The following is a 72,089-nucleotide window of genomic DNA, read 5'->3' on the forward strand; positions in this document are numbered from 1 at the left end:
TAAGTATTTTGTTGTTGTTGTTGCAATAGTGAAGGGGATTATTCTTTTGAGTTTGTTCTCAAATGTTTCATTGTTGGCATATAGAAAGGCTATTGACTTCTGTATGTTAATTTTGTATCCCGCAAACTTACTTTATTGGCTTATTGTTTCTAATAGTCTTTTTGTGGATTCTTTGGGGTTTTCGATGTATAGGATCATATCATCTGCAAAAAGTGATACCTTTACTTCTTCTTTTCCAATATGGATGCCTTTTATTTCTTTGGCTTCTCTGATTGCTCTGGCTAGAACATCTAGTAACACATTAAATAAAAGTAGAGAGAGTGACAACCCTGTCTTGTTCCTGATTTAAGGGAGAAAGCCTTCAGTTTAGTGCAATTTAATATGATGTTAGCTGATGGTTTACCATATATGGCCTTTATTATGTTGAGATATTTTTCTTCTATACCCATTTTGTTGAGAGTCTTAAACATAAAATTGTGTTGTATTTTATCGAAAGCCTTTTCTGCATCTATTGATAGGATCATGTGGTTTTTGTTCTTTGTTTTGTTGATATGGTGTATTACGTTAACCGTTTTACGTATGTTGAACCATCCTTGAGATTCTGGGATGAATCCCAATTGATCATGATGAATTATTTTTTTAATATGTTGTTGTATTCGGTTTGCCAGTATTTTGTTTAGTATTTTAGCATCTGTATTCATTAGAGATATTGATCTGTAGTTTTCTTTTTTTGTGCCATCCTTGCCTGGTTTTGGTATGAGGGTTATGTTGGCCTCACAAAATGTGTTTGGAAGTATTGCTTCTTCAATTTTTCGGAAGACTTTCAGTAGAATAGGAACCAAGTCTTCTTTGAATGTTTTTTTTTTAATAATTTTATTTTTTTAATGGGGTGACATCAATAAATCAGGATACATATATTCAAAGATAACAAGTCCAGGTTATCTTGTCGTTCAATTATGATGCATACCCGTCACCCAAAGTCAGATTGTCCTCTGTCAACTTCTATCTTGTTTTCTTTGTGCCCCTCCTCCTCCCCCTTTCCCTCCCCCTTTCCCTCCCCCATTCCCCCCTCCCCCCCGTAACCACCACACTCTTATCAATGTCTCTTAGTTTCACTTTTATGTCCCACCTACGTATGGAATAATGCAGTTCCTGGTTTTTTCTGATTTACTTATTTCACTTCGTATCATGTTATCAAGATCCCACCATTTTGCTGTAAATGTTCCGATGTCATCATTTCTTATGGCTGAGTAGTATTCCATAGTGTATATGTGCCACATCTTCTTTATCCAGTCATCTATTGACGGGCTTTTTGGTTGTTTCCATGTCCTGGCCACTGTGAACAATGCTGCAATAAACATGGGGCTGCATGTGTCTTTACATGTATCAGAAACATGTATCAATGTTTCTGAGTTTTGGGGGTATATACCCAGTAGAGGGATTGCTGGGTCATAAGGTAGTTCTATTTTCAGTTTTTTGAGGAACCACCATACTTTCTTCCATAATGGTTGTACTACTTTACATTCCCACCAACAGTGTATGAGGGTTCCTTTTTCTCCACAGCCTCTCCAACATTTACTATTACCTGTCTTGCTAATAATAGCTACTCGAACAGGTGTGAGGTGGTATCTCATTGCTGTTTTGATTTGCATTTCTCTAATAGCTAAAGAAGATGAGCATCTTTTTATATATCTGTTGGCCATTTGTATTTCTTCCTGGGAGAAGTGTCTGTTCATATCCTCTTCCCATTTTTTTATGGGATTGTTTGTTTGTTTGTTGTTGAGTTTTATGAGTTCTTTGTATATTTTGGATATTAGGCCCTTATCTGAGCTGTTGTTTGAAAATATCATTTCTCATTTAGTTGGCTTTCTGTTTATTTTGTTATCAGTTTCTCTTGCTGAGCAAAAACTTCTTAGTCTGATGTAGTCCCATTCATTAATATTTGCCTTCACTTCTCTTGCCATTGGAGTCAAATTCATAAAATGCTCTTTAAAACCCAGGTCCATCAGTTGAGTACCTATGTCTTCTTCTATGTACTTAATAGTTTCAGGTCTTATGTTTAGATCTTTGATCCATTTTGAGTTAATTTTTGTACAGGGGGAGAGACTGTAGTCCAGTTTCATTCTTTTGCATGTGGCTTTCCAGTTTTCCCAGCACCATTTATTGAAGAGGCTTTCTTTTCTCCATTGTGTGTTGTTGGCCCCTTTATCAAAAATTATTTGACTATATATATGTGGTTTTATTTCTGGACTTTCTATTCTGTTCCATTGGTCTGAGTGTCTATTTTTCTGCCAATACCATGCTGCTTTGATTGTCATGGCCCTATAATAGAGTTTGAAGTCAGGTATTGTAATGCCCCCAGCTTCATTCTTTTTCTTTAGGATTGCTTTGGCTATTCGGGGTTTTTTATAGTTCCATATAAATCTGATGATTTTTTGCTCTATTTCTTTAAGAAACGTCATTGGAAGTTTGATTGGAATTGCATTGAATTTGTATATTGCTTTGGGTAATATAGCCATCTTGATTATATTTATTCTTCCTAGCCAAGAACAAGGTATATTCTTCCATCTCATTATATCTTTTTCAATTTCCCTTAACAATGGTTTATAGTTTTCATTATATAAGTCCTTTACATTCTTTGTTATGTTTATTCCTAAGTATTTTATTTTTTTTGTTGCAATCGTGAAGGGGATTATTCTTTTGAGTTCCTTCTCAGTTGTTTCATTGTTGGCATAAAGAAAGGCTATTGACTTCTGAATGTTAATTTTGTATCCTGAGACCTTACTGTATTGGCTTATTGTTTCTAGTAGTCTTTTTGTGGATTCTTTGGGGTTTTCGATGTATAGGATCATATCATCTGCAAAAAGTGATACCTTTACTTCTTCTTTTCCAATATGGATGCCTTTTATTTCTTTGTCTTGTCTGATTGCTGTGGCGAGAACCTCTAGTACCACATTAAATAAGAGTGGAGAGAGTGGACAACCCTGTCTTGTTCCAGATTTAAGGGAGAAAGCCTTCAGTTTAGTGCCATTTAACATGATGTTAGCTGATGGTTTATCATATATGGCCTTTATCATGTTGAGATATTTTCCTTCTATACCCATTTTGTTGAGAGTCTTAAACATAAAATTGTGTTGTATTTTATCGAAAGCCTTTTCTGCATCTATTGATAAGATCATGTGGTTTTTGTTCTTTGTTTTGTTGATATGGTGTATTACGTTAACCGTTATACGTATGTTGAACCATCCTTGAGATTCTGGGATGAATCCCACTTGATCATGATGTATTATTTTTTTAATATGTTGTTGTATTCGATTTGCTAGTATTTTGTTTAGTATTTTAGCATCTGTATTCATTAGAGATATTGGTCTGTAGTTTTCTTTTTTTGTGCCATCCTTGCCTGGTTTTGGTATGAGGGTTATGTTGGCCTCATAAAATGTGTTTGGTAGTATTGCTTCTTCTTCAATTTTTTGGAAGACTTTGAGTAGAATAGGAACCAAGTCTTCTTTGAATGTTTGATAAAATTCGCTGGTATAGCCGTCAGGGCCTGGACTTTTATTTTTGGGGAGGCTTTTAATGGTTTTTTCTATTTCTTCTCTACTGATAGGTCTGTTTAGGCTTTCTGCTTCTTCTTGACTCAGTCTAGGAAGGTTGTATTGTTCTAGGAATTTATCCATTTCTTCTAGGTAGTTGAATTTAGTGGCATAAAGTTTTTCATAGTATTCTACAATAATTCTTTGTATATCTACGGTGTCCATGGTGATTTCTCCTCTTTCATTTTGGATTTTGTTTATATGAGTTCTTTCTCTTTTTTCCTTGGTAAGTCTTGCCAAGGGTTTGTCAATTTTATTGATCTTTTCAAAGAACCAGCTCCTTGTTCTATTAATTTTTTCTATAGTTTTTCTGTTCTCTAATTCATTTATTTCTGCTCTGATTTTTATTATCTCCTTTCTTCGGCTGGTTTTGGGTTGTCTTTGTTCTTCTTTTTCTAGTTCCTTAAGGTGGGAAGTTAAGTGGTTCACTTGGGCTCTCTCTTGTTTGTTCATATATGCCTGAAGTGATATGAACGTCCCTCTTATCACTGCTTTTGCTGCATCCCATAGATTCTGATATGTCGTATTGTCATTTTCATTAGTCTGTATATATCTTTTGATCTCTGCACTTATTTCTTCTTTGACCCATTCCTTTTTTAAAAGTATGTTGTTTAGTTTCCACATTTTGTGGGATTTTTTTCCTCTTTTTTGCAGTTGAATTCTAGTTTCAAGGCTTTATGATCAGAAAATATGCTTGGTACAACTTCAATTTTTCTGAATTTGCTGATGTTGTTTTTGTGGCCCAACATATGGTCAATTCTTGAGAATGATCCATGACACTGGAGTAAAATGTGTACTCAGTCACTTTGGGATGAAATGTCCTGTAGATGTCTATCATATCCAGGTGCTCTAGTGTTTTGTTTAAGGCCACTATGTCTTTGTTGATTCTCTGTTTGGATGACCAATCTAGAGCCGTCAGCGGTGTATTGAGGTCTCCAAGTATGATTGTGTTTTTGTCAGTTTTTGTTTTAAGGTCAATAAGTAGCTGTCTTATATATTTTGGTGCTCCTTGGTTTGGTGCATATATATTAAGATTGTTATGTCTTCTTGATTCAGTGTCCCCTTAGCCATTATGAAATGGCCATTTTTGTCCCTGAGTACTTTTCCTGTCTTGTAGTCAGCATTATCCGATATGAGTATTGCTACACCTGTTTTTTTTGGATGTTATTTGCTTGGAGTATTGTTTTCCAGCCTTTCACTTTGAATTTGTTTTTATCCTTGTTACTTAGATGAGTTTCCTGTAGGCAGCATATAGTTGTATTTTCTTTTTTAATCCATTCTGCTACTCTGTGCCTTTTTATTGGTGAGTTTAATCCGTTTACATTTAGTGTAATTATTGATACTTGTGAGTTCCCTATTGCCATTTTATATCTTGGTTTCTGTTAGTTTTGTGTTTTGTTTGATCATTCTCTTTCGTTTTTCTCTTTTGTTTTTATTTGGTTGTATTCCATACATCTTTCCTCTGTTGCTATCTTTTTTATCTCATGTGCTTCTGTGGTGGTTTTTTCAATGGTGGTTACCTTTGAGTAATGAAAAGGGTCCCTACCCTGTTCATTGTAGTAAACTATTTTGTGAGTACTTTTGCACTCCATCGTCCTTTGCTACTGTTAATCTCCATCTTCTCCCCCTCTTTCTTTTTGTTGTTGTCACAGTTTAAATTTGGTTTTATTGTGTTCTTCTTGGAGCTTTTACTTGTGGCTCTGTTTTTTTTTTTGTTCTTTGTATCTGATTGGAGAACCCCCTTTAGTAATTCCTAAAGTGGGGGTTTTCTGATGATAAATTCCCTCATCTTTTCTGTATCTCTGAATGTTTTTATTTTTCCTTCGTATTTGAAGGATAGCTTTGATGGGTATAGTATTTGTGGCTGAAAGTTCCTCTCTTTCAGGACTTTAAATATTGGGGTCCACTCTCTTCTAGCTTGTAAAGTTTCTGCTGAGAAATCTGATGATAATCTAATGGGCCTTCCTTTATATGTTGTATTCATCTTTTCCCTGCTGCCTTGAGAATTTTTTCTTTGCTGTTGGTTTGTGTCAATTTCATTATGATATGCCTTGGAGTAGGTTTGTTGGGGTTAAGAAAACTCGGAGTTCTGTTTGCTTCTTCAACTTGAGGCTTTAGTTCTTTCCACAGGCTTGGGAAGTTCTCATCTATTATTTGTTTGAGTATGTTCTCCATTCCATTTTCTCTCTCTTCTCCCTCTGATATACCTATTATTCTTATGTTATTCTTTTTGTTGGAGTCAGATAATTCTTGTAGGGCTATCTCATTTTTTTTAATTTTTGAGTCTCTTTCTTCTTCTCTTTGTTGTGCCTCAAGTTGCTTGTCTTCTATTTCACTAATCCTCTCTTCTATCTGATCTGTTCTTTTAGCTAAGCTTGTTATTTCGTTTTTCAGCTCGTGAATTGAGTTTTTCATCTCTGTTTGATTTGTTTTTATAGTTTCAATTTCCTTGGACATATATTCTTTGTGTTCATTGAGTTGTTTTCTGATCTTCCTAAATTGCCTTTCTGTGTTTTCTTGTATATCTCTGAGTATTTTTAGGATTTCTATCTTGAATTCTCTGTCATTTAGCTCCAAGGTTTCCAATATATTAAATTTTTTCTCCATAGATTTTTCCTCATCTAGCTGTGTTACCTCTCTTTCTTCTGTATCCATGATATTTGATTTTCTCTTCCTTATTGGCATCTGAGGTTGGCTTTGTTGATAGTATTAATTAGATTTAATAAAGAATAAAAAGTTAGAAAAATAAATAAAAAAATAAAAAATTGAAAAGAGTTGTTTTTTTTAAAAAAAAATAATGAAATAAAGAAAAATAAAATAAAATAAAAATTTTAAAAAAAAAGGAAATTATTCCCCCCCTCCTTTTTTCCTCTCCTCTCCTCTCCCCTCTTTCTTGAGAAAATCTTGTGGTGGACTGTGAATTATAACAAACAATGCCTGTGATGGAGGGCCTGAATTGGGAAAAAGTAATAAAGGGGCAAAAAAAAAAAGAAAAAAAAAAGGAAAAAAAAAAGAAAAAAGAAAAAAAAAGAGCGTATGGACCCACAAAAAGCAAATAAGGAAAAAATTTGGGTCAAGAATAAAATGATTTGCTTTTAGGTGTTGGTTGTCTAAGAGTTATGATGAGAGGAATAAGAGGAAAATGGAAAAATGGGGGGACAAATTAAAAACTTACTATTGTATTTAGTGGAACAAGAACTAGATAATATGGAGAGCCAGGGATGGGAGCACTGCTAGTGAGTTAAAAAGGTGAAGTAAAAACCCCCCAAAATGCCACAAACATAGGTTTGAGTCCCAGATAAGATAATTTGTTTGTTATTGATGTTTGAATGAGAGGAGATGTAAAGGAGAAAGGAAGAAACTAATATAGAGGGAGAAAAGAAAAAGAGAGAGAGAGAAAAAAAGAGGGAACCACTAAAAGAAGATAAAATAGGAGAGAGAGAGAGAGAGAGAGAGAGAGTTAAGGGTTTTGGAGTGCAACCCTCATAGAGAGAAAGGAAGAGAAGAGAAATGATAATGGGAGATGTAACACTTATGGGTGGTGTAGTTCAAGGAGAGGAGAGAGTAAGACCGGTAGAGAGTTAATCGACCAAATTGTAGGAGGAAAAAAAAGTATCAAGAATGAAGATAAGAGAAACAAACGAAGAAATATAATAAAATGGGATAGGTTATAAAGTCTGCAGATTATTCTTGATTTTGAGAGGTTATCTTCTTGCTTTTTCTTTTCTCTCCCTCTTCCTGGTCGGTGACTCTGTACCCTGGGTTCTGCCCCTTTGGCTTGTTCAGGTAGAGGTTTGCAGTTGATAAGTCTCTATGGCAATGTCATGTATTGTGCTTTAGTCTCGTTGGGAGTCAAGGCTCATTAGCATTCATAGGCTCCGACAGTGAGAGAGTCCGTGTTCCTGGAGCCTTTCTCCTACTCTTTCCTTCCTCAATTAGTAGCCTGATAATCCAGCTATGGGGTTGCTGCTGCCTCTGCCTGGATAGTAAGAGTTTCAAAGAGCTGGCAACTCCCCACTCTATTTCCACTCAGCACAGGGCTCTGGGTAAGGCTCAGTCAGTCAGAGCTGCTAGCATAATCAGGCGGGCTTTCCGCCCACTCAAAGACCTCTGGCTCTGCCACTCTGTCCGGTAACACAAGCGGGCGCCCACTTCCGGGGCACTTGGAGGAAATTCTCACTCACTGTCTGCGACCAGGATATCCGGCCAGCAGTCTCACGCTCTAAGTGAAACCCCCAACTGCAGGGAAAAGTTGCAGCGTTGGAATTGAGTCTCGCTCTGTCCCCGTGCGCGGCTTTTGCAAGGCGCTGGGGCGGCTCGAGATTCCGCTTTGGCCCACACAAAGGCCCCTGACTCTGCCCCTCTGTGCAATAACAAGGGCGCGCACTGCCGAAGCACTCGGAGGAATCGCTCACTCCTTATCTGCGCGCGCAAACCAGGATATGAGGCCGGCCGCGTTTCCCACTGAGTTAAACACCCTCCAGCACGGATAATCACCACCATTGGAATTAGTTCTCACTCCCTCCCATGCGTGGCTTTCCCAGGGCGCTGGGGCTGCCCAGAGACTCTGCCCTTGGCCCACAGAAAGGCCTCTGACCCTGCCTCTCCGTGGGGCAACACGGGCACCCACTCTCAGGGCCTAGGAAGAAATTCTCGCCCACTAACTGCGCACCGACCAGGAGACCGGGTAAAATGGCCGCTCCGCTTGTCTTTCTTTGTTTGGGTTTGGTGCGAGTGTTAGCTTGTATTCCCCAGGTTGCCACAGGATCAGATTTTCCTCAGCTTGGATCTCCGTGCCACAGCCTGGTTCGGCCGTTTGTGCCACGGCGGCCTGGATCTATTCACCCCCTTTGCCTGCCTCAGTTTCTATATTCACAGTTACCAGAGAAAGCCGCCCTGTTTAGGTTAGTGAGGAAGGCGGAGCATTTCTTACTCCCTATTTCCTTCGGGGTTCGGTTATATATTTAGCCAATTTTTCACTCAATCATACCTTTGGGTGTATTGCGAAGCATCTGGCAGCTCCAAGTATAGGTTTTTCTGTTTCTGGTTGAAGATCTTGTTGAGTTTTGGGGGAGATTTATCGATATCGCTTCCTACCCCGCCATTACTCTGACGTCATCTCCTGAAGAATAGTTTTGATGGGTATAGTATTTGTGGCTGAAAGTTCCTCTCTTTTAGGACTTTAAATATTGTGGTCCACTCTGTTCCAGCTTGTAGAATTTCTCTTGAGTAATCTAATGATAGTCTAATGGGCCTTCCTTTATATGTTGTATTCTTCTTTTCCCTGGCTGCCTTGAGAATTTTTTCTTTGTCATTGGTTTGTGCCAATTTCATTATGATGTGCCTTTGAATAGGTTTGTTGGGGTTAAGAAAACTCGGATTTCTGTTTGCTTCTTGAATTTGAGGCTTTAGTTCTTTCCACAGGCTTGGGAAGTTCTCATCTATTATTTGTTTGAATATGTTCTCCATTCCATTTTCTGTCTCTTCTCCCTCTGATATACTTATTATTCTTATGTTATTTTTTTTTGATGGAGTCAGACAATTCCTGTAGGGCTTTCTCATTTTTTTTAAATTTTTGAGTCTTTCTTCTTCTCTCTGTTGTGTCTCAAGTTGCTTGTCTTCTATTTCACTAATCCTATCTTCTGTCTGGCCTGTTCTATTATCTAAGCTTGTTACCTCGTTTTTCAGCTCGTGAATTGAGTTTTTCATCTTTGTTTGGTTTATTTTTATAGTTTCAATTTCCTTGGTAATATATTCTTTGTGTTCATTGAGTTGTTTTCTGAGATCCCTAAATTGCCTTTCTGTGTTTTCTTGTATATCTCTGAGTATATTCCTATTTTAAATTCTCTGTCATTTAGCTCCAAGGTTTCCAATATATTAAATTTTTCTCCATAGATTTTTCCTCATCTATCTGTGCTACCTCTCTGTCTTTTTTATCCATGATATTCAATTTTTTTCTTAATGGCATCTGAGGCTGGTTTTGTTGATTGCATTAATGAGAATTAATAAAGAATAAAAAGTTAAAAAAATAAAAATATTATTTTCCCCCCTTTTTTTCCTCTCCTCTCCTCTCCCCTTCTTCTTGAGAAAATCTTGTCGTGAACTGTGAATTATATTGTGCTAAATAGAACAAAAACTACCTATAATGGAGGGCCTGAGTTTGGGAGAAATGATAAAGTGGCAAAACAGGGGTATGGACCCACAAAATGCAAAAAAGGAAAAAATTTTGAGTCAAAAATAAAATTATTTGCTTTTAGGTGATGGTTGACTAAGAGATATGATGAGAGGAATAAGAGGGAAACAGGAAAAAGGGGAAAAAATTTAAAAATTACTATTGTATTTAGTGGAGCAAGAACTAGATAAAATGGAGAGCCAGGGTTGGGAGCACTACTAGTGAGTTAAAAAAGTGAAGTAAAAAAAAACCCAAAACTGCCACAAAGAAAAATTTGAGTCCCAGATAAAGTAATTTGTTCATGATTGAGTATTGAATGAGAGGAAAAGTAAAGGAGAAAAGAAGAAACTAATATAGAGGGAGAATAAAGAAAAAAGAAAGAGGAAAACACAAAAAGAAAAAAAAGAATAAAAGGAGAGAGAGTGAGAGTTAAGGGTTTTGGAGTGCAACCCTCATAGAGAGAAAGGAACAAGAAAGTAAAGATAATGGGAGATGTAACACTTATGGGTGGTGTGGTTCAAGGAGAGGTGAGAGTAAGACTGGAAGAGAATTAAATGACCAAATTGGAAGAGGAGAAAAAAAAATCAAGAATGAAGATAAGAGAAACAAACTAACAAATATACTAAAATGAGATAAGTTATAAAGTCTGTGGATTATTCTTGATTTTGAGAGGTTATCTTCTTGCTTTTTCTTTTCTCTCCCTCTTCCTGGTCGGTGACTCTGTACCCTGCTTCTGCCCCTGTGGCACACTTAGGTAGAGGTTTGCAGTTGATAAGTCTCTATGGTGATTTCATGTATTGGGCTTCAGTCTCATTAGCAGTCGAGGCTCATTTGCATTTGTAGGCTCCACCAATGAGAGAGTCCGTATTCCCGGAGCCTCTCTCCTAGTCTTTCCTTCCTGAATTAGTAGCCTGATGATGCAGCTATGTGGTTGCTGCTGCCTCTGCCTGGAGAGTAAGAGGCTCAAAGAGCTACAAATCCCCACTCTATTCCCACTCATCACAGGGCTCTGGGTAAGGCTCAATCAGCCAGAGCAACTAGTATAATCAGGCAGGACTTTGGTCCACACGAAGACTTCTGACTCTGCCCCTCTGTCCAGGAACATGGGAGCCCACTTCCGGGGGAATGTCTCGCCCACTATCTGCGCTTGCCGACCAGGATATCTGGCCAGCTGCCTCTCACTCCTGGTGAGGTGCCCCACCCACATGGAAAAGTTTCAGCGTAGGAAATTTTGTTCCCACTCACTCCCCACGCGCTGTTAGAAAATGTAAGTATATAAAGACTATAAAGGATTTATTCAGGATGGACCTGGATTCCCTTCCTATAAATCCTTCCTATGAACCCTGGATTCCCTTCCTATTAAAGAGGTAATGCCTCTTGCCCATCCCCACTGTGAACATATTCCTAAGTGGATCCCTCAGTCAACAAATGTCATCCCCGCCCATACCAAATTTTTCTTGATGGAAAAAGTATGTAGCCGCACAAGTTTGATTGGCCTGATTTCAGCCTTGTGTTAGAAAGTCATGCTCCAAGATCTTCAAAGTCACTCAACCATGTAGGACTGTGCTGTCCGCAGGACTGAAGAGCAGTGTCAGAGGCCAAGAGCTTACTCCACCTCTCCTCACTCTCCTTTTGTTTTCCTAAAGTAGTATTTTTCTGCTTGAATATGCGGTGTTTGTCTTAGCAATGCACTCTACCTGTAAAGACAAAAATCTATGCTGGCTTACTTATGTTAAAATCCCTCAATTGGAGGTGACACAAAATAGCTCCGTTGGTTTCAGTGAAAGACTGTGGTTCTGCTACTTACCCTCAGGCTGTCCACACTCCATTTTTCTCTTGCCTAAGGGGGAACCACTTAGATAGCTATTAAACAGATAAGCATTTCCTTCTCATTTAAAGCCTTCCTTCCAGCTCCACGTAGCAGTGATTAATAAATTAAAAAAAAAAAGTCTCTCTTCAATCCCTGAAACCCATCCAGAGCAAGCTGGAAATAAAGACCAAGATTGTTTTTCACTGAATAAGCTTCCATGTCATAAGTCAAAGGCTATGACAAACTTCCAGGGAGTATGTGTTACCAAGATATTTTGTATTACAACAAATTTGATAACCAAGTTTATCTAATATATGAACACATCATGAACACATCACAAAGGTTGATAAAATACTCTCCAAATGACTCACTTCCCTGAACCAGGACTAGGGTTTTCGGTGCTAAATAACAACAATAATGTTAAGGGATCTTTATTATTCAAAAAATAAATAACAAGATAATGACAAGTTTACTCTGGAAACAATAGAGACTGTAGGTTGATACAATAGATTTTCTTTAAATACAGTCATTTCTTAAGGAGGTGTGTCAGGTTCAGCTCTCTCTGCTCCTCCTCCCATCTACAGTGGTGGAGATAGGGACAGGATTGCAATAACAAGTGATTACCAACAGCCTGACAATGTGTGTGTGTGAGTGAGTGTGTGTGTTTGTGTGTGTGTGTGTGTGTGTGAGAGAGAGAGAGAGAGAGAGAGAATGAATGAGTGTTAGGGTGGTTGGTGGGTGATAGGGTTTTTCTGTTCTCCAGTGCATTGGACTTCCTAGAGCCTGTCCCCTTCATCAGTGGCACAGGGACCCAGAATCAACCATATAACCAAATATGAACTGAGGCTCCTTGTTTCCCTTCTGCATCTTCCCTGATGAGTCAAATACATTATCCACTGAAAGACACTGCAGGCAAAGAAAAAAATAAAAATAAAAAAACCTAAACTTGGCTAATAATCTGCTGTTTATTCAAAATGCAATCTGTGCATAATGAACTTATCTTTTCACAGAAATCTCTGGATGCCTGCATCAGTAATGTTGCTGCTTCAGGCTATAAGCTCTTATGGAATGGGGTATCTTTGGGTTTCACCTGCCCCATAATTCACTTATTGCAGCCTTACATGCCTTGGAGTATATAATAAATAGTTCTCCCTGAGGAGGATCCTAGGATTATAAATAGGCAGTTCAACAGAGGTGGTCTTAACTGCTTTGTTGTTTTGAAGACTGCCAGCATCAGCTCAGCGACAGCCTGCAAGGTTACACTGTTCAGAGTCTGAGTAAGCCAAAAGATGTGAAGCCAGTCCCATGGCTAACTTGGCTTGGATCAGTCACGTTGACAAACACTGAAGCACCTGGTTGCAATTCAAACACTCCTCCTAAGTGAATGGATTGTTGCCCACAAGGTTTGGAAGAACTGTGGGTATTTGCAGCTCTAAGCAAGATTCTCTCAGATCCACTCATGGACCTCAGGCAGAGGCTGGCCATAAATGGAGCTTGATTCGAAGATTCCCGATTGGAACAGAAGGTGACTTGGGCATAGATATAATAGAGTCCTCGTCTTTTAACGGCCAGCTGTTTCCCATTTTCAAGGGTTACCAAGTTGTTGCTCATGGTATAGTATCCTTTTTGGGCCCAGTGTAGAACTGTAAGGGAGAGGAGAAAAGTTTGTGGTGAGGTGAAGCATAACATGTTCCATATTCTATCAAAATACTGTTTAATATTGACATTAGCTTCATACATGAATGGAAGTTTTGGGTGTCAGAGACTTTTAAGGACCTTTCTAACCTTAAGTCTATGAAGGAACTTGGCTGACAAACTAGCACAGGCTTTACAGTCAGATGCTGCTGGGTTCCAATTCAACTTTATTCAAGCTTGGACAAGTCAATCTCTCTGAGTTTCAGTTTTTCATCTGCAACACTGGGCTAATATCATAGTGCATTTTAAAGACTTATGAAGATCAAATAAAGTAAGAGAGCACAGTGAATTTCCTTCTTCCTTTAGAGTCCTTAAAGCTAATTTGCTCTTGAACTTAAAGTGTGAATGGTTTCAAAATTCTACAGCATAAATTATGGATGCCAAAATATTCAAGCAAAATCCTTGCTAAGATTAACATTGACTTCTTCCTTTCCTTAAATTTTACAAAGTTAAAGAGTTGCCAGTCCACCTAGCTCAGCCTCAGCACAGAGAAAAGGAGACCCCATCTCTTCCTACCTGATCAAGCTGTTGAAAACCCAACCGGCCTCCCACAGCAAGGCCTAAAATTAGGCAAGGAAGTATGAAAATAACCCTGTCATTTCACTGTGTGTTTTGATCTCCCTTTGTGGTGGGCGCCACCAACTTGAAAGTACTTGTATTCTTGTGGCTAAACTGGAGTACCCACCAAAAGTATGCCATTTTCTCGGCTGAGATGTCAAGTGGGTTCAAAGTAGTGTGTGCACCCAATTTCAAATCTCAGCTCTCACAGAGAGCTAGATTGCTGGGGTGGGGTTTGGAGAAAAGTAAAAGTATTGATGCATTTGCTTCTTTGAGCTTTCTAAAAATTCTCACTTGGTGGTCTTAGGTCTATCAGAGTGCAAGATTCAACCTGTGAAGATTCATCCTTTAGTAATAAGAAGGGCACCCAAAATGTCTGACATTTCTTGGCCCTCCAGAGCACCCCAGAAATAATGCTTTATTATGATGTTTTCACTTTTAGACCATCTCATTGAGAAAATAAGTGTGGGTCTCCTATCTTTTACTCCACTAAGTTTATTTCTGTAAGTCCCTCCTTAATTGTTTTGGTATCTAGGTCAAGTCTGTAGCAGCATAACCAGTAAGAACAAGATGTTTGGGACCAGGGTGGGGTGAGGAATGTTATTATCTTCCCACCTGATCCCCTGAGTACCTACTGTCATGCAGACTTTAAAATATACTGGGACTAATATCAATAACAAGTCAAAAAATAACAAGTCCTTTGGCAAAATCTGAATATCATGAAATATACTCAAGGACAAATACCAATGGGAAGCTGTTCTTCAAAGAGGTGTCTGTGTTGCTATTGCCCAATCTGGATGAGTAGGTGTTATGTGGATGGCCACCCTGGACATGCCAAGAGGGTTGTGATATTCTCTTATAAGTGTATTTTCTGGGGAAAGGGTCCTTGTTACTCTTATGCCATCTAAATTACAGTGAACAAAACTAAGTAATGTCACCTTATATAGCATTTGACAGTATAACTTTCTTCCAAGTTAGCTGATTTGATGCTCAGAGTCACTCTATGAAGTGAAGCAAGAAACTATTGCATAGGTAAAGGGATTTGCCCAAGTTCACCCAGAAAGTAGTCATCATGGTTCTTGAACATCAGTGTTCAAAACTTCCTATCCAGTGATCTTACTCCCATACCATGAGAAGCCAAAACCCCATCTCAGAGATGAGGCTGTATCTCCTCTCCTCTCCTCTCCTCTCCTCTCCTCTCCTCTCCTCTCCTCTCCTCTCCTCTCCTCTCCTCTTAGAACTCCATTCCAGAGCACTGTGCTGAATTTTTCAAAGACTACTCTTATGCTCTTGGTATGCATTTATGTAGATGGGGAATTTTATGCTAGCATGTGCATTTCCATTCATTTATCAGATGTGACATATTCTCCAGTACCACCTATCAGAATGTACAGAATTGGGGGGGGGGAAAAGATCTAAGGGCTAGAACAATGGCAGAACATATATGGAAATAAAATAATTCAAAGTTGAAAAGATTTCAGTATGTCGTCTGTTGTTACTTCACTGGAAAATCTAACATCCTGGTACCTACTGATCTCTGCAGAATAATTTTACCTTTAATTTCCTTGAGGTTAGCCCCAGTGAGGCTGGGGTAATCATACAGGAATTGATAGATGGCAGGAAATAATTCTGGAAGTACATTTATACACAGTGAACAAGAATTAATATGAGGTATGTTCCCAGTCAAGTAGTCACTACCATCTCTTCTTTGTTGTCAGAATAATGGTCCCTCCATCCAGTAATTTATCATTTAGAATCAGACATCGAGCAAGAACATAATGAGAACATCAGGATTATTTTCTCCCTTCTTTTGTCCTTTCAAGTCTCATCTGTACATTTGAGCTCACTTTGCAGATAAAGGAGAGCACATGAGAGGTATATGGATAGGTTTGTAAAGTAGGCCTCAGAGGAAGAGACAAGCCTAATCATTAGGCTGCATTGCATAAGTATCCCAGCCTCTCCCTTTGGGTGGCTGATGCTCAAATGCTTATGGACTTACCAGATGTTGTTTTGCTATTGGCCTCACTTATGACATGTGCTGCAATTTGAGGATCCTGATCATCTAAAATAAAACAAAAAGCAAACTGTCAGGACAGGTAATGCAAAATTGTCCATGGAACTATTTAGTCAAGTTCTTCAGCTGTGTAACAGAGACTGTGCTAAAATAGGTTATATAAAAAGAAGAATGAAGTGGTCTGAAATCCTCTCACAGTAGGAAAAGTTAGTTTCTAAAATCTGAACAGTTGAGTTAGCTATTTCCACTGATTATATTTTTCTTATAGTTGTTCAGTACTCAACTTGACTTTACTTAGATTGTCACAGGCTAAAAATAATGGTCTCCATTGAATCTTGCTTTTAGGAACGACTTCCATCCATTGGAAACCTTAGCAGGCCCAAGGGTCATGTCTGCACAATTAACCAGTAAAACACTTATGTCGTCTGATTTGGTAAAGCAGTTGGCCAAACTATTGTACCTATCTCTAATTATTTCTCATGTAAAAGGCTTGTTTCTTAATAAGATGCGCTGATCTTCTAAGTGCAAAGACTGTGTGAAAGTTTCTTTTTCTTTCTAGTAATGAGCCTGCTGCCAGACACTTTGTTAGGTGCACTATAAATATTGAGTCAAATTGTATGACTTCAATTACCAGTTTTGTTAAGTTTATTACTTTGCTAAAGACTGTTAGGCAGTCTATATGATTAACCTCAGCCTCCACATAAACTGTTTCCTCAAATGTCACTGTAATTAACAAATAATATGGTTCCACTCAGTAGCTCTTTCAGTCATTCTGAAGACAAAACCTTCATGGAAATCAGATCACCTTTTGCAACTAGATCAATAGTTAAAGCAAGCTCTGAGCATGTTTTTTGCCTCAGAAAACAGAATCTGCATTTCTGTATGTATGTATATATTTATGTATACCAAATTTACAAAACCTATAGCATCATTTTCACCAACTCTGTGATATAATAGTCTCTCTAAAAATGCTCATCTACCAACATTTCACCTTTACCCATATTCAACCACTCAGATCATTCCAGGATTTATTGTTTGGTTTGAGATGCTACATTCTAAGAAGAACAGGGAAAGTTAGGATGTCATCCAGAAAATGAGGTAACTAAGAAAAGACAGAGTCTGGAAAGGGTCATTGAAAGAAGAGTGGAAGGTACTGAGGAGGTTTAGCCTAGAGAAGAAAAGTCTCTGATGATTGTTGTTTTCAACATCTGGTTAGCCACTGTGTAGAAGTTGAATTATACTTTGTCACATGTGTCCCCATAGAGCAGAACTGGGTCCAGTGAGTGGAGATAACAGGAACAAATTTCAACTCCAGAGGAAAAAAGACTTCTCTTACATAGTATAATAAGTTTATTGTAATTATTAGAGCTATTCAATAATGAACCAAACTGTTTTATGACACTGAAGGTGTCTGGGCATATTCAATCAGAGGCCAGATGTTCATGTTGTGAAGGAGATTTGTGCCCTGGGCCTGGTGTTGGATTTGAGAGCCATCATGACCCCTTCTAACCACAAGATGTTTGAGATGCTCTGATATCAAGAACAGGACAAAGAATAAAATGTTGTCATAATATTGACTCATGCATTGATTCCAGAGGCTCTACTGGCCATGGTTCCCCATGAAAAACTGTTATTGAACAGTGAATGCCACTGCTACCAAATGACAATTTTCTTACCATCTTACCCTCTTTAGGCGGAACTAGGCTGTATGGTTACTTTGACTAATGTATTGAAAATAATGGAATTTATTCATACTTGGTATTGTCAGCATTAAAGGAACCCAGCCAACTGTGTTCCAGTTTTATTTCTAAGGCTAAAAGTTCTCTGATCCAACACTGGGTTGTTCAATATAATTGGCTTTATAAAGTTTCCTTTTAGTTTTTAATTATGCATAGAAATTGATAAATAGCAACCTACCTTTTTGCATTTGAAAGTTTTTTTCTTTCTCCTTCACTTCGTTTCCCATTATATCCTGAAATAAAAATAATTATAAAAGGTCATTTTGACAGAAATTCTGCAGTGGGGTTTTAGAGTTATCATTCATTTGGCATCAGTCCTTACTCTGCTGCCTGGTTATGATAAGACTAATCATATAGACTCAGATTCTGTCACTAATCCTATCATACTGATTGAGAGCCCATGGTTCAGACGGATGACCTGACAGCCCAGAAAGCCCAGGGGCAGACCTGGAAGCAGAGTTTGGGCTTCATTATCTCCATTCCAGCACTCCTCTAGACAAGAGGCTACAATACTTATTCTTCTATGATCCCAACATCCCTGGTTTTGACAGGTATTGACAAATAATGTTGAATGAGGGGATTATGCTATTCTGGGAACTGGTATATAAAAATATTATTAAACATAAAGCATAAAGCATGGTGTGTATCTATTAAAATAAAATTTATCTAAAATCTCTCAGAAAATGTTAAAGTAAATTTGGTCTTTGAATGAAATCACAGAAAATTCCTTCAGACATTTTTTAAATTTTCTTATATCTTTCAATTGGCTAAGGAGATTGTCTTGTTGCTGGTTGTGTGCCATTGTGTGACCTGTATTTACAGGGGTGGGCAGAAGTAGGTTTATAGTCATAATACAAATAAATAATACAAGCAAAACTTTGTTTCATGTATTCACAACTGTAAACCTATCCCTATTTTTAGAATAATTAGTATATATATAGGAAACACAAGTAATCTCCCAATGCTTCTGATGTTCAAAAGCAAATGAAACCCTTCTTCAGGGGTTTCTTTTCACTGGCAAATGAAGGAAGATTAAAAGTACTTAAAGAATCTAACAGGAATTGCAATCAACACAGGTCAGAAGATAATAAAGGCTACTACTGCCTGCCGTTTTAAAGATGCTGAATAAAAGGCCTTGGAGGGCTTAACTGGCATCATGAGATCACCCAAGGAATCTGAGACTGAAGTGAAGAGTTGAAACTGTGAGATCACATTCATAGACCAAGGTTAACTCATACTGCCACCCTGTTCTCTGAACACAAGAGAAGACAGTATTTTCATATCTTCTGATAATCATGCCATGGTGCTCCTTCCCATTACTGGAATCCATTTTCTACAGGGCCTTTCCTTTTCATTCTTCCCCTAGAAGGAATTAGTGTGGTGATTGTTGAGTGTCTTGTAGGCTTAGCTCAGTTGCCAGATTTGAGGGTGTAAGTCACAGAGCCTAAAGGGCAACATGCACCTTGAAACACTCACATGGGCCTCAGAGCCTCAACTTTCCACTAGAGCTGAAGTGTGGCACTATGAAAGTGCAGCAACAGGAAAATGTTTGTGAGATAACAAGTAAACAAATGAGTATTTAGTGTCTTTTCAAAAAAATGGAGTGTGATGATCAAGGTTGAGATACTTTCAAACTAGGCGGTTGCATTGGTGTCAGGGCTTAGCCAAGATGAAAAACTGAAGTCAGCAAAGTGTTTTTTTATGCACCCAACCTTGCCTTTTTGTGAACTTTTCCCCAGCCACACTCCCCATAACCTTTTTTTCTTGCTTTACTCCCCACTGCAACTTAAAGACTTTTTCAAGTTGACTTTCAGAAAATCTTGGATTTGTTATTTATTTCCCCATGGGAACTCTTGTGGCAGGTGTGGACAGATTGACCTTTAATTTGAGAAGAAAATGTTTTGACCCAAACAAAGACATCTCAGAATTTATGGGAAAGCAATCATAGAACTGATTATTCCAGAAACGGGTAAAGTGAGTAGTAAGTTTTAATGTGAAATTACACTATTCACAATGCTGCCTCCACTTACCCTAACATAATTTTTGGATCCCATTTTCCTCCCAAAGTGATAGCTTTGTACTACCTACCTCAGGAGATAATGAGTTCCTTCTTATTAGAAGTATTCAAAGATAGATTGGGGGGACAACTTGGCAAGGACTATGGGGGAGAAAAATGAAGTTCTGGGTTGGTAATTGAATTTGGTGAGTTCTAGGACCTTTTCAAGTTCTATGATTCAGAGCCCGAAAATTCAAACCTTAAGTTGCTCTGGACCTGTCAGACTGTCACCCAGAAACAAAGGCTGCTAATATTAGCTAGGAATATAGAAGTCCAATATAAGGTTTTATGTAGGTGACCTGTTAGGTTAACAAAACTCCAAAATACTGTTTTAGAATGAGAAATTCTGAGAGATGGATGTTGGACAGTGGTTCTGTCATCGGAGTAGGACTGGGTGTTTGGAGGACTTTTTGTCTCACTTTCATGACTATCATGGGTACAGATGACATTGACTTGGATTCCACCCCTACTGCAGTAGAAGCAAGAGGTTTCCTTTGTCACATGTAAGGAGTCCTAGTTGACATGCCTGAGAAGTTTTGTCTTTTTATAATTTAAAAGTCTGGAGCTGTCACTTTTTTATACAAGCATAAGTAAAGATGCCAAACTAGCTGTTTTCCTTACTCCTATCCTGTGCAGATGATTTGGGAAGCTTTTCATCTCTGACCTGAAATAAAGCCATAAGGAATTGGCAGTTCAACTCTAAAACTCTCAGTAAGAATGAGAGAAAGAGGTAAAAATCAACAACCACTCTCACTGCTTTTGGAGGGAACTGAAAGCCAATCACATCATTATGGAATGTTAAAGTTGGTAGTGTCCTTACAGATAATTTCAGCCCTCTCATTTTATATATCAGAAAACAGTATAGAGAGGTGAAGCCACTTAACCCAGGTCACACAGCCAAGCACATTATATATGTTATTGAGATTATTAACCATTGTTCTGAAAGTGACTTTATTTACATTTAAATATGCAACACCTCCCAATACCCTGTAATACTGTCCAGAAGCCTGAAAAAAAACAGAGAAACTCAAGTAGTTTCCATGCCTTACAAGTAAAGAGTTAGGAGTCTTCATCTAAAACCTAGATTAGCATAGAGAACCTAAAAGCCAGCAACAGATTTGAGCTGCATTCTGATTCCTACAGGTGGTTCAGGAATAGAGAAGATCTTAGGGTCTTCACTATCAGATTAAATTACACATAGGGGACTGTATAGGAAGACATGAAGAATCTTGGAAATAAGATCTGAAACCTTTTAATTCCGAGTTAAATCACATATCATCTATATGTGAGAAGGAATTATTCATGGTTTGCCCAGATACCCACCCACCTGGTGCAAAGCTGCCTCCTATTCTCGACCCTTAAGTGGGCTGAAGGCCAAGGGTATATAGCTCAATGTTCTGAGAGGGAAACTGGTAGAAAGACTTCTTGATGTTCCACTTCAGGAGAAAGAGCCCTTAGTTCCCTTGTTTATGAGAATGGAATTAATGTTGTAGGTCCATTCTCAATAAATCTTCTAAAAAAATGTCTTTTAGGTACCCATTATATGACTGTGTTGGGTACTAGCCTGTTGGGCTACAAAGCTTCAAACTCTCTCTACCTCAGGTCTTAATTGGCCTTAGAGTGAACTGGTTTCATGAACAAGTGGTATTACATGGTGTCTGGTTTGAGTGGAACTACTGAGAAAGTTCCACACCTCTCCTCACAGTAAAAGAAAATGATCTCACTTTCATGGCACCTGAAATTCCATCATAAGAGAAGCATTTCTTTGTACAATGTATCAGTCTTTAGAAGTCTCTATGATCCCCAGTAAAGGTAACACCTTATCCTATGGCCTGCCAACACTGCAGTGGCCAATGGTTATCACTTCCCTGGGAAATCGAAACCAAACCATGTGTCCACAGGGAGAAGGCATCAATGTTTGAATGGGAAGATAAGAAAATGCAAAAATCCAAACTTGGTGTGTTTCAAAAATTTTCCAGAAGCAGATGCATATATGTATTCGTGTGTGTGTGTAAATGTGCCCATGAGAATGTGTATTTTCCCTGAGAGTTTTTTTTTGCTCTTCTCAAGAACATTCTTATGAACATGCACACTTCCAATTTTCCATTCCTTTTTAACATAAGATTTTGGCTTCGTTTTTCCTTTTGTTGGATACACATATGTATGTATAAATAACAACTGTTCAAACATTTATATTGCCATGTTTTAGTATTCTGGCAGAAGTACTAAAACTTTTCAATGACACTTTTACTAACAGCAGCTCCTTACTTTGACGAAGTCTTCAAACTGGCTTCTAATTTCCTCACAGTTCAATATAGATAAGGACCTCTCTCCTTTGTTGCACCTCTGTATCATTTTCATGAACACAAAATCTTCATGAAGATTTCTTTCATCTTCTACCTATTTATGGAATAACAGGGCCATGAGAAATGTAATTCTGAAGGAGAACGATGGTGCTGCTGATGTCTGCCTCTACATTCACTTCCACAGCACCAACAATAGAAGGGGGGCTTTGCAGATTTAAATAGGGAATAAAAAGTTACACTAGATTATTGCTATTTTGTATTAGCAGTTAAAAAATCTACAAAATTTTTTAATTTTTTCTAGTGACTACAATATCATATTATCTGAAACTCTAGGTGGAAATCACAGCTATTCTAAGAAAATTTCATCACAATGTGTACACTTTTAATGCATTATAATAGCAACATTCTATGATTGTCTGTCATGTTTCTCATTGCTCCAGTAATGACTGCTCATTATAACTAACAATCTACAAAACAGTTCTCTGCTGAGCTAATTTGCTTAATTCATTTAATTGTTTGTGATGAATTTGCAATGTGTGTCAATTAACTTGAATTCTAATTACATCCCTCTCTTTTTAATTTTAGTATTTGCAAAAAACATTTGAATTTTTTAAAAAAGTCATTCTGCATTTCCAAAGTTAATGAGATTTTATTTTCCAATGTCTTAGAATAATTAATTGTGTAGCATTCACTTGTATAATTAACTAATTCTCTGTTTTCAAATTTAAATTTTTGGATTCAAAGCAAGATGTAGGTAGCTGGTGGCTTTCACAGACATTAAGAGCAAACTTAAATGCTCTGGTAAATTTGAGTCTACCCAGGTCAATATTTCTCCTGTCGAGGCTAGGCTTATGCCCAGGCTTTGATTGGCAGAACCTATCAGGACAAACACAAACAACCAGGCCTAAGCCACCATCCCCCTTTTCTCAGCAGGAAAACCTAAAATTTTAGTAACCCATTGAATTGCCTCAACCATCACTGCCCACTTTATTCTAATGTAAAATCTCATGGCCTTAATTCTAGGTTGGCAACCCAATAGAGGACACTTAAATAGCCCTGAGAAAGTGTAGTCTCCAGACACTGTACACCCACAATTCCAACATTCAAACTTTTAGGAATGACCAGATAATTGATCAAATGCCTCCTTTTCATCTATGATTGACATTTTGTCAAAATAGCCACTGATGCCCTAGCACATCAAAACAGAATAAATCCTAATGGTTATCATTTCCTAAGAATGCAAAACAACCTGATAAGTTACTCTACTTTTTTGTCCCTGTAAGTCCAACCAAAGAATGTAAAACATCTTGGAAGATGGGCAGCTTGCAACTACAATCAGCATTTGACCAACTATACAGAGAACACCACTTTTACTAAAAGACTGCAAATTCTGGGATTTATCCATATCTATGCTAATCTGTAACACTATGAAATTTCAGATTAAGCTGATGTTCTCTACTTGGGAATTTAAAAGAAAAAAGTTGTCTCCATGATAAAAAAAAATAGTTTACTTTTGAAACAAAACTTTAGCAAATAATCTAATGCCTATATAGTGCTTACTTTGTGCCAGGTTGTGTTCTAAGTTGGTTACAAGGCTAAATTCATTTAACCAGTGAAGTATATACCATTAGGCATTCCTGCTTCTCAGATGCAAAAACTGAGGTAATAAATGTAAAATAACTTGACTAGGATTACAGAGCTAATAGAAGGCAGAGTCAAGATTTGAACACAGGCAGTCTGACTTCAGAGCCCAAGCTCTTGACTGGAGACAGGAATAGGAGATTTCACTAACTAGACAACAAAAGTTATGCCACAAAACCATTTATCTGTTTGGGTCCCTACCATTGTCCATCATTTGGGTAGAGCTCAATCAACAACCCAAAGTTAATAAAAACCCTAAATTTAGTTAGTATAGGCTCATCTTACCTTGTCCAATTTTCTGTGAAGATACACAGCAAAAAGTGCGGACCCAATCATCTGGGTGATAAGAAAAACAGTAAGTAAATACATAAAAATTTTCATACTGACAGGTGGTCCACTGGTCACAGATCGGGGAGTAGGTTGGCTGTATGTTTCAATCATGCTGCAATAGAGTTGAAATATCCTCTGCCTGAGAAGGTGGCAGAGGCAGCATGAGAAGACTGTCAAAGTAGCCACCTTACTCAGGATTAGTTAAGAGCACACAATCGTCGCAGCCCACACTTCCTGGAAAATGTGCTTCGTAGTCTTCTCTCCCAGAAAAAAAAAAAAGTTACGTAAAGGGTTTTTTTTTTCTTTCTTAAATTATACCCATATCATTCACTTCCAGGCTTTTCCTTTTGTTAGTAAAGAAGAAACAAGTTTCTTCTTCCATATATTCATTCTTGCCTAAAAATGTCATAGACTCCTTAACAGACAATGGTAGTATTTTCCTATTGCTGTCTAACTTTTTGGGTTCACCAGTTTCAAGGAAAGTAATAAATTAATCCACCAGCAACAGACATATTTCATTTTTGTTCTTACTAATGTAAAGTGAGAACCTGGTATATGAGGAAAGAAAGAAATGTCAACAAAAGTTTGGATTGATTTTATGACTGGTGTGTCACTAGCTGATTGCTTCTCAAGACTTCTTTAATCTTTAAACCCAACAAAATCTGGCAGATATTCAAGCCAAGACTACATGGCATAAAGCAAAGTAGAGTGATGATTGATGATAATTATTAAATAAAATTACCTGAAGAGATACTTGAAGAAAAATACCTTTCTTAAAGATCAAGAGAAGTAGGATCTTGAGAGAAATCAGGTCAAAACACTGCAACTCAGGTTAAAGTAAGAATATTAGCTTGATTTAACCAAATTGACTGTTACACTATTCCAATCCTTCAGATCATTGCCGATGTTAATGTAACTGTTCAGAAAAGGAGAAATAGGCTGCAGTTAAGAGGCCTGAATTCTAGTTCTTGCTCAACTGATAAATTGCTATGGGCCTCGGGAAAGTCACTTTGCCTCTCTAGACCTCAGTTTCTTTATATCCAAAGAAGGCAGTGCATCTGCTTTGCCTATCCTGTAGCTTGTTGTGAAGATAAAAAAAAAGATGTGCACGAAAGTTCTTTGAAATGTGTTAAGCAATAAATAAACAACTTTCATCAGAATTTTCTTTTGGAATTTTTTTAGCTTAAGATACAACTTTTCCAAATAATTGTTAAATCCTTACATACTTGTAAAAACCAAAGAACAATAACATCAAAAAATCCAAACTCTGGGTAACAAATTGAATCACTGAGGTTTGTAGAATTACGCATTTCTGAATGGCTTTTGCGTAATCTTATTAGATTGCCTTCAAAATAAAAACAGCTGTGGAACTGACCTAAAATGGGATGCTCATAAATAAATTTACTTCCTTTATCTTTAACCTTATACTTTTTTAATAAAAATATTTGAAGTACGTAAAAAAAAACCCAGCTGTGGAAAACCCTACCCCTTATCCCAACCTGGTTTCTACCATGATAAGATTACTTTGGTGACTCCTATAAAATTGTATTGAGACAAATAGGAAATGTAACAAAATGCTCTGATAGGCATGCTATCTGTAGAGTTAGCACCTGCTCTCTTCCCCTCCCACGCCCCAGCATCCTGTCCGGGACCCAGATCTGTGTAGATTTTCACTACATCTGCCAAGTAGGTGGCTTCAATGCATGTGATCAACTTTGATCAGTCAAGTCAGAGACTTCAGTTCTTAGACAAGTCACCTTTGTTCCACTGAAGGAAAATTATCACAAGAGCCAAAATGGACTTGAGGACTTCTCCAAGGCCAGTTTCATACAGTTACAGACTTCCAGGGCTGCAAAGACCCTGCAAAGATCAGTTGAAGGTACCACAGAGATGCAAATAGCATCAGGATTTGTTCATTTGACCAACTTCAAAAGATGTTGTCCAATCTCCCTGCCTCTACTTCCTGATCTCCAGGCTCCTGCCATCTGACATCTGACTAAATATTCCCCTGGAACTGCTCCCACCATTATTAGTTCAATAGTTTTGGCTCAATTCTTTCTTGAGGTTATTTTAGTGACCTTTCAATTAGTCTGTTGACCTATTATTCTGTTGTCATCCTTCTGAAAACTCTCCTGTACTGCCTGTTAGAAAACTTCTTCAGGATTCCTGTTTTTCCTGGAATCCAAAACTTTGGTATTCCCTATCCTCATTCTTCTGTCCTCACTTCTCCTCCTTTCTCCTGTCTTCTTATTCTACATGTTTTCCTTAGGTGTGATCTACCTTCATAGTTTTCAGTATCATCTTCATTGTAACAAACCCTAAATCTATAGCTATAGCCCTGAACTTTAGTTTTTTGGGTTTTTTGGCAGGTCTCAAAGACAATTTACATTTATTTGCTGATGACTCTGACTAAATATACTTAAATATAGCAGAAGTTCAAGAGTCTGTCAGGTGAGGCCATTTCATAACAACAGCTAAAAGTGGTTCATGGAGGGTAACATGAACATTATCTCAAAGGTGAGGCCCTGGGTCTGGGCAAACAGCTGGCGGGTAGACCAGCTCCACTTGGCCTTGGTGGAAGTCTCCAAGGAATTCATTCTCATACTTGTGCTCGATGTGTTTCCACAGCTTTAATTGATGTGTTCATAGATTGTGTCTGTGCATTTATCGAAGGTGTGCTGAAAAAATAGGGTGCCCACAGCAATGATAAGGGTGAAGATGGAGAGGTTCTGCAGAATAGCAGGGATTACAACCTCCCATTTAATGTCAGGACCACCATGTTTCTCCACTGCCAAAGTCGCAACACCCCTGAACTACAAATTTATAATTAGGTTAATTCTAAATATTTCTACTTGGATATCTCAAAGCCATCTCACATTTGGCATGCTCTAAACTTAACTCAGCTCATCCTTCTACTTCCAACCCAAACCTGTTCTCCCTTAAGGGCTTCCCTCTCTCTGTGAATGATGCTACTCACCCACTTAATTGTCCAGGTCAGAGACCTATAAACCATCTATAATCCCTCCCTCTCTCTTGCCCAGATTACTCCCCAGTCCCAGTGGCTTCTTCCTCCCCAAAGCTTCTTGATTTCTGCTACTTCTTTCCATCTCCCTATCAACATTCTCGTCCAGGCCCACATCTCCTTTCTAGACTATACTCTTCTAATTTATGTCTTTGTTCTTTTCTGTCCCACCCATCCATCCTCCATACTTCCAAAAGAATGTTAATTCTAATTCTTATAACTGACTATATCATATAATCTGATTCAAGCCCTCAGACTTTACACCAAACCCAGGGAAGCCAATTAACAGAGTGCCCTGATATGTTAAATGTGACTGGAAATAGCTCCAGAATTACCTGCTTATACTTCAATTCTTCAAGGCTCTTCTTTCCCCCATTCTTCTTCTGCCTGGTTCTCTAGCTTGACAGAACAATTGGCTAACTTTCCAGCTTCCAAACTTTATTTTGTGATTTATGATACTGTATCGGTTAGTTGTCCTTTGTGTCACAACTTCCAATACCAGCCTCTGCCTCAACAAGGAATGGCCTGGTCTTGGTATTGAGCCTCCTTTGAAAATCTTCAGCTGCCTAATGCATCTAGAAGTGATTTTTAAACTTAGTTACCAAGAATGTATAGATCTGTGGAGTGTATGAAAGTGCCTGCAGCCAAAGTCAAATATTGACCATCTTAGATCACAAAAGGAATTTAATTAATGGGTTGAATTGTTTTAATTTTGGGGTTTTCTTACACAAAATTTTCTGAAATTTCTGTCACTCTTTTCTACCACTGCATTTCTTCTAGATAGCAATAGATCTGCAGCAAATTAGTATCAAGGGAAAACTGAAAAAATAATGGTCCATACTTCAAAGACTTGTTTTTGATGTTAATGAATCTGCTCGTGGTTGTGATTTCATATTGATAACCTAGAACACAGTCATAGTTTCTGCTAGGAAAATATTTCCAGTACATATGAAAGAGTTAAATATATTAGCATATTTTTTCTCTACAAAGGGCCCCTCAAGGACTCTTTTTCTTGAGCATGTCTGGAAAACCCTTGCATATAGGAGTGTGTCTCCATTATTAGCACAGCAAGTGATCTGATCCCTACCCACCTTTCTTTATCTTCTCAACTCATTCATGCTCAGCCCTGAGCATCAACCATATTAGGTGAGGCTTATTTCCCAAAATGCAATGTGCTTGTTCAAGCTGTTTCCTATGAGCATACTGACTCTCTCCTCTCTTATCCATTAATGTTCAAGAGACACACCTCCGTGAAACACCTTCTCCAAGCTGAAAAGTTGTTCTCTTCTGTGTTTAATCTATCATAGCATTTGCCACATCACATTATGATGGACTTATCTGGACATTTCCACAGCATTAGCTTCTAGAGAAAAGAGACAATTTTAAAAAATCTCAGAATCCTTGCTTCCTGACACACTGTAAGGAATTAGTAAATCTTTGCTAAATAACTAAATTTTTAAAAAAGGATAGAAAGGGAAGGTGTAAAACAGTTTAACATGGTAGAACAGCACTAGATAGCCTCTCTAGTGATACAAATCAGACTATATTTAAGCTTCCCTCTATTCCTTTAATTATCTCTTTCTTCTGGGGTCAATTCCATTTGTTTATTTGGGTCCTTCACTTTCATGTTGATAGTTTCCCTCAAATGTCTGATGGCCCTTAGTTGTCACATTATGAATGAAAAATATTAGATTTTATGTATAGAAGACATGTGTTTCCTTTGCACTTGTGTTGATCTGTTTCTCCCACAAACCTCTCTCCGAATGGGAGTGCTGACTGTGGGTTTTGTTTAAGTGGGTAGGGCCTGTCAACAGTCAGGCTTCCTTTTATGTTATGTGGGTGAAGAGGCAGGAAGGTTAGGGACCCCACAAATGATAAAGTAAGGAAGGATTTTTTTTGTGGGTGGAGCTCTGTAGAGGTTTTCACTCTTGACTGATGCTGGTTTTCCTTTGTTTTCTTTTCCCTATCTGTTGTGAAAGTCTTAGGACCTCCCCCAACACACACACCCAGAACTTTCTCCAGTCAACTTTAGCTTGAGGGAAAATACTGCTGCTGACAAAGAGTCAGAGAGGCAAGGGAGAGAGGAAGATAAGAGTCCATCTGTCTCAGGTGTTTCCATCACTTTATATAAGAGTTACCATGATTGCTTCTCAAGCCTACCCCTGTCCTTTGCATTTATTGACTCTGAGATTGCTGCCTCTTTGGGAAAACCCACTTTCCCCTCTGATTTCATAATCTGCCATGTCTTCTGCTCTGATTTCTGTTAATCCAAATTCATTGGCTTTCTTGTTTTGTCATATTCCTCAAAATTTATTTCACATTGATGTAACCTTTTCTTGTTTCCCATAGTGGTTGTGGTTTCATTATTTTGTAATACATTCATATAGTCCAAAAATATAAGCAATACAAAAGAATGTTCAATGTACAGTCTTCCTTCCACCTCTTCCTCCCAGTACTTCATTGTCAACTAGTGTTGTTGCTTTCTTATGTGTCTCTTAGAGATGCTTTTATATGCATTTAGGACAAAACATAGATATTCTCTTTACCCTTTTTTACACACAGCAATTTACAATTTTCTGCATCTTTGTTTTTTCATTTAACAATATATCTTGGAGATCATTCTATGTAAGCAAAGTTCTTCTTTATTCTTTTTAACAACTGCATAGTATTCCATTGTATGAAAAGCATACATTGTATTGATAAACATTTAGATTTTTTCCAGTTATATAATATTAAACAATGTTGCAACAAATAGCCTATACTTACTCACTTTTAAAGTTTCTTTTCAGACATTTCCATGGGATCTAAAGGTGAAAATTTACATAATTTTTTAGCACTAGCTACTGAAAATGTAAGCTTAAACACATCACACTCAAAGTAAGATAATTTAAAAGTTTTTGTTTATTTTCCATTAGTTGGATCAATGTATAGTATTTTTTTGTGTTATACATCCTCTTCAAAGACAAGTATTGCATTTCAAACTTTTCAGTGCAAAGTTCTATTTGACCTTGAGGATTTTGGTTGCATCATGTGGAATTTTCCATGTAGGTCAGAAGCAGAAAGCCAGATATAAGACCTCTGGTGCCTCCATCCAGGACGCTGCACTTGTTTGCTAGATTGGTAAGAAGCAATTTCAGGAGACATTTCTTTCAATCAGTTCATTTGCTCAAACAAACATCACTGAGTGCCTACTGTGATCCAGATGCTGAGCTAGATGCTAAGGGCACAAAGATTAAAATGACAGTCCCTACCTTGACAGGAACTTCTAGTCTAGAGAAACCAACAAATACATGAGCGAACAACCATAAAACAATGTGTAAAGTGCCACAATAGAGATGAACACAGAATGTTATGGGAACATTAAGGAGGAGTACCTACCCAGTCAAGTGAGCAGGATAGAAAGAATATCAAGGAAGACACCTTGGATGAAGAGATGCCTGTCACAACTTTGTATCTTTACTTCTAGCACTCCACTGACAAATCCCAACATTCAACATCCATCTACTGTCCTTGGCTTTTCTGGTCTGGAATCTTCCACCCCATTTCATTCTGCAGCAGTCTTCTAGTTGTCTTTATTTACTCTGATGCCCCAAAGGCTTAGGAGGAGCAAGATAGGGGGAAGGTTAGAGACAATTATTTACAGCATAAATGAATGTGTTAGGGATAAGAATGTTTGAGTGTTGGCCTGTTTTCAGGTATTAGCTTTATAAAGAAAATTTTAATGAAAATATATTTGGCATAAAATATTATATTAGTTTTACATGTACAATGTGAGGATTCAACATTTATATACCTTGTGATGTGGTCACCACAATAAGTTTCGGAACCATTTGTCTCCAGGCAAAGATATTATGACATTATTGACTATGTTCCATGTGCTGTACATAACATCCCACTGGCTTATTTATTTTATAAGTGGAAGTGTATATTTCTTATTCCCCTTAACCTTTTCACCTTTCTTCCATCCCACTTCCTTTCTATTCTTGTTTTCTGTATCTGCAAGATTGTTTCTTTTTTGTTGTTTTGTTTATTCACTTGTTTAGTTTCTTTAGACTCCACAAAAAGTAAAATCATATGGTATTTGTTTTTCTATCTGACTTATTTCATTTAGCATAATACCCATCCATTCTGTTGAAAATGGCAAGATTTTATTTTTATATGGCTGAATAGTATTTAATTATATATATTAAATATATATTATATATTATATTCATTATATATATTTCATTTATTATATATATATATGACATCTTCTTTATCTATTCATCTATCGATGGACACCTAAGTTACTTCTATTTCTTGGTTATTGTAAATAGTGCTACAATGAACAGAGAGATGCATATATCTTTTCAAATTAGTTTTTGGTTTTATTTGAATAAATCCTCAGAAGTGGAATTGCTAGGTCATATGGTGGTTCTGTTTTTAATTTTTGAGAAACCTCCATACTCTTTTCCATAACTATACCAATTTACATTCCCATCAACAGTGTACAAGGGCTCCTCTTTTTCTACATCCTCACCAACACTTGTTATTGGTTGCCTTAATTCTTTTTTCACCATTGATCCCCTTTATGCCCTCCTCCACCTCTTTCCACTGCAATCCCTAGCAATCACCACACTGTTGTTCATGTCCATAAGTTTTTCTCTTTTACTTTTTGCTCAATCTCTCCACACCCCCATCCAGCCTCCCTGCTAACAAATGTCAGCCTGCTCTCTATCTATGAGTTTGTCTCTATTTTGCTTGTTAGTTCAGATTGTTCACTAGATGCCACATATAAGTGAAATCATATGGTATTTGTCTCTCTCTTACTGGCTTATTTCACTCAACATAATACTGTCCAGGTTTATCCATGCTGTCACAAAAGGTAAGATTTCCTTTTTATGGCTGGGGAGTATTCTATTATGTATATGTACTACAACTTTTTTGTCCACTCATCTACTGATGAACAGGACACTTGAGCTTCTTCCAAATCCTGGCTATTGTAAATAACACTACACACATATTCTTTAGAATTAGTGTTTCTGATTTCTTTAGATAAGTTCCCAGAAGTAAAATCACTGTGTCAAAAGGCAGGTCTATTTTTATCTTTTTGAAGAAACTCCACACTGCTTTCCACAGTGGCTGTAACAATTTGCATTCCCACCAATACTGCACAACGGTTCCGTTTTCTCCACACTCCTGCTGGCATTTGTTATTAGTTGACTTTTGATAATAACTATTTTGACAAGTGTGAAGTGATATCTCATTGGGGTTTTGATTTATATTTCCATGACAATTTGTGATGCTGAGCATCTTTCTATATGTCTGTTAGCCATCTCTTGTATCCTTTTTGGAGAAGTGTCTATTCTAGTCCTCTGTCCATTTTTAAATCAGATTGTTCTATTTTTTATTTGTTTGTTGTTCTAAATATTAGTTTTTATAGTTTGACTAAAACTCTCAGTGTCTATTTAGCTGTCTACCTCTATCTCAGTTCTCCAAGGCGAATTTTCTTGGCAAATGCTCACTCTTTGTTTCTGACTTTTGGGCACTATGACACTACTCCCTGTTTGTGCCAGAAAAAAAATATTTATGTGCTTTGATAGACAAGAAACACAATAGTCACCACTTGGAGGTAGAATTGAGGTGGGGCAAGTTTTATTTTCCTTTTATGATTTTTACAATGAGTCTATTTTACTTTTATAATAATTTATTTTCTTTTTTTTTTTTTTTGCATTTTTCTGAAGCTGGAAACAGGGAGAAACAGTCAAACAGACTCCCGCATGCGCCCGACTGGGATCCACCCAGCACGCCCACCATGGGGCGACGCTCTGCCCACCAGGGGGCGATGCTCTGCCCATCCTGGGCATCGCCATGTTGCGACCAGAGCCACTCTTGCACCTGAGGCAGAAGCCACAGAGCCATCCCCAGTGCCTGGGCCATCTTTGCTCCAGTGGAGCTTTGGCTGCGGGAGGGGAAGAGAGAGACAGAGAGGAAGGCATGGCGGAGGGGTGGAGAAGCAAATGGGTGCTTCTCCTGTGTGCCCTGGCCGGGAATCGAACCCGGGTCCTCTGCAGGCTAGGCCGACGCTCTACCGCTGAGCCAACCGGCCAGGGCCAATAATTTATTTTCAATAAACTTTTTTATTGAAGTAAACATGTATGTACAAAAAGTGCACAAATAATAAACTTGACAATTTTCATAAAGTAAACATACCCATTGTAATCATCACCAAGATTGGAGATCTCTGAAACCCTCCTTTCATCTCCTTCCAAACACCTGTACTTCTCACAAAGGTAACAACTCTCCTAACCTTTATCCCCAAGGATTAGTTTTGAATGAGAGTTCTAGTTGCTCCTTATTCTCACTAGCACTAGGTATCACCAGTATCATTTATCTTAGCAATTCTAACAGGTTTGTAGTATTAACTCACTGTGGTTTTGATTTGCATTTCCTTAATGCCTAATAATGTTGAATATTTTTGCATGTGCTCATTTGCCATCCATATGTCCTTTTTGGTGCTAACATCTTCCATAAATATAAAACATAATCATTTTAATTGCTTGAAAATAATAATGCCATTTACCTGGCTAGAGAATCGTCTTTGACTGTAACAATGCTTCTGAGAGGGAGATTAGGGTGTGGAAATAGCCAGAATTTGGTAGCAGACATTTCAGACTACTCTACTTGCTGTGGGATCTTAAGCAAATTATTTAACCTCTTTGTGCATCGGTTGCTTTGTATTTAAAGCAGGAATGGTAATAGTTCCTACTTCATAGGGTTGTCCTGAGGATTAGATGAAAAGAATTATGTAAGGCTCTCTGCCCCATGTCTGACAGGATAAATGTTAATCAGGGTCTCTCTGCCCTTCTCATAAAACCTGGAAAAAGAGCAATGAAGAGAAGATTGTCCTTGAGGTAGTCGGCGACTTTGTATCTTAGGGAGAATTGGTGACCAATTCCTCTTTCTGAGGCTCTAAGGAAAAAGAAAAGAAAAAGAAACTCCAGAGTTGTGTCCTGGGAGCAGAATTCTGTCCCCTCACTCCCAGCTTGCCATCCTCTTCTCCTTCACTAAACACAGAAGAAACAACCTGCTTGCAAGGTAATTTTAAAAGAAATTTCTTGTCATAACTGGGCTCTTGGGTACAGCTACACCCTTTATATGATTTTAAAACCTACTTCTCTATGGCTAACAAAAAAACACAAGCCCCAGAACATCTATCTGTATAATTTCCAAAATCCCACTATTGATGTTTCAAGCAGGAGTGCATGAGGGCCTTATGCTTGACATCAAGAAGTCAGTATCATATCATCAAATATTTGCTCAGTACTTACCAAGCTCTAGGCTCTCTGATAGATCTGGGGAACCAAAATGAAAAAGATAGGACTGCTATTTTAGGATTTGACCACAGTGCACTGGGGAGGCACCACAAGTAAACAAGTGCAGCAGGTGGCAGGAGCATGCAGAAGGAGTGAGGTAAAGGCTTGAGAGAGTCAGGGGAGGTTCCTGCAAGAGGCAGATCAGAGCCCTGAGGTAATTTTCTGGGTGAGGGAAAAATTCATTCCAGGTACATGGAATAATATGTTCAAGGACCCAGGTGCTGGAGAACATGGGTTCTTTTTCCTCTTGAGACTGCATTCTTGGGACCAAACCTTGCATTGGGCTCTGCACAGCATCCCCAGTTCTTCTAGTGGCCCCTTAATTGATATTTGAGCACAAAATACCAAGACTTAATAGTAAAAAAAAATCCCTTGTTCCAAAGTAAACGGTCTCAGAAATCAAGTTCTTTACAGGTGGATACATTTTGGCACCCATTTTTCTTCAGAAATCAGCTTGATAGTATTGAACATAGAAGACTTGCCTGTGTGGTTCTAGCTCATTTTTAACTTCCCTGGCTCCAGTCTCAGCCTGCCTTCTGCATCTCTCCCAGAGCTCCAGATCTTGGTTACTCTGGCTCTGAGTTATCTCTTATGCTCCCAAAACCCTTCCACACAACCTTCACCTGGTCCCCCCTAATATATCCTTACTTTAATCCTTCTTGACTTAATTTATTCAAAGATCTCTCCTTTCTTTTTGTCTCCCTCTCTGTCTCTTTCCAACTTCTAACTGCTGTATTCTTCAGTTCTGACCCAAGGCTCAGACAATCCCTATTTGGTCTTTTCTATGGTCCATTCCTAATAATCCCTAGTGTGTTTCTGAAATAAGCACTTCTGCTCCTAACTCATCTATGAATCCTCAGAGGACACTGTCTTCTTAGTGAGAAGCTGACTCAGGAGACCTCTAGTTATCACACAGTGTCTTCTGGGTTCAGCTTTATGGTTTCACAAATGGAGAAACTAAGGTTCAGAGAAAGGGGATGACTTACCAGGATCATGTAGTACATTAATGGCAGATCAGAAACTAGCCCAGGCCTCCTGATTTCCAGCCAATGCTCTTTCCCAGTAACCAAGCTGCCTCTTCGAAGGCTCAGATCATCTAGCCTGCATCAGCTCCCACCCACTGATGGCATAGTGCACCCTTCTCTGTTAGCACTTCCTTCCTGAGACTGTTCATTAATAATGAAGCTGGCCCATCCAGGCTTCTGACTCAGCAGTCTAGCAAAGAACCTCCAATCATATCTGCATATAATTAAGGAAACACCAGGAGCAGGAAACATTTTTTCCACTCTGGACAAGTGAAGGGTGCAAAAGGAGGCAGAGAGAGTCAATTAAATAATAAAATGTCAGGGACCATGAAAGTGGGGTGGAGAGTAGAAGGGTCAATCAAAAGATTTAAGATCACTAGTTAAATAAATTTTGGTACAGAAGTATATTTACTAGTTTAGAGGGACACCTGTGATACACTGTAAGTTCAAATATCCTGGCAAAAGTAGCATGTTTCTATGCTTCCACTTGTGTAAAAATAAGTTGAAAGTGTCCACAAAGTATCTATAAGTGGTAGTTAGAAATTATCTCAATGCTGCCTTCCATTCTCCGAACCCAAGTTAGTTCTGCTCATAGATTTATAGTTGAAAAAGATTACCACAAACTTCAAGAGCTGTTATTGCACAAGTGTCCACTGCAAATAAATAGAGTTGAGAACTTTTCTCTTTTACAATGCCCTCCAGGGAATGATGCTATCTTTCTAAGTGTGAACTTAGAACAGCTCCTACTACAGCACAATTACTTCTAATCCAATTGGAGGTTTTCACATTAAGATGTTTTCTGACTGGAAAGAGCAGGAAGGTCTGACACTCCCTATTTTTAGAGGGTCACTGATGCCTGGATGGCCTTCTTCTGATGTGGAGCATGTTCAAAGAAGCAGCAGGATTGGCAATTTTACTAGGTTGAATAGTGGCCCCCAGAATTCTTGTTCACCTAGAACACTTAATGGGACCTTATTTGCAGATATTAGTTAAAGTGAGATGAAGCCACACTGCCTAAGGTTGGGCCCTCATACAATGACTGAGGTCCTTATAAGAAGAGGACATTTTGGACACAGAGACACAGCAAGGGAAAGATGGCAATGTGAAGACAGAAGTGGAGATTGGAGTAATGTCACAAGCCAAGGAACATCAAGGATTGCTGGAAACCACAAGAAGCTAAGGAGAGTTAAAGGATTCTCCCACAGAGCCTTAAGTGAAAGCATGACCCTACCAATACCTTGATCTCAGACTTCTGGCTTCTGGAACTGTGAGACAATAAATTTATGTTATTTTAAGCCACTCGGTATATGGTACTATGTTACACAGAAGCCCTAGGAAACTAATACAACACTTCTACAGAAAAAATTGCCCTCATCTTCTGAAATGCTGTTTCAATCTTGACATGTGGAGAAAGATGAAACAGAGGATACACTCTCAAACATAGAAACTGAAAGACCCCTTTGATTAAGTTGTATACTGGTCTGTATATTCATAGAGAAATAAGTCTTGTACCTCAAGACTTTTTTCTGGGTGATAAATTTTGGGAGAATTTTAATCTTTTGCTTTAACATGTCTGTATTTTCTAAGTCTTCCACAATGAATATTTAGGCAATGGGCACACAATGCAATCAATAGTCTAAATGCTATACAAATGTTTACCTGAAACTTATATCCTCTTATTGATCGATGTCATTTAATTTATAAATAATATATGTGTGTATATATAGCTGTTATATCTAGTAATACATCTACTTATCTCTAATTACTAGTACTTCCATGCAGTCACAGAATCTTTCCAAGTGAAACAGTCCCATGGTACCTTCATTTCTTATAGGCCCAAGGTTAGAAACTACTCCCTAAAAGCCCTAACAACGATGAGGGTAGACAATAAAATCACATATCTTGTATTTGATACTCTTCAAAGAACACACTTCCATATATCCATTTACCCATTCAACTTCATACCCCTCCGATAGATAAAGAACCTAAGACTCAGAGAGTTGGTAAGAAAGTTAAAGTCTCTTTCTTTGTCTGACTTATTTCACTTAGGATAATGATCTCCAGGTCCATCCATGCCATCACAAAAGGTAAGATTTCCCTCTTTTTCATGGCTGCATAGTATTCCATTGTAGGAATCTAATGAACAAAGTGAACTGAGGAACAGAATAAAGGTAGAGATGGCATCACAGGAAGCAGAAGGACAGCAGTAAGAGGGAAGGGGGATGAAGGGATGGGATCAGACAAGGGAAAGTGATTAGTGAAATTATATATACATAACACCTAGATACAGAAAACAGGACAGCAAATCATAGAGGGAAAGAGGGAGAGAGTTAGGGCAAGAGGGCAAAGGGGAGATAATCAGGGACATGGAGGTGGGGTGAGGGTGTTATATTGAGTGGGACACTTGAATCCATGTTAACACAATAAATTAAAATTAATAAAAATTTTAAAAAATAAATATAATAAATATTATATGATATGAAAAAAGAAACTTAAGGTCTTATAGCTAATACTTCATAGAGCTATGACTAATACTCATGGTTCTAACACCTAGTTCAGTAGCAGTTTCTAGAATGTAAGATCTGTAAAGACAATACTCTTTTTCTGTTTTATTCTCCAAGCACTTATATCTCCAGCACATAGAATGATATATAGTAGCATATAGTAGAAGATCAGCACATTTTCATTGAACGAATGTGACAAAAACAAGTTCCTTCCTTGAAGCATTTTATGCTACTAGGAACATTTTTTTTGTTTGTTTAAACAAGGCTGTTGTGCTCTACAGAAGGTAGCAGCACTACTGAGGGGGTCTCTTCTCAACCTCTGTTCTTCTACCACCTGCTCCATGGCTCCCTACACCAAAGCAAATGAAAACTAATTTTTAAGGCTGGCCTCTCACATCACCTACAGGTAGTCATCTATGTGAAATGGTTAAAAGTAAGTCTAGGAAGGGCTGTTTGTACAAAAATAATGCCACCTTGCAAAAAGATCCAGGGTCAAGAGAAGAGCACGCTATGGCAATGGGTAGGTTTGTGAACCACAGAATGATTTATTTGGCTCTGGGACAAGGAAGAGGACACACCAAGAAATACTGACAGAGAGAGAAGATGGCAGCGAATAATAGAAAAAGAGAAATAGAAAAAATGTCCAAAAGTAACTCAAGAAGGAAGACTTGTTGAAACAAATGAGAAAAAGGAAGTGGGTGGGTCAGGCAGAGATATTTCCACTCCTGCCTGTCAAACAAGTCCAACCCCTAGATCTCATACCTCATATCCTCCACTCAGGTGACACCTTATCAACATGCCTTGTAGGGTATAGACTCCCATAACGCAAGTTTTTTTACAGGCTGTAACCCCAGTTCTTTTTAAGTGCAAGTTCCTAAGAAATTTTAAAGATACCCCCTTTCTTGCCTGACTGTAGCTACTCTCAGTGCTAGGAATCCAGGGAGCCAATTGAGAAGTTGAAAAACAAGAAGGAATGCTATAGGCCTCTGAGCAGTGGCATAAAGGAACAGAGCTCTGGGAATCTTGCAGGATTCATAATTCTTTTTTATCTTATCCTTTCCCTTACAAGCAGGACAGGAAAGGAAGCTGAAAGGGAAGCTGAAATTGTGGGTGGGGAAGTTACCTTAAAAAGAAAAGCTCACACCACTGGCCTAAGGACCATTCCTGGCCAATTTATTAGATAAGGAGAAGGGTGTAGTTTTAATACCAAAAAAATTTAAGAAATCATGCATGTGTGTGTCCAGGTAGAGTCACATCTATTCTGTGAAAGGAAGTCTTTCAGGACTTTGAGCTATATGGAAGGGGACTTGAGAAAGTGTTTTTCTTCTTTTCCAACATTGCATACTTCTAACCCTAGCATTCTAGGGTTCACAACATTAGTAGCCACTGGGTACAAAATGCCAGTTCAGGACATCACTCATCATTTTTTCAATTACCAATGGTCATGTTTTCATACTTCTTAACAAAAACCTATCTCAAAATCTACTCTCAGCTGGGAGCAAAATGTTCATTTGAAGCTTAGAATTTTACATTGGTGGAGTGGGTTTCACAACATTGGTGAATAATGAGAATGACCACATTTTGAGAGTTAGCTACATTAAAACCGGAAATGTGAACAGAGCTGACTTAGTGCTAATACTTTCTCTTACTCCTGTAAGAAGAAAGATTGTGCTCAAGGTAGCAGTTATGTGCAAAAACCACAGTAGAGGTTTTGTGAAGAAGAGCAACTGTGGCTTTTGCACAAGTTATTCCTAAACCAAGCTGGAGACAGCATATGACATTAGTCAAAGTAGCTTATGGACTGGTATTTCACTGAAATGTAGAAGATCTTTGAGGAAGACTGGGAGTCAAAAATCTATGTTTCATGATCTCTGCAGGAAAGTAATAGTTGCCTTGTGGAACATTCTATAATGGTAGGCTCAAACCATGGCCTGGAAGAAATATAGGCCTTCTTAGGTTGGAGTGGGGGAGGCAGGGAAAATCTAATTCCCAATAAAGGTTTCTGATAGTTTTTCATTCTGTCTGTCCACCCCCTCATCTAGTTCTCTTTCTCTCTCTCTCCTTTTTTTGTGAGAAAGACAAAGGGACAAATAGGGACAGACAGACAGGAAGGGAGAAAGATAGATGAGAAGCATCAATTCTTCCTTGTGGCACTTCAGTTGTACATTGATTGCTTTCTCATATGTGCGCTGACTGGGGGGCTCCAGCTCAGCCAGTCACCTCTTGCTCAAGCAAGCTACCTTGGGCTTCAAGCAGCACCCTTTGGACTCAAGCTAGTGACCACAGGGTCATGTCTATGATTATACACTCAAACCAGTGACCCCTCAGTAAAGCTGGTAAGCTGGTGTTAAAGCCTGTGGCTTTGGGGTTTCAAACCTGGGTCCTCCATATCCCAGTCTGACACTCTATCCACTGTGCCACCACCTTGTCAGGCTCTATCTCTTCTTTAACCACCTTCTCTAGCACAGAGGATCTGATCCAATATCTAGGACAACAGAATTAGATAAAACATATGAGAAAAGTAAATGTCGATCTTAGGAAGTCTAGAACATCCTTAATTAAAAAGTTGCCTGCAAATGTCAAGAGTCTGTATCATGTATCCATTGTCCTGGAAGTGCTCTTATGTATGTCATGTACCTAGGGGTAGCCCTAGAAAAAAGTCCTCAGAGTAAATATTATTTTAGAACAAATCTATATTTGGATAGAAGAAAAGAAAAGGCTTACTAGGTAAAAAGAAGGATATCACTGATTAATAAGTAAGTAAACAGAAAGAGCAAGAAAATGGCCTGATTGAATAAACTGAATTTCTTCTGTCCCTCATGGAGTTCCGTGGATTGGTGAAAGCCCCTATAGAATAAATTAAAAATATTTTAAATAGCTAACTCTCCTAAACATCATCAGGCTCAGACAGCTTCATAAATGAGTCTATTTAAATTTTCAAGGAACAGCCAGACCAGGCAGTGACACAGTGGATAGAGCCTCAGAATGGGATGCAGAGGATCCAGGTTTGAAACCCTGAGATCACCGGCTTGAGTGCGTGGGCTCAGCAGCTGGAGCACAGGGTCATGGGCTTGAGCATGGGATCATAAACATAAACCTATGGTCACTGGTTTGAGCCCCGAGGTCACTAGCTTTAAGCCCATGGTTGCTAGCTTGAGCCCAAGGTCCCTGGCTTGATCAAAGGGTCATTCACTCTGCTGTAGACCACCCATCGAGGCACATATGAGAAAGCAATTAGTGAACAACTAAGGTTCTGCAATAAAGAATTGATGCTTATCATCTCTCTCCATTCCTGTCTGTCTCTCTCTATCTGTCCCTCTCTCTGACTCTCCCTCTGTGTCTGTAAAAATTTTTTTTAAGAAACAGATAATTTTGATACTCTAAAAATATAGAACAATAAAAAAATAAGATGAGGTTTCCATTTTTTAAGGAAAGTCAGCATAATATTGATATTATTTTTTGACAAAGAAAAAAAAACTAATTTTATACCTCAAGGAATTAGAAAAAGAACAAACTAAGTCTAAAGTTTAAAAACAAGAAATAACAAATTTTAGAGTAAAAATAAAGTACTAGAAGAAAATCAACGAAACTAGGTTGTTTTTTAAAAAAGATATATAAAATTGACAAACCATTAACTAGACTAAAAGAAGATAGAATACAAATAAACAAGATCAGAAATGAAAGATGGGACATTAAAAGTGTTGCCACAAACATACAAAGAGTAAGAAGACACTACTGTGAAGAATTATACACCAAGAAACCTAGAAGAAATGGAAAAAATTTCTAGAAATATACAACATACTAAGACTGAATTATGAATTAATAAAAAATTTGGACTTGACTAGATAGAAGTGGCACCATGAGGACACGGACCAAAAAATCTCCCCAAAATTTCAACAAGTTCAACAACTAGAGACAGAAAAATCTATCCTTGGAGCATCCGAGAGTTTCACACCCTGAAGGCGAAGGTAGGATCTAGCGAAAAATTTGCTAAATATATGATCAACCCTGAGGGAAATAAGTTGGACAAAGAAACTCTCTGCCTTCCTCACTAACCTGAGCAAAAGCTGCTTTTACTTGGAACTGAGAGTTGGGAGGAGCTAGGGGTGTGGAGGTAGCTAGGCTGTGGTGCAGACATTCGTTCAAGCTGAGGAAAGAGTGTGCTTGTGGTGAATCAGCCCACACAAGCAAACACTGGTGTGCCACACCCCGAGCATCCCAGCCTCCAGCCCGCACTGTGAGCAACCGCCCAAGCCCCATGCTGCGGGCAGCCCAGCCTCCGCACCCCCGGCCGTGAGCAGCCCAGCCCCCCCACACGTACCAGGCCATGAGCAGCCCAGCCTCTTGCACCCCGGGTGGCGAGCAGCCCAGCCTCCCATGCCGCGAGCAGCCCAACAGTCCGTGCATGCCGAGAGCAACCACCCGCATGCAAGTAATCACCCGTGCCATGAACAGCAGCTGCCAGCGGCGCACAAGGAGTGCGCCAAAGCAAACTTCCCTATACCCGAGCTTCTCCAGGAGGGAGGGGTGCCTCACCCAGCCATTCAAGCTAACAATTAAGTGTTGGGGGAAGGGCACACACGCAGCTTGCAGTTCATTCTGAAGAAATTCCACGGATCCAGTCGCTGAAATTAGCCTAACCCACAGGCTGCTCACCTCACAAGTGACCTATGTGGCTATAATTGACAAGATCTCTCTCAGTCCAGCTATCCAAGACAAGAGGCATGATATTTTTTAGTGTCTCTTGCTAAAGGGGTGGGGGCAACTTCTGATTGGCAGAGCTTTCATACTCAGAGACATACGCTAAAAAGAGGGACATGGCAGTGTTTAGACCTCCTGTACTGCAGGCAGTGACTAGTGCATCTTCTTCCCAGCCAAAAGAGGCTACAAAGTGCAGAAAGCCTGGGGACAGTGGTCCCACACAGTGCTAGGTGTGCTGAACAGACCTGGAAGCTCATAGAAAGTCACCTTGAGAGCAATTGGCTCCCAGCCCCGCCTGATTATGCTGACTGCTCTGACTGCTAGAGCCTTACCCAGAGCCCTGCATTAAGTGGAGATAGAGTGGGGATTTTCCAGCTCTCTAAACCTCTTACTCCCCAGGCAGAGGCAGCAGCAGCATCATAGCTGGATCATCAGGCTGCTAATCCAGGAAGGAGAGATTAGGAGAGAGGCTCCGGAAAAACGGACTCTCTCATTGTTGGAGCCTGCAAATGCTAACAAGCCTTGACTACCAACGAGACTGAAGCCAAATATATGACATTGCTGTAGAGTCTCATCAACTGCAAATGCCTACCTAAGCATGCCACAGGGGCAGAGCTTGGGGTACAGAGTCACCGACCAGGAAGAGGGAAAGGAAAGAAAAGGAAAGAAGAAGTTAACCTCTCAAATTCAAGAAAAATCCACAGACTTTATAATTTGTTCCACTATATTTTTTGTGTGTTTGTTTCTTTCATCCTCTTGCTTTTATTATTATTATTTCTATTTCCTCCACCTTGGTCCTTTTATTCTCTGCCCATCTTACTCTTCCCTTTTCTTGAACTACCCTACCCATAAGTGTTTCATTTTATTTCTTTTCTTCTTTCTTACTCTCCATGAGGGTTACACTCCAAAACCCTTAACTCTCTCTCTCTCTCTTTTTGTTTTTTTTCTTTTTTCTCCTTTCCTTTTTCCCTTTTTCTTGTTTCTCCCTTTCTATTAGTTTCTTCTTTTCTCCTTTTAATTTTTCTCTCATTCAATCCTCAATCATGAACAAATTATTTAATTTGGGACTCAAGTTTTTTTGGGTTTTTTTGTGGCATTTGGGGGTGCTTTTTACTTCACTTTTTAACTCATTAGCATTCCTCCCAATCCAGGATCTCCATTCTTTTCAGCCTTTGCTCCACTTAGTACAATAGTTTGGGTTTTTTACCCCTTTTTCTGGTTTCTCTCTTACCCCTCTCATTATATCCCTTAGTCAACCATCACTTATAAGTAAATCATTTTATACTTGACCCAAATTTTTTTTCTGTATTTTGTGGGTCCCTACTTCCTATTTTGCCCCTTGAACAGATCCCCCCAATTCAGGGCCTCCGTTATATGCAGCTTTTGTTCCATTTAGCATAATTCACAGTTTATCACGATATTTCCCTAAGGAGGAGGGAAGAGGAGGGGAAGACAAGAAAGAAAAGGGGCGGGAAATAATAAATTATAATTGGTTTTTTTCCAATTATTTTTTTAATTTTTTTCTACTTTTTATTCCTTATTAATTCTCAGTAGTGCTATCAACAAGACCACTCCCAGATGCCATTAAGAAAAAGGAAATCAAATATCATGGATTCAAAAAAAAAGAAGTAACACAGATAGATGTGGAAAAATCTATGGAGAAAAAATTTAATATATTGGAAACTTTGGAGCTAAATAACAGAGAATTTAAAATAGAAATCCTAAAAATACTCAGAGATATACAAGAAAACACAGAAAGGCAATTTAGGGAGCTCAGAAAACAACTCAACAAACACAAAGAATATATTACCAAAGAAATTGAAACTCTAAAAACAAATCAAACAGAGATGAAAAACTCAATACATGAAGTGAAAACCGAGGTAACAAGCTTAGCTAATAGAACAGGCCAGATAGAAAGTAGGATTAGTGACATTGAAGACAAGCAACTTCAGGCACAACAGAGAGAGGAAGAGAGAGATTCAAAAATTTGAAAAAATGAGAAAGCCCTACAGAAATTGTCTGACTCAATCAAAAAGAATAACATAAGAATAATAGGTATATCAGAGGGAGAAGAGAGAGAAAATGGAATGGAGAATGTATTCAAACAAATAATAGACAAGAACTGCCCAAGCCTGTGGAAAGAACTAAAGCCTCAAATTCAAGAAGAAAACAGAACACCGAGTTTTCTTAACCACAACAAACCTACTCCAAGGCACATTATAACGAAATTGGCATAAACCAACGACAAAGAAAAAATTCTCAAGGCAGCCAGGGAAAAGAAGAATACAACATATAAAAGATGGCCTATTAGATTGCCATCAGATTTTTCAGCAGAAACTCTACAAGCTAGAAGAGAGTGGATCCCAATATTTAAAGTCCTGAAAGAGAGAAACTTTCAGCCAAGAATACTATACCCATCAAAGTTATCCTTCAAGTATGAAAGAAAAATTAAAACATTCACAAATACAGAAAAGATGAAGGAATTTATCATCAGAAAACCCCTATTCCAGGAAATACTAAAGGGGGTTTTCCAACCAGATCCAAAGAACAAAACAAAACCACAAGTAAAAACTCTACCAAGAACACAATAAAACCAAATTTAAACTGTGACAACAAAAGCAAAAAAAGGGGGGGGGGAGAGGACAGAGATTAACAGTAGCAAAAGACGATGAAGTGCAGAAACACTCGGAAGATAGGGTACTACAATGGATATGGTAGGTACACATTTTATTACTTAATGGTAACCACCTTTGAAAAAACCACCACAGAAGCACATGACTTAAAAAGGTAGCAACAAAGGAAAGAAGTATGGAATACAAACAAACACAAATGATAGAAAAACAAATGAGAAGAATCAAAGAAGATACAAAACTAATAGAAAGCAATTTATAAAATAGCAAAACTGCCAAAAATACAATCATACTTGGAGACCTCAATACACTGCTGATGGCTCTAGATCGGTCATTCAAACAGAAAATCAATAAAGATATAGTGGCCTTAAATGAAAACTAGAGAACCTGAATATGATAGATATCTACAGGACACTTCATCCCAAAACAACAGACTATACATTTTTCTCTAGTGTACATGGAACATTCTCAAAAATTGACCATATATTGGTCCATAAAAATAATATCAGCAAATTCAGAAAAATTAAAATTGTACCAAGCATATTTTCTGATCATAAAGCCTTGAAAGTAGAATTCAACTGCAAAGAAGAGGAAAAAAAACCACAAAAATGTAAAAACTAAACAACATACTTTTAAAAAATGAATGGTTTGAAGAAGAAATAAGCGCAGAGATCAAAAGATATATACAGACAAATGAAAATGACAATACGACATATCAGAATATATGGGATGCAGCAAAAGCAGTGATAAGAGGGAAGTTCTTACCACTTCAGGCCCATATGAACAAACAAGAGAGCCCAAGTGAACAACTTAACTTCACACCTTAAAGAACTGGAAAAAGAAGAACAAAAACAATGCAAAACCAGCTGAAGAAAGCAGATAATAAATATCAGAGCAGAAATAAATGAAATAGAGAACAGAAAAACTATAGAAAAAATTAATAGAACAAGGAGCTGGTTCTTTGAAAAGATCAACAAAATTGAAAAACCACTGGCAAGACTTACCAAGGAAAAATGGGAAAAAACTCATATAAACAAAATGCAAAATGAAAGAGGAGAAATCACCACGGACATCGTAGATATACAAAGAATTATTGTAGAATACTATGAAAAACTTTATGCCACTAAATTCAACAACCTAGAAGAAATGGATAAATTCCTAGAACAATACAACCTTTCTAGACTGTGTCAAGAAGAAGCAGAAAGCCTAAAAAGACCTATTAGTAGAGAAGAAATAGAAAAAACCATTAAAAACCTCCCCAAAAATAAAAGTCCAGGACCAGATGGCTATACTAGTGAATTCTATCAAACATTCAAAGAAGACATGATTCCTATTCTACTGAAAGTCTTCCAAAAAATTGAAGAAGAAGCAATACTTCCAAACACATTTTATGAGGCCAACAAAACCCTCATACCAAAACCTGGCAAGGACAGCACAAAAAAAGAAAACTACAGACCAATATCTCTAATAAATACAGATGCTAAAATACTAAACAAAATACTGGCAAATTGAATACAACAACATATTAAAAAAATAGGACATGACGTCACAGTAATGGTGGGGTAGGAAGTGATATCGATAAATCTCCCCCAAAACTCAACAAGATCTTCAAACAGAAACAGAAAAACCTATCCTTGGAGCCTCCAGATATTTGGCAATACACCCGAAGGTATGGTCGAGCAAAAAATTGGCTAAATATATAACAAAACCCCAAACGAAATAGGGAGTAAGAAATGCTCTGCCTTCCTCACTAACCTAAACAGGGCAGCTTTCACTGGGAACTGTGAATATAGAAACTGAGGCAGGCAAAGGGGGTGAATAGATCCAGGCTATGGCACAAACGGCCTAACCAGGCTGTGGCACGGAGATCCAAGCTGAGGAAAAACTGTTCCTGTGGCAACCCGGGCAAAACAAGCTAATACTCGCGCCAAACCCAGACAAAAAAAGAGAAGTGGGGCAGCCATTTTCCTCGATCCCCTGGTCGGCACGCACAGATAGTGGGCAAGACATTCCTTCCAAAGCCCTGGAGGTGGGCGCCCATGTTGCCCCACAGAGAGGCAGAGTCAGAGGCCTTTGTGTGGGCAGAAAGCGGAATCTCTGGGCAGCCCCAGCACCCTGGGAAAGCCACGCACGGGAGGGAGCAAGAACTAATTCCAATGGTGGAACTTTTCCATGCTGGTGGGGGTTTTACTCAGAGGAAAACACGGCCGGCCTGATATCCTTGTCTGCGCACGCAAATAGTGAGCGAGAGATTCCTCCGAGTGCCTCGGCAGTGCGCGCCTGTGTTATCGCACAGAAGGGCAGAGTCAGGGGCATTTTTTTGGTCCAAAGCAGAATCCCGGGCCGCCCCAGCACTTTGCAAAAACCGCACACAGGGACGGACGAGAGCCAATTCCAACGCTGGAACTTTTCCATGCGGTTGGGGGTTTCACTCAGAGCGTGAGACTGCCGGCAGGAAATCCTGGTCTGCACACGCAGATAGTGAACGAGAGTTTCCTCCAAGCGCCCTGGGAGTGGGTGCCCACCTGTGTTACTGGACAGAGTGGCAGAGCCAGAGGTCTTTGAGTGGGTGGAAGCCCTGCCTGATTATGCTAGCAGCTCTGACTGACTGAGCCTTACCCAGAGCCCTGTGCTGAATGGAAATAGAGTGGGAAGTTGCCAGCTCTTTGAGCCTCTTACTATCCAGGCAGAGGCAGCAGCAACCCCATAGCTGCATCATCAGGTTACTAATTCAGGAAGGAAAGACTAGGAGAAAGTCTCCAGAAACACGGACTCTCTCACTGTCAGAGCCTATAAATGCTAATGAGCCTCGACTGCCAACGAGACTAAAGCACAATACATGACATCGCCATAGAGACTTATCAACTGCAAACCTCTACCTGAGCATGCCAAAGGGCCGAACCTGGGGTACAGAGCCACCAACCAGGAAGAGGGAGAGAAAAGAAAAAGCAAGAAGATAACCTCTCAAAATCAAGAATAATCCACAGACTTTATAAAATATCCCATTTTATTATATTTGTTCATTTGTTTCTCTTATCTTCATTCTTGATTTTTTTTTCCTCCTCCAATTTGGCCAACTAACTCTCTGCCAGTCTTTCTCTCTCCTCTCCTTCAACTACACTACTCATAGGTGTTACATCTCCCATTATCTTTTCTTTCCTCTTCCTTTCTCTCTATGACGGATGCACTCCAAAACCCTTAACTCTCTCTATTTTTACATTTTTCTTCTTTTAGTGGTTCTCTCTTTTTTCTCTCTCTCTCTCTCTTTCTTTTCTCCTTCTATATTAGTTTCTTCCATTCTCCTTTACGTCTCCTCTCATTCAAACCTCAATAACAAAGAAATTATCTTACCTGGGACTCAAACTTATGTTTGTGGCATTTTGGGGGATTTTTAATTCACCTTTTTAACTCACTAGCAGTGCTCCCATCCCTGGCTCTCCATTTTAACTAATTCTTGTTCCACTAAATACAATACTAATTTTTTAATTTGTACCCCCATTTTTATGTTTTCCTCTTATTCCTCTCATCATAACTCGTAGTAAACCAACACCTAAAAGCAAATCATTCTATTCTTGACCCAAATTTTTTCCTTATTTGCTTTTTATGGGTCCATACCCCCTTCTTTTTTCTTTCTTTCTTTTTTTTCCCCCTTTATTACTTTTCCACATTTCAGGCCCTCCATTACAGGCATTGTTTGTTATAATTCACAGTTCACCACAAGATTTTCTCAAAAAAGAGGGGAGAGGAGAGGAGAGGAAAAAAAAAGAGGGGGAAATAATTTCTTTTTTTAATTTTTTTTTTTCTTTACATCATTATTAATTTTTTTTAAAAAAACAACTCTTCTCAATTTTTTATTTTTTTAACTTTTTATTCTTTATTAAATCTAATTAATACTATCAACAAAGCCAACCTCAGATGCCAATAAGGAAGAGAAAATCAAATATCATGGATACAGAAGAAAGAGAGGTAACACAGCTAGATGAGGAAAAATCTATGGAGAAAAAATTTAATACATTGGAAACCTTGGAGATAAATGACAGAGAATTCAAGATAGAAATGCTAAAAATACTCAGAGATATACAAGAAAACACAGAAAGACAATTTAGGGAGCTCAGAAAACAACTCAGTGAACACAAAGAATATATGTCCAAGGAAATTGAAACTATAAAAACAAATCAAACAGAGATGAAAAACTCAATTCATGAGTTGAAAAATGAAGTAACAAGCTTAGCTAATAGAGCAGGTCAGATAGAAGAGAGGATTAGTGAAATAGAAGACAAGCAACTTGAGGCACAACAGAGAGAAGAAGAAAGAGACTCAAAAATTTTAAAAAATGAGATAACCCTACAAGAATTATCGAACTCCATCAAAAAGAATAACATAAGAATAATAGGTATATCAGAGGGAGAAGAGAGAGAAAATGGAATGGAGAACATACTCAAACAAATAATATATGAGAACTTCACAAGCCTGTGGAAAGAACTAAAGCCTCAAGTTCAAGAAGCAAACAGAACTCCGAGTTTTCTTAACCCCAACAAACCTACTCCAAGGCACATCATAATGAAATTGGCACAAACCAATCACAAAGAAAAAATTCTCAATGCAGCCAGGGAAAAGAAGAATACAACATATAAAGGAAGACCTATTAGATTATTATCAGATTTCTCAGCCAAAACTCTACAAGCTAGAAGACAGTGGACCCCAATATTTAAAGTCCTGAAAGAGAGGAACTTTCAGCCATGAATACTATACCCATCAAAGCGATCCTTCAAATATGAAGGAGAAATAAAAACATTCACAAATACAGAAAAGTTGAGGAAATTTATCATCAAAAAAACCCACTCCAGGAATTACTAAAGGGGGTTCTCCAATTAGATACAAAAACAAAAAAAAACAAAGCCACAAGTTAAAGCTCCAAAAAGAACACAATAAAACCAAATTTAACCTGTGACAAAAAAAAGAAAGGGTGGGGGAGAAGATGAAGATTAACAGTAGCAAAGAACGATAAAGTGCAAAAGTACTCACAAAATAGTTCGCTACAATGAAAAGGGTAGGAACACTTTTCATTACTTTAAGGTAACCACCATTGAAAAAACCACCACAGAAGCACATGAGATAAAAAAGATAGCAACAGAGGAAAGATGTATGGAATACAACCAAATAAAAACAAAAGATAGAAAAACAAAAGAGAAGGATCAAACAAGACACAAAACTAACAGAAAGCAAGATATAAAATGGCAATAGGGAACTCACAAGTGTCAATAATTACACTAAATGTAAACGGATTAAACACCAATAAAAAGGCACAGAGTAGCAGAATGGATTTAAAAAGAAAATTCAACTGTATGCTGCCTACAAGGAACTCATCTAAACAACAAGGATAAAAACAAATTCAAAGTGAAAGGCTGGAAAACAATACTCCAAGCAAATAACATCCAAAAAAAAGCAGCTGTAGCAATACTCATATCTGATAATGCTGACTACAAGACAGAAAAAGTACTCAGGGACAAAAATGGCCATTTCATAATGGCTAAGGGGACACTGAATCAAGAAGACGTAACAATTCTTAATATATATGCACCAAACCAAGGAGCACCAAAATATATAAGACAGCTAGTTATTGACCTTAAAACAAAAACTGACAAAAATACAATCATACTTGGAGACCTCAATACACCGCTGACTGCTCTAGATCGGTCACCCAAACAGAGAATCAACAAAGACATAGTGGCCTTCAACAAAACACTAGAGCACCTGGATATGATAGACATCTACAGGACATTTCATCCCAAAGTGACTGAGTATACATTTTTCTCCAGTGTACATGGATCGTTCTCAAGAAATGACCATATGTTGGGCCACAAAAACAACATCAGCAAATTCAGAAAAATCGAAGTTGTACCAAGCATATTTTCTGATCATAAAGCCTTAAAACTAGAATTTAACTGCAAAAAAGAGGAAAAAAATCCCACAAAAATGTGGAAACTAAACAACATACTTTTAAAAAAGGAATGGGTCAAAGAAGAAATAAGTGCAGAGATCAAAAGATATATAAAGACTAAGAAAAATGACAATACCACATATCAGAATCTATTGGATGCAGCAAAAGCAGTAATAAGAGGGAAGTTCATATCACTTCAGGCATATATGAACAAACAAGAGAGAGCCCAAGTGAACCACTTAACTTCCAACCTTAAGGAACTAAAAAAAGAGGAACAAAGACAACCCAAAACAAGCCGAAGAAAGGAGATAATAAAAATCAGGGCAGAAATAAATGCATTAGAGAACAGAAAAACTATAGAAAAAATTAATATAACAAGGAGCTGGTTCTTTGAAAAGATCAACAAAATTTAAAAACCCTTGGAAAGACCTACCAAGGAAAAATGGGAAAAAAATCATATAAACAAAATCCAAAATGAAAAAAAAAGAAATCACCACAGACACCGTAAATATACAAAGAATTATTGTAGAATACTATGAAAAACTTTATACCACTAAATTCAACAACCTAGAAAAAATGGATAAATTCCTAGAAAACTACAACCTTTCTAGACTAAGTCAAGAATAAGCAGAAAGCCTAAACAGACCTATTAGCAGAGAAGAAATAGAAAAAACCATTAAAAACCTTCCCCCCAAAAAAATTCCAGGCCCTGACGGCTATACCAGCGAATTTTATCAAACATTCAAAGAAAACTTGGTTCCTATTCTACTGAAAGTCTTCCAAAAAATTGAAGAAGAAGCAATACTTCCAAACACATTTTGTGAGGCAGCCTTAACCCTCATACCAAAACCAGGCAAGGATGGCACAAAAAAAGAAAACTACAGACCAATATCTCTAATGAATACAGATGCTAAAGTACTAAACAAAATACTAGCAAATCGAATACAACAACATATTAAAAAAATAATACATCATGATCAAGTGGGATTCATTCCAGAATCTCAAGGATGGTTCAACATACGTAAAACGGTTAACGTAATACACCATATCAACAAAACAAAGAACAAAAACCACATGATCTTATCAATAGATGCAGAAAAGGCTTTTGATAAAATACAACACAATTTTATGTTTAAGACTCTCAACAAAATGTGTATAGAAGGAAAATATTTCAACATGATAAAGGCCATATATGATAAACCATCAGCTAACATCATATTAAATGGCACTAAACTGAAGATTTTCCTCCTTAAATCAGGAACAAGACAGGGTTTTCCACTCTCTCCACTCTTATTTAATATGGTACTAGAGGTTCTAGACAGAGCAATCAGAGAAGAGAAAGAAATAAAGGCATCCATATTGGAAAAGAAGAAGTAAAGGTATCACTTTTTGCAGATGATATGATCCTACACATCAAAAACCCCAAAGAATCCACAAAAAGACTACTAGAAACAATAAGCCAATACAATAAGGTCGCAGGATACAAATTAACATACGGAACTCAATAGCCTTTCTACATGCCAACAATGAAACAATTGAGAATGAACTCAAAAAAATAATCCCCTTCATGATTGCAACAAAAAATATAAAATACTTAGGAATATACATAACAAAGAATGTAAAGGACTTATATAATGAAAACTATACACCATTGTTAAGGAAAATTGATAAAGATATAATGAGATGGAAGAATATACCTTGTTCTTGGTTAGGAAGAATAAATATAATCAAGATGGCCATATTACCCAAAGCAATATATAAATTTAATACAATTCCCATCAAAATTCCAATGACATTTGTTAAAGAAATAGAGCAAAAAATCATCAGATTTATATGGAAGTATAAAAAACCCTGAATAGCCAAAGAAATCCTAAAGAAAAAGAATGAAACTGGGGGCATTACAATACCTGACTTCAAACTCTATTATAGGGCCAAGACAATCAAAACAGCATGGTATTGGCAGAAAAATAGACACTCAGACCAATGGAACAGGATAGAAAGTCCAGAAATAAAACCACATATATGAAGTCAAATAATTTTTGATAAAGGGGCCAACAACACACAATGGAGGAAAGAATGCCTCTTCAATAAATGGTGCTGGGAAAACTGGAAAGCCACGTGCCAAAGAATGAAACTGGACTAGTTTGTCTTCCTGTACTAAAATTAACTGAAAATGGATCAAAGATCTAAACATAAGACCTGAAACAAGAAAGTACATAGAAGAAGACATAGGTACTAAACTCATGGACCTGGGCTTTGAAGAGCATTTTATGAATTTGACTCCACAGGCAAGAGAAGTGAAGGCAAAAATTAATGAATGGGACTACATCAGACTAAGAAGTTTTTGCTCAGCAAGAGAAACTGATAACAAAATAAACAGAAAACCAACTAAATGGGAAATAATATTTTCAAACAACAGCTCAGATAAGGGACTAATATCCAAAATATACAAAGAACTCATAAAACTCAACAACAAACAAACAAACAATCCAATAAAAAAATGGGAAGAGGATATGAACAGACACTTCTCCCAGGAAGAAATACAAATGGCCAACAGATATATGAAAAGATGCTCATCTTCTTTAGCTATTAGAGAAATGCAAATGAAAACAGCAATGAGATACCACCTCAGACCTGTTCGATTAGCTATTATGAACAAGACAGGTAATAGCAAATGTTGGAGAGGCTGTAGAGAAAAAGGAATCCTCATACGCTATTGGTGGAAATGTAAAGTAGTACAACAATTATGAAAGAAAGTATGGTGGTTCCTCAAAAAACTGAAAATAGAACTACCTTATGACCCAGCAATCCCTCTACTGGGTATATACCCCAAAAACTCAGAAACATTGATACGTAAAGACACATGCAGCCCCATGTTCATTGCAGCATTGTTCACAGTGGCCAGGACATGGAAACAACCAAAAAGCCCATCAATAGATGACTGGATAAAGAAGATGTGGCACATATACACTATGGAATACTACTCAGCCATAAGAAATGATGACATTGGATCATTTACAGCAAAATGGTGGGATCTTGATAACATGATACGAAGCGGAATAAGTGAATCAGAAAAAACCAGGAACTGCATTATTCCATACCTAGGTGGGACTTAAAAGTGAAACTAAGAGACATTGATAAGAGTGTGGTGGTTATGGGGAGGGAGGGGGGAAAGGGAAAGGAAAAGGGGAGGGGGTGGGGCACAAAGAAAACTAGATAGGAGGTGACAGAGGGCAATCTGACTTTGGGTGATGGGTATGCAACATAATTGAATGACAAGATAACCTGGACTTGTTATCTTTGAATATATGTATTCTGATTTATTAATGTCACCCCATTAAAAAATAAAATTATTTAAAATAATAAGAATAATAATACATCATGATCAAGTGGGATTTATCCCAGAATCTCATGGATGGTTCAACATATGTAAAACGGTTAACGTAATACACCATATCAAAAAAACATAGAACAAAAACCACATGATCTTATCAATAAAAACAGAAAAGTTATTTCATAAAATGCAACACAACTTTATATTTAAGACACTTAACAAAATAGGTATAGAAGGACAATATCTGAACATAATAAAGGCCATTTATGATAAACCATTAGCCAACATCATATTAAATAGCATAAAACTGAGACTTTCCACCCTAAATCAGGAACAAGACAGGGTTGTCCACTCTCTCCACTCTTATTTCATGTGGTGCTAAAAGTTCTGGCCAGAGCAATCAGACAAGACAAACAAATAAAATGCATCCATGTCGGAAAACAAGACGTAAAGGTATCACTTTTTGCAGATGATATGATCCTACACATCGAAAACCCCAAAGACTCCAAAAAAGATTACTACAAACAATTAAACCAATACAGTAAGGTCACAGGATACAAAATTAAAATACAAAAGTCCATAGACTTTTTCTATGCCAACAATTAAATATTAGAAAACAAACTGAAAAAAATAATCCACTTCATGATTGCAACAAAAATAAAATAAAATACCTAGGAATAAACATAACAAAGAATGTAAAGGACCTATATAATGAAAACTACAAAGCATTGTTAAGGGAAATCGAAAAAGATAAAATGAAATGAAAAAATATTCCTTGTTCGTGGATAGGAAGAATAAATATAATCAAAATGGCTATATTACCCAAAGCAATTTATAAATTTAATGCAATTCCCATCAAAATTACTATTACATCCTTTAAAGAAATGGAACAAAAAATCATCAGATTTATATGGAAGTATAAAAAACCTCCATTAGCCAAAGCAATCCTAAGGAAAAAGAATGATGCTGGCGGCATTACAATATCTGACTTCAAACTATATTATAAAGCCATGACAATCAAAACAGCATGGTATTGGCAGAAAAATAGACACTCAGACCAATGAAACAGAATAGAAAGTCCAGAAATAAAACCACATATATATAGTCAAATAATTTCTGATAAAGGGGCCAACAACATACAATGGGGACAAGGAAGCCTCTTCAACAAATGGTGCTGGGAAAACTGAAAAGCCACATGCCAAAAAATGAAACTGGACTATAGCTTGTTTCCTTGTACGAAAGTTAATTCAAAATGGATCAAAGACCTAAATATAAGACTTAAAACAATAAAGTACATAGAAGAAGACATAGGTACTAAACTCATGGACCTTGGTTTTAAAGAGCATTTTATGAATTTGACTCCAAAGGCAAGAGAAGTGAAGGCAAAGATAAATGAATGGGACTACATCAGAATAAAAAGTTTTTGCTCAGCAAGAGAAACTGACAGCACTAAACTGAAGTCTTTCCCCCTTAAATCAGGAACAAGACAGGGTTGTCCACTCTCTCCACTCTTATTTAATGTGGTACTAGAGGTTCTAGCCAGAGCAATCAGATACGACAAAGAAATAAAAGGCATCCATATCGGAAAAGAAGAAGTAAAGGTATCACTTTTTGCAGATGATATGATCCTATACATCGAAACCCCCAAAGAATCCACAAAAAGACTACTAGAAACAATAAGCCAATACAGTAAGGTCGCAGGATACAAAATTAACATACAGAAGTCAATAGCCTTTGTATATGCCAACAATGAAACAATTGAGAATGAACTCAAAAAAATAATCCCCTTCACGATTGCAACAAAAAAAAAATAAAATACTTAGGAACAAACTTAACAAAGAATGTAAAGGACTTATATAATGAAAACTATAAACCATTGTTAAGGGAAATTGAAAAAGATATAATGAGATGGAAGAATATACCTTGTTCTTGGCTAGGAAGAATAAATATAATCAAGATGGCCATATTACCCAAAGCAATATACAAATTTAATGCAATTCCCATCAAACTTCCAATGACATTTTTTAAAGAAATAGAGCAAAAAATCAACAGATTTATATGGAACAATAAAAAACCCCGAATAGCCAAAGCAATCCTAAAGAAAAACAATGAAGCTGGGGGCATTACAATACCTGACTTCAAACTATTATAGAGCCACGGCAATCAAAACAGCATGGTATTGGCAGAAAAATAGACACTCAGACCAATGGAACAGGATAAAAAGTCCAGAAATAAAACCACATATATATAGTCAAATAATTTTTGATAAAGGGACCAACAACACACAATGGAGAAAAGAAAGCCTCTTCAATAAATGGTGCTGGGAAAACTGGAAAGCCACGTGCCAAAGAATGAAACTGGACTACAGTTTGTCCCCCTGTACTAAAATTAACTCAAAATGGATCAAAGATCTATACATAAGACCTGAAACAAGAAAGTACACAGAAGAAGACATAGGTACTCAACTCATGGACCTGGGTTTTAAAGAGCATTTTATGAATTTGACTCCACAGGCAAGAGAAGTGAAGGCAAAAATTAATGAATGGGACTACATCAGACTAAGAAGTTTTTGCTCAGCAAGAGAAACTGATAACAAAATAAACAGAAAGCCAACTAAATGGGAAATGATATTTTCAAAAAACAGCTCAGATAAGGGCCGAATATCCAAAATATACAATGAACTCATAAAACTCAACAACAAACAAACAAACAATCCAATAAAAAAATGGGAAGAGGATATGAACAGACACTTCTCCCAGGAAGAAATACAAATGGCCAACAGATATATAAAAAGATGTTCATCTTCTTTAGCTATTAGAAAAATGCAAATCAAACGGTAATGAGATACCACCTCACACCTGTTCGATTAGCTATTATTAGCAAGACAGGTAATAGCAAATGTTGGAGAGGCTGTGGAGAAAAAGGAACCCTCATACACTGTTGGTGGGAATGTAAAGTAGTACAACCATTATGGAAGAAAGTATGGTGGTTCCTCAAAAAACTGAAAATAGAACTACCTTATGACCCAGCAATCCCTCTACTAGGTATATACCCCAAAAGCTCATAAACATTGATACGTAAAGACACATGCAGCCCCATGTTCATTGCAGCATTGTTCACAGTGGCCAGGACATGGAAACAACCAAAAAGCCCGTCAATAGATGACTGGATAAAGAAGATGTGGCACATATACACTATGGAATATTACTCAGCCATAAGAAATGATGACATCGTATCATTTACAGCAAAATGGTGGGATCTTGATAACATGATACGAAGCGAAATAAGTAAATCAGAAAAAACCAGGAACTGCATTATTCCATACGTAGGTGGGACATAAAAGTGAGACTAAGAGACATTGTTAAGATTGTGATGGTTACGGGGGAGAGGAAGGAATGGGAGAGGGAAAGGGGGAGGGGGAAGGGCACAAAGAAAACAAGATAGAAGGTGACAGAGGACAATCTGACTTTGGGTGATGGGTATGCAACATAATTGAATGACAAGATAACCTGGACTTGTTATCTTTGAATATATGTATCCTGATTTATTGATGTCACCCCATTAAAAAAATAAAATTATTAAAAAAAGAGAAACTGACAACAAAATAGACAGCCAACTAAATGGGAAATTATATTTTCAAAAAACAGCTCAGATAAGGGCCTAATATCCAATATTTACAAAGAACTTATAAAACTCAACAACAAACAAACAATCCAATAAAAAAATGGAAAGAGGACATGAACAGACACTTCTCCTAGGAAGAAATACAAATGGCCAACGGATATATGAAGAGATGCTCATTTTCATTAGTTATTAGAGAAATGCAAATCAAAACTACAATGCGATACCATCTCACACCTGTTAGATTAGCTATTATCAACAAAACAGGTAATAGCAAATGTTGGAGAGGCTGTGGAGAAAAAGGAACCCTCATTCACTGTTCGTTGGACTGTAAAGCAGTGCAACCATTTTGGAAGAAAGTATAATTTTTCCTCAAAAATCTGAAAATAGAACTACCTTATGACCCAGCAATCCCTCTAGTGGGTATATACCCTAAAAACTCAGAAACATTGATACGTAAAGATACATGTAGCCCCATGTTCATTGCAGCATTGTTCACAGTGGCCAAGACATGGAAACTACCAAAAAGCCCATGAATAGAAGACTGGATAAAGAAGATGTGGCCCATATACACTATGGAATATTACTCAGCCATAAGAAATGATGACATCTGATCATTTACAACAAAATAATGGGATCTTGATAACATTATATGGAGTGAAATTAGTAAATCAGAAAAAAACAAGAACTACATGATTCCATACGTAGGTGGGACATAAAAATGGGACTAATGACCTGGCCGGTTGGCTCAGTGGTAGAGCATCGGCCTGGCGTGCAGAAGTCCTGGGTTCGAGTCCCGGCCAGGGCACACAGGAGAAGTGCCCATCTGCTTCTCCACCCCTCCCCCTCTCCTTCCTCTCTGTCTCTCTCTTCCCCTCCCACAGCCGAGGCTCCATTGGAGCAAAGATAGCCCGGGCGCTGGGGATGGCTCCTTGGCCTCTGCCCCAGGTGCTAGTATGGCTCTGGTTGCAACAGAGCGATGCCTCGGAGGGGCAGAGCATCACCCCCTGGTGGTCAGAGCGTCGCCCCCTGGTGAGTGTGCCAGGTAGATCTCGGTTGGGCACATGCGGGATTCTGTCTGACTGTGTCTCCCTGTTTCCAGCTTCAGAAAAATACAAAAAAATATAATAAATAAAAAAACGAGACTAGGAGACATGGACAAGACTGTGGTGGTTACCAGGGGTGGGGGGCAAGGAAGAGAGGGGGGAGGTGGAAGGGCACAAAGAAAACTAGATTAAAGGTGACGGAGGACAATCTGACTTTGGGTGATGGATATGCAACATAATTGAATGACAAGATAATCTGGACATGTTTTCTTTGAATATATGTACCCTGATTTATTGATGTCACCCCATTAACATTAATAAAATTTATAAAAAAATATTTGGACAGATCAATATGAGGAAGGAGACTGAATCCATAGCTAAAAGCCCCACAACAAAGGAAAACACAGAACTAGACAGCTTCACTGGTAAATTTCACCAAACATTTAAAAGAAGAATGAACACTATTCGTTGTCAAATTCTTGCAAAAAAATTAAAGGAAAGGTAACCCTCCCAAATTCACTTTATGAGGCTAACATATTAATACTCAATACCAAAGCCAGACAAAAACACAAGAAAAGAAAAATGCAGGCCAATATCCGTAATGGATATAAACACAAAACTTTCAAGAAAATACTAGCAAGCCAGATCCAACAGCACTTTAACACAATCATATATCATGACCAAATAAAAATTATCCTTAGGATGCAAAGATAATTGATATGAAAATCAATCAATTCATTAACAGAATAAAGGGAAAAAAATCACATGATCATCTCACTTGATCCAGAAACGACATTTGAAAAAATTTAACAAAATTTGATGATTAAAGCTCTCAACAAACTAAGAATGGAAAAATACCTCAACATAATGAAGGCCATGTATGAATGTCCCACATCTAACATTATATTCAATGGTAAAACCTGAAAGATTTTTCTTTAAAATCAGGAAAGGATGCCCACTTATGCCTCTTCTATTCAACATAGAACTAGAAGTTTTTTTTTTTAATTTATTTATTAAATTTAATGCAGTGACATTGATAAATCAGGGTACATTTGTTAAGAGAAAACATATCTAGATTATTTTGACATTTGATTGTGCTGTATACCCATCCCCCAAAGTTAAATTGTCTTCTGTCATCTTCTATCTGGTTTTCTTTGTGCCCCTCCCCTGCCCTAACACCTCTCTCCTTCTTAACCCCATCTCCCTTCCCCCCACCCCACCCCTGATGCCACCACATTCTTGTTCATGTCTCTTGAGTCTCATTTTTATGTCCCTTCTATGTATGGATTCATATACTTCTTAATTTTTTTTCTGATTTACTTATTTCACTCTGTATAATGTTATCAAGGTCCATCCATGTTATTGTAAATGATCCGATGTCATCATTTCTTATGGCAGAGTAGTATTCCATAGTATATATGTACCAAAGCTTTTTAATCCACTCGTCCTCTGACGGACACTTGGGCTGTTTCCAGATCTTCGCTATTGTGAACAATGCTGCCACAAGCATGGGGGTGCATTTCTCCTTTTAGAGCCATTCTATGGTGTCCTTGGGGTATATTCCTAAAAGTGGGAGAGCTGGGACAAAAGGCAGTTCGATTTTCAGTTTTTTGAGGAATCTCCATACTGTTTTCCACAGAGGCTGCACCAGTCTGCATTCCCACCAGCAGTGCAGGAGGGTTCCCTTTTCTCCACATCCTCGCCAGTGCTAATTCTGTGTTGTTTTGTTGATGAGCGCCATTCTGACTGGTGTGAGGTGATATCTCATTGTGGTTTTAATTTGCATTTCTCTAATGATTAGTGATGTTGAGTATTTTTTCATATGCCTGTTGGCCATCTGTATGTCCTCTTTGGAGAAGTGTCTATTCATTTCTTTTGCCCTTTTTTTTAAAATAAATTTTTATTAATGGTAATGGGATGACATTAATAAATCAGGGTACATATATTCAAAGAAAACATGTCTAGGTTATTTTGTCATTAAATTATGTTGCATACCCCTCACCCAAAGTCAGATTGTCCTCCGCCACCCTCTATCTAGTTCTCTGTGCCCCTCCCCCTCCCCCTAACTCTCTCCCTCCCTCCCTCCCATGTCCTCCCTCCCCCCACCCCTGGTAACCACCACACTCTTGTCCATGTCTCTTAGTCTCGTTTTTATGTTCCACCAATGTATGGAATCATATAGTTCTTGTTTTTTTCTGATTTACTTATTTCACTCCATATAATGTTATCAAGTTCCCACCATTTTGCTGTAAATGATCTGATGTCATCATTTCTTATGGCTGAGTAGTATGCCATAGTGTATATGTGCCACATCTTCTTTATCCAGTCTTCTATTGAAGGGCTTTTTGGTTGTTTCCATGTCTTGGCCACTGTGAACAGTGCTGCAATGAACATGGGGCTACATGTGTCTTCACGTATCAATGTTTCTGAGGTTTTGGGGTATATACCCAGTAGAGGGATTGCTTTGCCCATTTTTGGATTGGATTGTTTGTCTTCCTGGTGTTGAGATTTACGAGTTCTTTATAAATTTTGGTTATTAACCCCTTATCAGACGTATTGTCAAATATGTTCTCCCATTGTGTAGTTTGTCTTTTTATTCTGTTCTTGTTGTCTTTAGCTGTTCAAAAGCTTTTTAGTTTGATATAGTCCCATTTGTATATCTTGTCTTTTATTTCACTTCCCCATGGAGATAAATCAGCAAATATATTGCTCCGAGAGATGTCGAAGAGCTTACTGCATATGTTTTCTTCTAAGATGCTTATGGTTTCACGGCCTATATTTAAGTCTTTTTATCATTTTGAGTTTATTTTTGTGAGTGGTGTAAGCTGGTGATCTAGTTTCATTTTTTTGCAGGTAGCTGTCCAATTTTCCCAACACCATTTGTTAAAGAGGCTGTCTTTAGTGTCCATAGAACTGTGGGTTTATTTCTGGGTTCTCTGTTCTGTTCCATTAATCGATATGCCTGTTCTTATGCCAGTACCAGGTTGTTTTGAATACAATGGCCTTGTAGTATAACTTGATATCAGGAAGTCTGATACCTCCCACTTTATTCTTCTTTTTTAAGATTGCTGAGGCTATTTGTGTTCTCTTTTGGTTCCATATAAATTTTTGGAATATGTGCTCTATATCTTTGAAGTATGTCATTGGTATTTTAATTGGTATTGCATTAAATTTATAGATTGCTTTGGGTAATATAGACATTTTAATGATGTTCATTCCTCCTAACCATGAACACAGTATATGCTTCCACTTGTTTGTATCTTCCTTGATTTTTTTTATCAATGCTTTGTAATTTTCCGAGTACAAGTCTTCAGTCTCCTTGGTTAAGTTTATTCCTAGGTACTTTATTTTTTTGGTTGTAATTGTGAAGGGGATTGTTTTCTTAATTTCTCTTTCTGACTGTTCATTGTTGGTGTATAAAAATGCCTCTGATTTCTGAGTATTGATTTTATATCCTGCCACTTTGCTGAATTCATTTATCAGGTCCAGTAGCTTTTTGACTGAGACTTTAGGGTTTTCTATATACAATATCATATCATCTGCAAATAATGATAGTTTTACTTCTTCTTTTCCAACTTGAATGCCTTTTATTTCTTCTTCTTGTCTGATTGCTGAGGCTAGGACTTCCAGGACCATGTTAAATAACAGTGGTGAAAGGGGGCACCCCTGCCTTGTTCCCAATCTTAAGGGTATTGCTTTTAATTTTTGCCCATTGAGTATGATGTTGGCTGTGGGTTTCTCATAGATGATTTTTATCATGTTGAGGTATGTTCCCTTTATTCCCACTTTGCTGAGAGTTTTGATCATGAATGGGTGCTGGATTTTATCAAATGCTTTTTCTGCATCTATTGAAATTATCATATGGTTTTTCTCCTTCTTTTTGTTTATGTGATGAATCACATTGATTGATTTACGAATATTGTACTATTCTTTCCTCCCCAGAATAAATCCCACTTGATCATGGTGTATGATTTTTTTCATATATTGTTGGATCCGGTTTGCTAATATTTTGTTGAGGATTTTAGCATCTATATTCATCAGAGATATTGGCCTATAATTTTCTTTCTTTGTGTTGTCTTTGCCTGGTTTTGGAATCAGAATTTTGCTCGCCTCATAAAAGGAGCTTAGAAGTCTTCCTTCCTCTTGAATTTTTTGAAATAGTTTGAGAAGGATAGGAGTTAGTTCTTCTTTGAATATTTGGTAGAATTCTGTTGTGAAGCCATCGGGCCCTGGACTTTTCTTTGTTCGGAGTCTTTTGATAACTGTTTCAATCTCCTTTGTTGTAATCGGTCTGTTTAGGTTTTCTGATTCTTCCAGATTGATTTTTGGAAGATTGTATGTTTCAAGGAATTTGTCCATTTCATCTAGGTTGTCTAGTTTTTTGGCATACAGTTCTTCATAGTATTTTCTTACAATATTTTGTATTTCTGTTGTGTCAGTTGTTATTTCTCCTCTCTCATTTCTAATTTTATTTATTTGAGTCCTCTCTCTCTCTTTTTCTTGGTGAGTCTACTTAAAGGTTCATCAATCTTGTTTTCCTTTTCAAAGAATCAGCTTCTAGTTTCATTGATCCTCTGTATTGTTTCTTTAGCCTCTATGTCATTTATTTCTGCTCTGATCTTTATTATTTCCTTCCTTCTACTACATTTGGGCTTTGCTTGCTCTTCTTTTTCTAATTCTTTTAGATGCCGGCTTAAGTTGTTTATTTGAGCTGTTTCTAGCTTCTTAAAGTGTGCCTGTAGTGCTATGAACTTCCCTCTCAGCACTGCTTTTGCTGTGTTCCATAAATTTTGAGTTGTTGTATGCTCATTGTCATTCTTTTCTAGGAACTTTTTTATTTCTTCTTTGATCTCATTCTTAATCCATTCATTATTTAACAACCTGCTATTTAGTTTCCATGTGTTTGAGAATTTTTTAGCTTTTCTGTTGTGATTCATTTCTAGTTTCATGCCGTTGTGATCGTAGAAAGTGCTTGATATGATTTCAACCTTCTTAAATTTGTTGAGAGCACTTTTGTGCCCTAACATGTGGTCTATCCTAGAGAATGTACCACGATCACTTGAAAAGAATGTATATTCTGCTGCTTTAGGGTGAAAGGTTCTGAAGATATCTATTAAATAGAGTTGATCTAGTGTTTCTAATAAGTCTGCTGTTTCTTTGTTAATTTTCTTTCTTGAGAATCTATCTAGTGATGTTAGTGGGGTATTGAAATCCCCTACAATTATAGTATTGCTGTTGATCTTGCCCTTTAAATCCATCAAAGTCTGCTTTATATATTTGGGTGCTCTTATATTAGGTGCATAGATATTTATAATAGTTATATCTTCCTGTTGGATTACTCCCTTTATCATTATGTAGTGGCCTTCTTTATCTCTTACTATATCCTGTGTTTTAAAGTCCAATTTATCTGATATAAGTATTGCTACCCCAGCTTTTTTTCCATTTCCGTTTGCATGAAACATTTTTTCCATCCTTTTATCTTCAATCTATGTGTGTCTTTTGTTCTAAGGTGTGTCTCTTGTAGACAACATATGTATGGGTCTTGTTTTCTTATCCATGCAGCTACCCTATGTCTTTTGATTGGATCACTTAATTCATTTACATTAATGGTTATTATTGATATGTAGTTGTTTATTGCCATTTTCTTCTTTAAAGGTATATTCCTTTATTTGCTATATTCTTTTCCCACTTTGATCTGTTTACAACAGGCCCCTTAACATTTCCTGCAGCATTGGTTTGGTTGTAATGAATTCCTTGAGTTGTTTTTTGTCTGGGAAGCTTTTTATTTCTCCTTCGATTTTAAACAATAGCCTTGCTGGATAAAGTAGTCTTGGTTGTAGGTTCTTGTTCTGCATTACTTTGAATATTTCTTGCCATTCTCTTCTGGCCTGAAGTGTTTCTGTTGAGAAGTCACATGTCATCCTTATGGGGGCTCCTTTGTAGGTGACAACTTTTTTTTCTCTTGCAGCTTTTAATATTTTCTCTTTATCGCTTAGCTTTGTTATTTTAATTATGATGTGTCTTGGTGTAGGTTTCTTTGGGTTTCTCTTTAATGGAATCTTCTGTGCTGCTTGGATTTGTGAGAGTTTCTCTTGCATTAATTTAGGGAAATTTTCAGCTATGATATGATTGATCAAAGTCTCTATCCCTTGTTCTTTTTCTTCTTCTTCAGGAACCCCTATGATGCAGATGTTATTTCTCTTCATGTTGTCACAGAGCACTGTAAGAGTTTCCTCTGACTTTTTGAGTCTTTTTTCTCTTTTCTTCTCTGCTTTCATGCCTTCATTCCAGTTGTCCTCTAACTCGCTGATTCAATCCTCTGCTCTATCTATCCTGTTTTTAATTCCTTCCATTGTGGTCTTTATTTCTGATATTGTATTTGTCATTTCCAACTGATTCTTTTTTATACTTGCTATTTCTTTATTTAGGTGTTCATAATGACCATCCATTGTTGTTCTAAGATCCCTAAGCATCCTTACAATCATTATTTTGAACTCTGCATCTGGAAGTTTGATTATTTCCATATCACTCAGTTCATCTCTCGAAGGTGTCACTTGTGGTTTCATTTGGATTGCACTCCTTTGTCTTCTCATCCTCTTTTTTGGGTGTTTTATTTGTAGAGTTGGTTGAGTCTAGGCTTGGTGTTTTCTGCCTCCAGTTTTCAGTTGTGTTATTTTTAGGTCTTCTTGGGTTGGTATCAGCTGTTATCTGTAATCCACTTTTGGATTTGGGCAGCTTTGAAGTCTTGATTTGTTTGTTTTCTTAACAGGTGATAGTCTTGTTTACTGATCTCAGCAGGGGGCTACCTTGAAACTGTATCCAGGAATGTGATGGGTGTAACCTGAGACTCTGAAGGCCTCTTTAGCCAGCTAATCTCACTGGGGGCAGGGTGTTTTCTCAACTTCAGTAGGGGGAGTTGTATCTCAGATTTCCATGGAGACCTGAGTTACTGCCCCTCCTCCCCACTTCTTGTTTTCACCTGTGTCTTGTTGCGCTGATTGGAGCTGGAGAGATGTCCGGAGATCTCTGATCCAGAAGCACTTCAGCTCTGTTTTGTGAAAGATTCAGTCCCTCCCCCAGCTATGGCCACCTCCAGCATGAATGAGTCAGCTTCTTTAGTTTGTTTCCTGCCTTCATTAGCCCCTCACAGTCTGTCCCTCTCCCTGTCCTTTCCACTTGGGAGATAGGCTGGTCTTTTTAATGCACCTCGCTCCCTGGTCGCTAGGCAAGTGGCTGTGAGCAGTAGTTTCTGCTCTTTTCCCTCTGAGATCCTCTCTGGGCTCTCAGCCTCACCCCCCTCCATTCCGGTAAGCAGAGGAGGTTCAGGCACTCCCTACCAGGATTCTTGTGGTTTTTTCTTTGCTCCTTGGTTTTTGAGAGCTGTTCTTGCAGTTCAGAGTTGGTTTTTCATGCTGATTTTTCCTAAATTGATTTGTATTCCAGTTTGGAGGTGAGAGCTGGGCGTCTGTGCATCTGCCTACTCTGCTGCCATCTTTTTTATTCTGAACTAGAAGTTTTAACCAGAGTCTTTAGGGAAGACAAAGAAATAAAGGCATCGAAATAACAAAAGAAGTAAAATTGTTCCTGTTTGCAGTTGATATAATCTTATATATTGAAAACCCTAAACATTCCATTAAAAAAACTGTTAGAACTAATAAATAAACTCACTAAATTTGCAGAACAACATACAAAAGTCAGCTGTATTTCTATACACTAAAATCAAACTATCTAAAAATGAAATTAGTATAACTACCTCATTTATAATAATACCAAAAATAACAAGACATATAGGAGTAAATTTAAGAAGGTAAAAGACCTGTCTTATGAATACTACAAAATTTTAATGATATAGATTAAACAAAACCCAAAGACATATATGTTCGTGGATCAAAAGAGGTCATTTTAAAGTGTTCATACTATGCAAAATAATCTATAGGTTTAATGCACTTTTATCAAAAATCATCAAAATCTTAAAAGAATTATTTACAGAAATACAGAAAAAGAAATCCTAAATATCATGTGGAACCAGAAGGGACTCATAGTAGTGACAGAATCAATCAGATTCCAAAAGACCAGTGTAACAGGCTTTATCGAGAGAAAGTCTGCCAGGCTGTCTCTAACAGGTAGGGTTAAATAGGGGATTTGAGGGTGGGGATTGGTAGTCATTAAGGAAATATGTAGCTTTTGGTGATTTATGTAAGATTAACCATAAATAAGCTAGAAGACCCAGGAGAGCAGGAAGATGGTGATAGATTAGGCAGATGTACCAAATTCCACCTCCCAGAACCAAAGTGGATTACAACTTAACTTTAAGAACCATCATCTGACAAAACAAACTTTGGATTAAACTAAGAGGACTCTTTAACCAATGATTTCTAAAGAAGCTACACTGAGACTAGTAGGGAAAGCGGAAACACAAAGAGGGCTGCCCAGACCCCAGGAGTGAATAGCAGCACAGAGGGACTCATGCAGGTGGAAACAAGTTTAGCAGAGAGAAGAGTGGTTCTGGGCCCCAGGAACAAAGCCCCATCCTGAAGCCCCAGAGCTTAGAAGTAGCGTATGGACAGTATTTAGCTGTGAAACAAGTCAGGATACAGTTTTTGAGAAAGAGACAGATTTCTCAGATTCAGGATTCTTCTTAAAGTGACCAAGCAGAAAACCTCTTTCACAAACACTAACCTGGGACTCTGGGGGTGGGGAGAGAGGAGAGGACCAAAGTAGCAGGAAGAGAGAGTAATCTAGGAGGCACAGGGAGAAACACTTTGAGGGACAGCCACGCTAACCCCTGGGATAAATCACTCCCCAAATATGAAGTGAATATTTCTTCTAGAAACAGCAATACCAGCGAAGGGAAGCAGGACACCAGCCAAACAGAAGCTTTCATGCTGCAATAAGGGCAGAGTCACTTAGAAGAAGAGAGCTATCAGGGATACAGTATTGAGTTCTAATATCTGAGCTGCATTGCCCCAACCCACATGCTGAGTGCTGGCTGGAGGGCAGGAGGTGGCAGGACACAGAAGCATGGTTTCATCAGTGGGGGGCAGAAGCCAGGCTGGCCAAAAATGAGACCCAGTGTGAGCTCGGTCCTGCCTGGCAAGGGAAGAGGCTAAGGACAAAGTGGAGGCAGAAGGGGCAAACAAAAGTGGTTTGAAAAGTGGCTGCAGGACAGATGAGCAAAAGTAGTCCCACCTGCAGTCCCACCGACAGGGGCAAAGCAAAAGCAGGGGAACAGGCAAAGACCCACAGCTGAGTGCAGGCACATAAACACAACACCTCCCTTGGAGGAGAGGTGAAAACTGAAGTGACTGCCACAGCAGGCCAGCAATGGCAGTGCCTGTACCTGAATGCCCAAGGAAGCAGCAAAAGGGGTGGAGGGCCTGCAGACAGACCACACCTAGGGAACACAGAGGCCACACCCATTGGACTCCTGTGGCCACACACTTTTATACACAGACTAAATGGAAAGGCAGAGAAATGTAACCCAAAGGAATCCAGAGAAATCCTCAGAAAAGGACTTGAATGAGTAGGATGTAATCAAATTACCAGATGCAGAGTTTAAAATAATGATTGATAGGATGCTCAAAAATCTTAGAACAACAATGGATGCACATAATGAGCACCTAAATAAAGAGATAGCAAGTATAAAAAAGGACATTGAAATAATAAAAAATATCAGTCAGAAATGACAAATACAATATCAGAAATGAAGACCAAAATAAAAGGAATTAAAAGCTGAGGATCAAATCAGCGGCAGTGATTTTCAACCTTTTTTTTTTTTTATGGCACAAACACACAGTAATTACTAAGGTCAATGCCCCTGATTAAATACAACCATTTTCATCTCATGGCAGAAATAAATTAGTTACTAAGGAAGAAGAGGTCAGGGCCCTTTTTTTTTTTTAGTACTTAGTTTATGAGTGCGTGAGAAACAAAGGTTGAAAATCACTGAGTTAGAGGACAATAAACAAAAGTACGGAAGCAGAGCAACAAAAAGAAAAGAGACTCAAAAAGTCTGAGGAAACTCTAAGAGAGCCCTGTGACAAGAAGAGAAATAACATCTGCATCATAAGGGTTCCTGAAGAAGAAGAGAAAGAACAAGAGATAGAGAACCTTTTTGAAAATATCATAGCTGAAAACTTTCCTAAATTGATAAAGGAAAAAGTCACACAAATTCAAGAAGCACAGAAAATTCCATTAAAGAGAAACTCAAAGAAATCTACACCACGACACATCATAATTAAAATACCAAAGCTAAGAGATAAAGAAAGAATACTAAAAGCTGTAAAAGAAAAGCAGTCTATTACCTACAGAGGAGCCCCCATAAGAATGACATCTGACTTCTCAACAGAAACACTTGAGGCCAGAAGGGAATGGCAAGAAATATTCAAAGTAATGCAGAACAAGAGCATACAACCAAGACTTCTTTATCCAGCAAGGTTATCATTTAAAATTGAAGGAGAAATAATAAGCTTCCCCTACCAAAAAAAAAAGGAATTCATTACAAACAAACCAATGCTGCAAAAAATGTTAAGAGGCCTGTTATAAAAAGAACAAATGGGGAAAAGAATATAGTAAAAGAGGAACATAGCTTTAAAATACAAAATGGCAATAAACAACTACATATCAATAAAAACCTTAAAAGTAAATGGATTAAATGATCCAGTCAAAAGACATAGGGTAGCTGTGTGGATAAGGAAACAGGAACCATACACATGCTGTATACAAGAGACGCACCTCAAAACAAAAGATACACATAGACTGAAAGTAAAAGGTTGGAAAAGAATATTTCATGCAAATGGAAATAGAAAAAAAAACGGGGTAGCAATACTTATATCTAAAAAATATATACTTTAAAATAAAGGCTATAGTAAGAGATAAAGAAGGTCAGTACATAATGATAAAGGGAGCAATCCAACAGGAAAATATAACCATTATAAATATCTATGCACCTAATATATATAAAGCACCAAAATATATAAAGCAGAGTTTGATGGATATAAAGGGCGAGATCAACAGCAGTACTATAATAGTAGGGGATTTCAGTACCCCACTAACATCACTAGATAGATCCTCAAGAAAGAAAATTAACAGAGAAACAGCAGACTTAAAGGACACACTAGATCAGGAGGAGGGGAGGGGCACAAAGAAAACTAGATAGAAGGTGACAGAAGACAATTTGACTATGGGTGATGGGAATGCAACATAATCAAATGTCAAAATAACCTGGAGATGTTTTCTCTGAAGATATGTACCCTGATTTATCAATGTCACTCCATTAAAATTAATAATAATAAAAAACATTTTCTTGTAGGGAAACTTACACTGCTCTTAATAATAACTGATAAGACCCTTGGACCCAAATAATGTAAACCATATGGGTGATTTCCCACCCATATTTGACACGTAAAAAATTAATACGAATGGCACATCTTCAAAATAGCTAGGCAAAAGAAGTATTAATATTGACTGAAAGTATTACTGCTTGCTGGAGAGTTGTATGAATATGATGGAGTTGGTCTTAAAACACTAATGTAACAAAAGCTCTCTGGGATGTGAAACAATCATACTACATGTTATTTCTGGCTGTATACCAAAGAAAGCATTCAAATAAAATTAGCAAAATACAATAAATAAAAACCATATGTGAAAAAAAAACACTAGATCAACTGGATTTAATAGATATCTTCAGAACCTTTCACCGTAAAGCAGCAAAATATACATTCTTTTCAAGTGCTCATGGTACATTCTCTAAGATAGACCACATGTTAGAACACAAACATGGTCTCAACAAATTTAAGAAGTTTGAAATCATATCAAGCATCTTCTCTGATCACAATGGCATGAAACTAGAAATCAACCACAACAGAAAACTGAAAAATACTCGAACACTTGGAAACTATATAGCATGTAATTAAATAACGAATGAGTTAACAATGAGATAAAAAAGAAATAAAATTCCTAGAAATGAATGATAATGAGCATGCAACAACTCAAAATTTATAAAACACAGCAAAAGCAATACTGATAGGAAAGTTCATGGCATTACAGGCATACCTTAAGAAGCTAGAAAAAGCTCAAATAAACATCTTGACCCTGCATCTAAAAGAACTAGAAAATGAACAGCAAGTAAAGCCCAGAGGTAGTAGAAGGAAGGAAATAATAAAGATTAAAGTGGAAATAAATGACATAGTGGTTAAAAAAGCAATACAAAGGATCAATGAATTTAAGAGCTGTTTTTTTAAAGGAAACAAGATTGATGAAACTTGAACCAGACTCAGCAAGAAAAAAAAAGAGAGGACTCAAATAAATAAAATTAGAAGTGATAGTGAAGAAATAACAACTGACACAACAGAAATACAAAGGATTGTAAGAAAATACTATGAAAAACTGTATGCCAAAAAATTAGACAACCTAGGTGGAATGGACAAATTTCTTGAAACATATAATCTTTCAAAAATCAATTTGGAAGAATTAGAAAACCTAAATAGACCAATTACAACAAATGAGATAGAAACAGTTATCAAAAAACTTGCAATAAACAAAAGCCCTGGGCCAGATGGCTTCCCAGGTGAATTCTACCAATTATTCAAAGAAGAACTAACTCTTATCCTTCTCAAGCTATTTCCGAAAATTCAAGATGTAGGAAGACTTCCAAGCTACTTTTACGAGTTGAGCATAATAATTCTGATTCCAAAACCAGGCAAAGACAACACAAAGAAAGAAAATTATAGGCCAATATCCTTGATGAATTTAGATGCTAAAATTCTCAACAAAATATTAGCAAACCGGATCCAGCAATACTTGAAAAAATCATACATCATGATCGAGTGGAATTTATTCTGGAGAAGCAAGGCTGGTACAATATTCGCAAATCAATTGATGTGATTCATCACATAAACAAAAGGAAAAAGAAAAACCACATGATAATTTCAATAGATGCAGAAAATGCATTTGATAATATCCAGCCCCCATTCATGATCAAAACTCTCAGCAATG

The 72,089-nt window shown here is 37.7% G+C and overlaps 1 protein-coding gene across 1 annotated transcript; it reads right to left on the reverse strand.

The window, feature by feature from the left end:
* Positions 1–12,007: 12,007 nt before the first annotated feature.
* On the reverse strand, positions 12,008–24,029 carry CD40LG (CD40 ligand). Its single transcript, XM_066249499.1, has 5 exons — positions 23,870–24,029; positions 21,906–22,037; positions 17,760–17,814; positions 15,828–15,890; positions 12,008–13,218 (listed from the first exon to the last, which is right to left on the reverse strand). Exons 1-5 carry the CDS (start codon positions 24,023–24,025, stop codon positions 12,842–12,844), a joined length of 783 nt encoding a protein of 260 aa, XP_066105596.1. The 5' UTR covers positions 24,026–24,029; the 3' UTR covers positions 12,008–12,841.
* Positions 24,030–72,089: the final 48,060 nt, after the last annotated feature.

The sequence above is a fragment of the Saccopteryx bilineata genome, chromosome X, assembly GCF_036850765.1.
Source record: "Saccopteryx bilineata isolate mSacBil1 chromosome X, mSacBil1_pri_phased_curated, whole genome shotgun sequence".
In the NCBI taxonomy this organism is placed as follows: domain Eukaryota; kingdom Metazoa; phylum Chordata; class Mammalia; order Chiroptera; family Emballonuridae; genus Saccopteryx; species Saccopteryx bilineata.

Bases quoted from the DNA above. Each gene is read 5' to 3' on its own strand.
- CD40LG (XM_066249499.1), bottom strand. From the start codon at position 24,025: ATGATTGAAACATACAGCCAACCTACTCCCCGATCTGTGACCAGTGGA. The intron at 22,038-23,869 runs GTAAGATGAGCC...TTCCATAAATAG, and splicing joins TTCACAGAAAATTGGACAAG to GTAGAAGATGAAAGAAATCT. The intron at 15,891-17,759 runs GTAGGTTGCTAT...GTTTTATTTTAG, and splicing joins AAACTTTCAAATGCAAAAAG to ATGATCAGGATCCTCAAATT.